The sequence below is a fragment of the Strix uralensis genome, chromosome 16 (genome assembly GCF_047716275.1).
Source record: "Strix uralensis isolate ZFMK-TIS-50842 chromosome 16, bStrUra1, whole genome shotgun sequence".
Taxonomy (NCBI): Eukaryota; Metazoa; Chordata; class Aves; order Strigiformes; family Strigidae; genus Strix; species Strix uralensis.
Window position 1 is genome coordinate 2,224,695 of NC_133987.1, and position 70,900 is coordinate 2,295,594.

General features: G+C 48.1%; 1 protein-coding gene across 15 annotated transcripts; it reads right to left on the bottom strand.

Annotated features, from left to right (window-relative positions):
- Window positions 1-1,361: 1,361 nt before the first annotated feature.
- TBC1D24 (TBC1 domain family member 24) lies at window positions 1,362-34,759 on the bottom strand. Of its 15 annotated transcripts, none has more exons than XM_074885417.1 (13): window positions 34,684-34,759; window positions 33,807-33,934; window positions 31,046-31,099; window positions 30,805-30,891; window positions 24,052-24,342; window positions 23,006-23,249; window positions 20,230-21,264; window positions 17,894-17,911; window positions 13,268-13,426; window positions 11,939-12,002; window positions 9,724-9,819; window positions 9,085-9,319; window positions 1,362-5,839 (listed from the first exon to the last, which is right to left on the bottom strand). In XM_074885417.1, the coding sequence occupies exons 7-13, from the start codon at window positions 21,186-21,188 to the stop codon at window positions 5,685-5,687; spliced, it is 1,686 nt and encodes a 561-aa protein (XP_074741518.1). In that variant the 5' UTR covers window positions 21,189-21,264; window positions 23,006-23,249; window positions 24,052-24,342; window positions 30,805-30,891; window positions 31,046-31,099; window positions 33,807-33,934; window positions 34,684-34,759; the 3' UTR covers window positions 1,362-5,684. The 15 variants fall into 15 exon arrangements, with proteins under 15 accessions (XP_074741518.1, XP_074741517.1, XP_074741516.1 ...); XM_074885416.1 differs by having other exon boundaries at window positions 33,701-33,934; XM_074885415.1 differs by having other exon boundaries at window positions 31,046-31,200; window positions 33,701-33,934.
- Between the last annotated feature and the right edge of the window lie 36,141 nt (window positions 34,760-70,900).

Below are 70,900 nucleotides of genomic sequence, written 5' to 3' on the forward strand. Positions count from 1 at the left end.
ACAGGCTTTCTGTGCAGCGAACCCTCCCGGCAGGGCAGAGCTGGCATGAAAACAATCTGGGAATTGTTTCCGCAAGCTCAGCAATCCCCCTTTCCCCATTGCGTCGCCTCAGACCACAGCTCTGCTCTTGGAAACACCCGTGTGCAGCAGCACAGGAGGCGCCCCTGTTGTATAGGAAGATGTTGGGGTTTGGGTTTTTTTTCTCTCTTTTTCTGTTCCCCTCCTGTCTGCCAGGAGTTTCACTCAATCCCCAAGAATTTAGTGCAATTTTACTGGAAACTCAAAAAGCTTTTTTTACTTCATTGGTCATTGCCCCTGGGGACTTTCCAGTCATTTTGCCCAGAGGATTCTGATATCCTCCAACTATACCAGTAAGTTCCTCTAGTTCCCACAAGTCTTACATTTAATTTTCAGGCATTGGCAAAGACTAGGCTTAAGTAACAGGAATATTTGTTTAAACCAGTGCTGCTAACTAGAAACACTCCTTTCAACCACGGCAAAAAGCATCCACACTGTTATCAGGGACACAGGCAGGAAATGGATCCAGGTTAGAACCAAGCCATCAAGAGGAAGAAAAATACCACTTTTAAATGAGCAGTTGTGTGACGGAGCTGCCTGCCAGCTGCCACCAGTCACGTTTGTGCTGGCACAAGGCAGGCAAAGCCTCTAGTGCGAGCACTGGGGATGTACAGCGGCTGCAGGACCGTGGCCGAGTCCATGACGGTGTTGACGTGCAGGGGATGCAACCTGCACCATTGGTCTGGTCTGCAACTTACACGTGTTGGTGGTCAGAAGACACCTCTAAGCTCCATCTGAAACCCAGGCTGGGCTGGGGCAAAACACACTGTCTGGCCCTGCCAAAGGGAAGAACGCTCATTTCAGAATTTGCCAATCTAAGTTTGGTTTGTTTTTTTGTTTTTTTTTTTTTTTTTTTACAGTGAGTTTGGCACCTGATCTTGGTGGAAGCCTTGTGAAATCTCCTGAAATGGTCAGGAACTGTGTAATGCTTCATTATAGTGGAGTGGATATTTATAGACTACATATTAGGAAGGATTTCTTTGCAGAAGGGGTTGTTGGGCGTTGGAATGGGCTGCCCAGGGCAGGGGGGGAGTCCCCATCCCTGGAGGGGTTGAAGAGTCAGGTTGACCCAGCGCTGAGGGATCTGGTGGAGTTGGGAACGGTCAGGGTGAGGTTCATGGTTGGACTGGAGGAGCTTCAAGGGCTTTTCCAACCAAGACAATCTTGTGATTCTGTGAGTGCATGTGAGAGAATACCCGCTCCAAGGTTTATTTCTCAGTTTCAGCAGGCCATTTGCTGTGAGGTCTACAGGAAGGAAAATAACCAAATGAAGGACAAAGTCAGCAGCCTCCACAAAACACCTTTTAATATAATCCAAGATTCTGCACAGTGACAAAAATACCATCAATGTAGGGCAGTGATTCCAATGATAGGGTACAGAACCAATTCGGCAGCAAGCCACCACTCATCTGAAGAAAAACATCACCCCAAATAATATGCACACTCATCTCAACTATGAATAGTCTGAAATTCATGAGAGTGCTCACAGAAAGGCATCTCACTGTCAGCAGCCGGGTGCCCAAGCCTCCCATCTATCCAACAACTGGGCTCCAGGCCTCAGTGGCAGGAGCTGAGCTCTGCCCGTGCCGCGGCTGCAGCGAGCTCTGGGTCCCCACCGGCTGTGGCATCAGTGGCAACGGTGGGGTCAGCAGCAGAGAAGCTCACGCCCCATCAAAAATGAGGATGGATTTCCAAGGACAAAGTACACAATTTCACTGCACACACACAAATAGTTGATCAACCTGCGAGTGCCACCCTTCATGGCTAAACACAGATCTCTATTGGCATGAAGTTTAACTCTTTAAAGAACAGCACTGCCCGCCCCTCCAATTTGTCTGGTTATCTCAACACAGAGGAAATGGGAGTTTTTCCTTTCCCTTTGCTAACTGGCCTCTATTAACAGAAGGCTGATTAACATGCTTCATCAGAAAAGAGAGCATGTTGAAGGGTATGATCCGTATGAATGACAGTTTGGGTGCAGTGAGGAAGTCTGTCCAGCCTGTCTGACAGCTGGAAATAGTTCCTGTGACCCGGAAACAGCTTAGATGCCATTTACAATAAATTCAAGTTTCTGACATCAGGAGTTTAGCCGAGTCTTCTCTGCCTTCAAGACAATATTACAAAGCAAAACTGGCTTCTTGGGAAAGCAAATATGCTCTTGAAGAAATGTGGTAGCTAACGCTCAGCCTTCAGCCAAACAGCTGATCAAGGGACACTGTGGTTGCTGCCAGCGGGACTACAAACTACATCCACAGTTGCTCAGTTCCAAGGTGACCAAAGCACTTCACAGCTGGGGTACTTCAGATAATTTTAACTTTCTGATAAGGCGCCCATTGTCGTAATTGTCTTGAAAACCAGCCTGTGGCCCCTGCCTCGAGAGTTTTGCATGTAACACAAACTGTTGGCTTAACTACTTGAACTTTGATATACACTTGGTCAGCAACAACCATTAACTACACAGACCATAAAGTTGCCTCTTCACTACTGGAAAGAGAACCAAGTCACAATGCTATTCCTCCAAGGTGTGTCACAACCATAACAAGAATTGCACAAGGATTTGCACATGAAAAGGAACATTCATTTTTACTGAACAAAAGGACTGCATGAAGATGACACTGCACTGTACAATTCCTCTTGCTAGATTATTGCAGCCTCTTGCTTATTCAGGCTATTCAAATTTAAAACACACACACTGGTGCTGCAGGATGTCTGAGCAGGGTAGTGCTGCATCCAACTGAAACCATCCCTGCGACATGTGCCTCAAGACTGAGAGGAATACAAATACCCAGCAACAGGAGGATCACCTGGTAACCCTTTTACCCCCTGCTGTGATTTGCAGACTCATGTAGGTCTTTGCTCAAATTGCTCTGGGCATAGTGTGTGCTCCAAGTGGTTGTAAATGCAGCTGTTGGACACTGCCAGCCACCCAGCATAAGGTCTTTAAGAATGAAGATTTACCTTTAGTCCCAAGCGAAAGACTGGTTGGGCACCTTTAAGCTACCAAAAAGGGCTCTTTTGTGGCCCTTTGCTGCAGGGGGGGTCAGAATTGTACTCATCTAGCACAAGAGAAGCTGAGCTGAGGCCTGCGATCAACTTCTGAGAGACACTCAGGACTCAGATGCCTAAACCTCACGGATCTTGCGTAATGCTCCTCAGATTCTCACACCAATATCCTGTGATGAACTTCTGAGCAACAATGACTTATTTCTGATTCCAAACACCCAAATCCCCGTGCACTAAGAACAGAGCAGGGAAAGGAGTGGTGTTTCTTAGATATGGCTTAAGACATGGTACAGTACTTGGGTTTTGCTGACGTAGCTGCATCCAGCAGGGACGGGGAGTGAGAAAATCACATCACCATTGCCAGCTGCAGGAAAGATTCATTTTGAGTGTAATACTAAAGTCCCACAAATCCTGCCAACACACAGCTTGAGGGAATTTCTAACAACAAGCTGAAAATTAACGCTATTGTGCTTTTGGTTTGTTTTGGGTTTTTTTTGGTTTTCGTTTTTTTCAAGGGCACCTCAGACAAGCTCGAAAGAGAGGAGATACAGACAAAACTGAAATGCCACCTACATTTAAGAGAAGATGCTAAATGGGATACATTTTCTGAATGACTTCTTTTGTCTGACGAAGCTTATGGGATACTAGCAAGTGCAAAGTGATACAGCTAGCTTTAAAAAAAATAATAGAAAGCAGCATCAGCTAGTATTTGTAAAAAGCCAGATATGACTATTAGAGTTCTTCCTCATCAAAATACGTAACTAAACTGAATTAGATCTCCCTTTCCAGTTCAATCAAGCTTACAGTACACCTATGAAAAGACAGCTGGAGAGCATTCACCGAGTGGGAAGTGGGAAAGAGAGGCCAGGCCCAGTGCTGACTGTCAAACAGGGTGAAGTAATCTAATTGCAAATATAAATGGTGCAAAAGGCATCTTGAACTGTTGTATATGCAGTCTAGTATTTCAAAAAGTTATTTTGACAAAAATTCAAAATGGCACCTTAAGAAGCAAATCACATTTTTTGCCAAGTTTGTTTGTTTACTTTGCAAGAGGAAACACTTTACCAAGACACAGGGTATTTTCATTGATGGCAAGCTACACAAGCCAACATTACCAACAAGACTCACCTGTGACCTCTGAATATTAATATGACCTTGTCTAGCCTAGCTGAGATTTTATCACTATAAACGTTTAATTTTTCCTTTTAATGAACTTCAGGTTTAAGTAGTAATAACATTTCCCCCACTGTAAATCAATTTTTTAGATTGAACTGCTGAAAAACCAGCAATTCCTCTTTCCCTTCATTCTACCTGTTGTGGTAAATCATCTCACTAGCAAATTACCCAGTGAAGCTTTGAGAGCATCCTGCCATAGGCTCTGGATGATGTTTATATACTTGTGACTCCATGTGCGAGAAGTTCTACAGCATATACCACAAGTTTTAGACAAAGACACTGGGTAACTGCCTCCAGACATCTAAGCATGCTTGCAGAGAGCTGTACGAGTTCTCAGGAATGAGCAAAAGCCTCTTTGCATCATCCAAACCCTACCAGAACACTGCTGGCAAAAAAAAGTTACCTTTTTCAGGATCTCATCACTGGGAAGACTCGTGATATGGAGGGAACACTGTCGCCTAGAGTTCTCTTGGGAAACTCATCCACTCCCAGAATAATATTACACAGAAGATTTCCCTCCCACCTCCCTTCATGTACCTGTGGGGAGAGCATTAAGCTTCTGTATCACAACGCCCGATTCCCCAAACACGTAGGGATATCAGCACAGTTATTCCCAGATTTAAAGCTCCGTTTTAGCTTCCAGGAAAGATGAAGAAAGGGAAGTTTCTGAGCACTGCATATATGCTCTGGCTTTCAGCTGCCTGAAACATGAGTCAGTTTGAAGCCATTATACTGATATGGAATAGGAATGTAAACAAAATCAAGCCTTTGAGATATCGTTGTCCAGTCTGGATGCCTTTCTCAGAGGCCAACTCCTCACACAGATGCAACTGGAATGTGTCAAGGGTTCAGGTACAAGGAGAAGGATAACTAGCAGTCACAGTTCTTGTGTCAATTGAGGGCTTTCATAACTCACAAAATGGTACTGATTTGTCTGCACAATGTCTGCTTACAGTAGGGCAATGATTTTATGAACTCTGTTCTACGTCAAATCTGGGGTCACCAATGTTCCCTGTGAGCAGACATTTGATTATTACTGGCTCAAGCCAGATACTGGTGCCAGTGGCACACGGCTCTCCAGTACACCTCAGCCAGCTCTGTGCCTCTGAGGAACTGCAAACCTGTCCTGTGATACGGACTTGTACTCATTTAGGATGGTTTGAAATCATTATGTTTTCATTTTTACCCAATAACAGGACCTGATCCAGATCTCTAGCTATGGTGTTAATCAGATACATTGCTTCACCTTGACCTGTTTTAAATAAAATAAGAGTAAACAACTAAGCCCTGCGTTCAAGTGCACCACTTAGTAATTACCAAAAAACACTGAGCCCAGCAGAAATTATATTCTAACCTGGCTCCTGCATTGGAGTTTGCCTTGGGAATCCTAGGACAATTGAAAAACGAGTTGATTACTGATAGTCACATCAGCCACTCATGGTGTCTCTGAAGCCCCACACCTCCAATACAGATATCTGGAAACTTTCAGAGCACAATGGCTGATTATTGAAAGTATTGCAGTGGCTGGTTCTTCCGTGGTTCAGATCTGCATCGAGGTAAAGAGCCTGGCCATCACCACCTCCTGTGAAGAGATAAAGAGAAGTGTAAGGGCGTCTCTGCATTTCTTAGGGAAACTGCTATACAAAAAAAACCCAAAAAAAGACTTAAGTGCTCTTCTCATGGGAAGAGGTGGAGGTCCTAAGTGATGTTTGCTTGCTGTCTTCATGTGTAACGGAGTATGATCAAATGTACAGCTTTTAAATGACACTATCACAACTGGATGATTTTTTTTTTTTTTAATTAAAAAACCCTAGTAATGCAAGTCAGTAAGAACAAGCAGCCTGACTCAAATGCCTGCATTTAAGATTTGTTTTTCAGTGATGGAGGATCTTGGAAGCTAACAACTGCATATTTTTCCTCCAGTAATAAAAAAAAAAAATAAAATTCTGTTAGTCAAAAATCAAAGCTGGGAGAAGAACAAGATCAGTAAGTATCAGCACTGGATTGGTCTTCTAAATCACCCACCACAAGTGAGGTCTCCCAGGGATTGATATTGGGCCCAAAGCTGTTTAATATGTTCGTAAGTGATCTGGATGAGGGGATCAAGTGTACCCTGATGAAGTTTACTGAGGATACCAAACTGAGTGGGGAAGGGAGAGCCACCGTACAGCTCTGTGCAGAAGGACCCGGGGGGCCCAGTGGACGATAAAGCTCAATAGGAGTGAACAGTGAGCTGCAGGGGCGAAGAAAGCCAGTGGGATGCTGGGTTGCACCAACAAGGGCATCACCAGCAGAGATAAAGAAGTCATTATCCCACTCTAGTCAGTAGCTTGTCAGGCCACACCTGGAACACTGTGTTCAGTTTTGGTCCCCTCTATACAAAAAAAGATGTGGCCAGGCCGGAGAGGACCCAGAGAAGACCCACAAAGATAATCAAGGGACTGGGAAACCTGCCAGATGAGGAAAGGCTGAGAGAATTGTGTTTGTTCAGCCTTGAGAAGAGGAGGCTTAGGGGAGACCTTATCACCATGTTCTAGTATTGAAAGGGTGGCTACAGAGAAGGAGACTCCCTTTTTCACAAGGAGTCACATGGAAAAGATGAGGGGTAATGGGTACAAGTTACTCCTGGGGAGATTCCAACTGAACACAAGAGGAAAATCTTTCACAGTGACAACAATCAACCGTTGGAATAATCTCCCCAGGGAAGTGGTGGACTCCCCAGCATTGGACACTTTTTAGATTCAGCTGGATAGGGTGCTGGGCCACCTTGTCTAGACGGTGCTTTTGCCAAGAAAGGTTGGACCAGAGGATCCAACCTGGTACTCTATGATTATAAAACACACGAGCTTTAGCATTTTGATTATCTGTGGGTCTATGTCAAGATTCAGAGAGCTTGCAGTCAGAGAATGCAGTGAAGTGAAGTAAATTTAGACAGAAATCTGTTAGGAAAACAAAAAGGAAGATTCCTGTATTGCTTACAGGGCAACTGCCTAAGAACAGCTACCAAAACCATCTGAAGAGTCAGAAGGGTGGAAATGCTGGTCTACAGCTGGAATCGTGTACAACATTCCTTTCTATATATCTACTACCCAAGCCTGTATTTCTCTTATTACTACCCATAGTGTAATATATGGTAAATATAAGTGACACTCTTATCTAAGGCTGACAGAAAGAGCTGGTGGGATATACGCTCAACGGTAAAGGTCTCTGAAATATCTGTGATACATCATTAACAGTGATTTCTAATTTAGATACAGTTACACCGAAGCTCTCACCAGCCTAGCTAACACTGGAACAGCCCAACTTATAGCTGATTAGAGCACGAGCTGCTAAGTGGGAAATCAGCCAACAATTGATGTTACAGAGAAAATCGCCAGGCTAGTTGCTCTCCTAACAAGTGCCAAGTAAAGCTTTTTGGGAAAAGGACAACTACGATTTTATACCTGTTCCTTGGAAACCCCATTTAGGTGACAACTTTACTAAGCAGGCTTTTGCCAAAGTCAGCAGCACTACAGATCCAATGAAGTTTCAGGAGAATTAACAAGTTTTAGAGTCTACCCTGTGTTTTAAAAGCCTCAGTGCAAAGTCAGTTCATCTTCAAGAACTATCCAAGAACTTCGGTTTTGGGGCCACTCCTGTTTAACATCTTTATTGATGATCTAGACGAGGGGATCGAGTGACCCCTCAGTAAGTTTGCAGAGGACACCCAGTTGGGTGGGAGTGTTGATCAGCTCGAGGGTAGGGAGGCTCTGCAGAGAGACTGGGACAGGCTGGAGCGATGGGCTGAGGCCAACTAGGGGAGTTTCACTAAGGCCAAATGCTGGGTGCTGCTCTTGGGCCACAACAACCCCCAGCAGCACTACAGGCTTGGGGAGGAGTGGCTGGAGAGCTGCCAGGCAGAGAGGGACCTGGGGGGGTGATTGATAATGAGCCAGCAGTGTGCCCGGGTGGCCAAGAAGGCCAGTGGTATCCTGGCTTGTATCAGCACTAGCGTGGCCAGCAGGGACAGGGAAGGGATCTCACCCCTGTACTCGGCACTGGTGAGGCTGCCCCTCAATGAGTGGGTTCAGTTTTGGGCCCCTCACTCCAAAAAGGCCATTGAATGACTCGAGCGTGTCCAGAGAAGGGCAACGGAGCTGGTGCAGGGTCTGGAGCACAGGTCTGATGGGGAGCGGCTGAGGGAACTGGGGGGGTTTAGTCTGGAGAAGAGGAGGCTGAGGGGAGACCTCATGGCCCTCTACAACTCCCTGAAAGGAGGGTGCAGAGAGGGGGGATGAGTCTCTTTAACCAAGTAATAAGTGATAGGACAAGAGGGAATGGCCTCAAGTTGCACCAGGGAAGGTTTAGACTGGATATTAGGAAGCATTTCTTTACAGAACGGGTAGTCAGGCGTTAGAATGGGCTGCCCAGGGAGGTGGTGGAGTCCCCATCCCTGGAGGGGTTCAAGAGTCGGGTTGACCCAATGCTGAGGGATCTGGTGGAGTTGGGAACTGTCAGTGCTGGGTTAACGGTTGGACTGGAGGAGCTTCAAGGTCCTTTCCAACCGAGATGATTCTGTGATTCTGTGAAATATTTCTCATCATGAATTAGGCAGCATGAAGGTATGGCTGTGCTTAAAGCTATGAGTTACTATCTTACTCTAAAATGCTTGATATGCAAGTCTTCCCACAGAAAATTTTTGTTGGGTAATAACATCAGGTTTTGGCCACTTTTATCTCTAACTGTAGTGATACTGAAGTACATATATGGTAAATATAGGTGACTCTCTTATCTAGGCAGATAGGAAGAGCTGGTAGGATATCTGCTCAAGTTCTCACACTGACTTACCTATAATGATGCACTCACTGCTGCCAGCCATGAACATGGAGGCTGTTTTGGAAGGCAAGTTGAAGTGCCGAGCTGATAAGAAGGGGGAAAGGCGATCCGAGGGGTCTGATGGGACACGGCCGGAAGAGAGGGTGCTGGAAGCCGGTGAGGCATGATTTTCTGGCTCTGAACCAGTTGTGGCCAGTTCTGGGTGTTTTATGATCACCCACTCGTAGCGTTCCACTTCTGGCTGCAGCTGCACAGCGGTAGAGAAGAGCAAAGTTTTAGTTAGTGCAAACGCACTACACAGAGCTCTGCACAGCAAAGAACGTTCCAGCCCTTCAGACTCCACCTGCGCGATTATAGGCCAGCTGTTATTTTCTTTCTTTACACCTTTGCTTTTTAGGTGATTGAAGAAATGATGCAGTGTTTTCTGAGTTACCTTCTTATATCTTTTAAGAAAATATTCTGTGCAAGGGGAGAAAAAGGGTTAGCACAAAACTGAAAAGTAAAATTTTCTCCTCCAAATTAAGAATTCTGTAGACTTTATAAACTAGGAGGGCATATAATCCAGCCTCTTCAAGTGGAAGGGAAGTAAGAGTTACACCAGTACAGTCGTTCTGCCTTGCTACTGGGTAGCGACAATAGAATTTTACTCACCCTAAACACAAAGCACTCTCCAGTTCCAAAGAAACTCAGCTTGTTCCCTCCTCGCCTGCGCTCGCTCCAGTCAGTTGACAGATAAGCACCACAGACCTAGCACAAACAGCACTGTCAGGAGGCTTTCCACTGCAGAAGAAAGTGTGTTAAACCTATTGATATCAACATTTCAGAGTCCAGAACTGGAGGTTTTATTTTAGTTTGATTTTGAAAGTCTCTGTATCAGTGGATTAAGGGCAGCACAAGTACTTATATCTAAAGATAGATTTAAACTGCTCTAATCCACTGGTGGATACCCTTAAATCCTACAAGTTTCATAAATTATTTCATATCTCTGAGGCCTTTAAGGAGAAATGTTCCAACATAACTCCAGGTACCAAAACACAAATCACTCCAAACTTGTAAAGCCTGACTTCCACTTCCTCATTTTGGCATCCAAAGCAACAGCATTGTCGCAGGTGACAGTATGAGCAGTTCTGCCTGAACATCTTCTGGTCATAAACAGTAGCCTTGGTGGCTTCCTCCATTTCAAACTGTAGGTTAAAATCAGTTTAGCTAAGCCAGTGCTGAACTAGCTCAGATATCTAAAGCAGCCTACTCAAACAGCATGGGGTTCACTAGCTGCCAATAAAGAAAAACACAGCCTTAGAGGGCTGAGCTCTTCTGTGGAGTCTTTTGTTTGCACCAGAAGAATTTCTTGCTACCAACAATAAGCATCACTGCCAAGTGGACACAGACCAAACAATGAAGCTCCAAGAATGGGATGAAAGCAACTCTGCTTTTTTTTTTTCTCCCAGAAACTATGGTTAAACAGAATTGTTTTAAGGTACATTTACTGTTCAGCCTCCACCAGCGTTACAAGCAGAGCTCCTAGGACAAAACTACTGAAGAGCAGGTTTTTTTTACATCGATAAATCATGTATGTAAACAAAAAGATGGTGCAGAACTCTTGATCTGATATGCCCGGAATACATGAAAGACAGAAAATCAGAAGGCAAATTTTCTTCTTTCTAAAATGTAACTACAGACGAATATGTAAGACGAAAATGTAAATACAGATGAATTATTTACGAATAAAGGATGAATGCAATCCTTTGCAAAAAACCAAAACCCCCACACTTTTCTCCTACTTTTTTGATTGGACTTTTTTTTTTTTTTTTTTTAAGAGGAACGAACCATACTATAAAAACCAGTATCACTTACAAAGCTAGACTTTTAATATGCTCCAGGACAAGAAGCAAAATAATAAAAAAATATTTTCCCTCTTCCGTTTAGATACCATGGGCATTCTATAAGCCACTGGCATGTCAATGCAGGCCTGGGATGGCCAGAAACCATACACAGAACTATGGAACAGCCTGGAGCCTTAGCATTAGGTAGATGCAAGTAAGTGTAGAAATGGGGCTAGACAGTAATCCTGCAGGAACATAAGGAGAACATAAGCCCACAGGCTGCAATAATAGCTTAATGTTATACACAGAATATTTAGGAGTCACCTACAGTGGTGCAGAGAACCAACACTCATTACAGGAAGCACTATGTGCCCTCCTTCAGAGGTTCTGAGAAGCATTCTTGTTTTATGCCTTTTTTTTAAAAAAAAGCATGAGATGAAGCTAATGTTTCTGTTTTCACATTATGTTGTCCAATACTGTCATAAACAGTAGAGCAGAGAAGCAACACTCGTTAGGTAAGGCACCTGTGTGCATTCCTCCTCAGATTCTCACAGCTTTCTTGTTTTATTTATTTATTTTTTTTAACAAGAATTAGATGAAGCTAAAGCTTTTGTTTCCACATTATGTAGTCCAATATTCATACCATTTAAGTTCTGCTACTTTCTCTCCTCATATCCTGGAGAAAATGAAAATATCTTCTATGAATCATGAGTTTCTTAACACAATTCCCCAGACTCTCCCTCTGATTCTGCAATTAAGAGAGTCTGTCCAAGAGCAAAATGAGTTACTCTAGTCCATCATCCCACACTACTTACAGCAGAAAGAATAGCTGACCAAGACCTAGTTTACAAGACTTACCCAAGAACGCACAGTCCCATCATCAACAAATGGAACCATTTAAAGCATGTATTGTTAAAAAACCAAAACCAAACCCCAAGAAATTTCAGGCCCCTTGCTTCTTCATTTTATTATAAACAGTTGTGTGGTGCAATACAGCATTATGCAACTGTCTAAAAACCTAATTTAGTAGCTTTTCACCTCACCTCTTTTGCTGTGGTCTTAATGAGGAGAAGAGTTGGTTCATGTCCCTCGCTGTGAGAATAGAACCTGAAGTGCAGAGTACACAAAAATGAGCACTCAACTACTACCAACTGCAGTTCTTTTCCTCCTTAACGTCAGTCACCACCTCCTCCTCCAGCTGATGGCATGGCAGAAAAGACATCCAAAGATTAAGCGTATTTCTGCAAATGCTTTCTATAGTTCATCATAAATAACAGAGTTGAGTATAAACAAATATTCTTAAGCAGTTCTTCTCTACGCAGTTCTCTGTACGTTTGTTTACGCCTCTGCAGAGTAACTAGAAGACTACCTATCTGAAAGGAGGTTGCAGAGAGCTGGGGATGAACCTCTTTAACCAAGTAATGAGTGATAAGACAAGAGGGAATAGCCTCAAGTTGTGCCAGGGAAGGTTCAGACTGGATATTAGGAAGTATTTCTTTCCAGAAGGGGTTGTTGGGCGCTGGAATGGGCTGCCCAGGGCAGCGGGGGAGTCCCCATCCCTGGACGGGTTCAAGAGTCGGGTTGACCCAGCACTGAGGGATCTGGTGTAGTTGGGAACTGTCAGTGCTGGGTTAACGGTTGGACTGGAGGAGCTTCAAGGTCCTTTCCAACCTAGATGATTCTGTGATTCTGTAACAGTGGCATTTTGCAGCATTTTGAATTAAGACAACCTAAAAAAAGTTGTGCCCCAAGGACTACAGTTGTCTGAAGAGCTTTTGGTTTTCATAGAAAATAATTATGATGCATTCTCTTTGTTTGCTTTTCCTCACAGGCCCATGGGGCTGGGACAGCAGACCACTCCCCACCTCAGTACCTCAACTGCAGATGTTGAAGTCATTAGTAGGAGCTATAGGATTATAGTCTTCTGTGTCAAGTGCAAGGAGAACTCATATGTAGTTTATCCCACTTTAAAAATAACAACAGATTCATAGGTAAAGGAATCTCCAGTTTCCAGCTCCCTTATTCTTAGGATCAGTTTGAATGTGGTTATCTATCAAAAGAGCCTGCAGAGCAGCCACTGAGCTAAACCATTCATACCCCGTGGGGAATGAATCAGTCTCAGACCAGCATATTCTGTGAACTGATGCAAGTTTGACTCTTCCAATTGGTCCTGGACAGTTTAAAATGGCATGTGAGGTATCCTGGTCAAATGCTGTAGCCAATAGGAATTTGCCACATTTACATGCCATCGCTAATAATACTCTTCAGATCAAGTTCTGATTAGGCACAGCCTTTTCGTCAATCCAGCAAACAGTTCACCAGTTGCTCTTGTTTGCCCTACGGTAGGGCAGAGCGGGGAAGGTTTTCCTTACCGGCTCAGACTACAGCCATGTTCCAAGGTGGTGAAAAGCAAGAGGGGCTGGCAAAGTGCAAATCGCTCTGGGATCCACGACCAGATATCTCGCATCTCCTTCACACTGACAATTTCAGACTTGAAGTTCTCAGCATGAACTGCTAAGTGCACATTCTGCCTGAAAAGTACAAAACAAACATTGAGAAACAATAGTTTACCAACAAAACAAGTTTCAGATTACTGGACAGTAACACGCAAAGACAGCTGAACGCTACAAAGCCCTGGTTGATATGCTATTGTTCAAAGCTCCAGCCCATGGGATTAGAAGGCCATGACTTAGCGAAGATAATAAACTACTGCAGTTTAACATAATTCTCAAGAGGTAGTGAGTGATCTGGCCTTACTGAAATACCTGGAGCAATTCCTCTGTATGGCAGCTGTCGCCTGCACCACCATGGTGAGTCAGCTGGGATAAGCATGACCTTAAATAGATCAAATTATATTTGCTGTTTGAGCCAGTCTTACTGGCATTAGTATTTAAGCATAGAGAACAGAACACCTAAAGAAACGGCCAGGATCTGAGAGGAAGAGGTAGTACTTTTTCCCCCTCTGAGGTCCTGCCTGTATCCATGGAATTAGAGAATTCCTAAAACCCTCAGAAATCTTAGAGGAATCAGTATTACCAGGCTAAGCAATTTCAATCCAAGGCAAATATTTGAACCTTTTGTAAAGTTCCACCTCTTGGAAACATGTCATTACCAATGACTTCCATTTCACTAAGAACCAAGTAAGTTCCTAGGTTCATGGTTACAGATGGAGCCTGAAAACACGAAGGAATGCTAGACACACCGCAAAGCAAACCCCCATACCCCTCAGAGGGGTCGGAGTTAATTATAAGAGCTGACTTGTGGCTTTTAAACACTTGAAGGGAATAATAATAATAACACTAATCATCATCATCTTAAGCAGTCTTCATTTCTCAGATTAAATAAGCACACAAACTCAAAGCCTGGGGATTAAACAAGTGTTATTGCATCCACAGCTGATGTTAAAGACTTTTGAAATGCAAGGTGACAGCCAAGTACATGGTGGAAGTGACATAGGAACTTACACAAGATACCAGCCATTAGTTAAACAAAGCTTTAGGCGGTTTGCGCTGCATGCAAGGGTTCAGTTGCAAGTATTTGCCAGTTTCTGGTGGTTTTTTTGGACAATTACACATTTCGTTCCCCTTAGTTTCATGGAACATAAAGAGGACATCAATACTGCATACCTGCATGTATCTGAATAGCTTAGCTCACACTCCCTAAAACACACAAACCATACATTTTGTATTATTTTTCTTGCTTGTAGCACCAAGAAATCAGCAGCATTTGCACTGGACTTTAGAGCAGTGCTTGCCTGGAGACGTTGGGAAAGGCTTTCTGAAATTTACTGTAGCTGTCTTAGTGTCAGCATTTCTGATGAAGTGACTCCTTAGCCCACTTAAAAAAAATGAATTACTGCTTCCTCTAGCAAAAGGAACAAAATCACTACCTGCACTGTTACCCTGCATTATTTAATTAGCAAGGAACTTATACGGACACCTATTTAAGCAAGCTGCAACTATTAAAGGGTTTTAAAACTTAAGAGCATCACTGACTAGGACATTATTTATGCTTTTAAACAGAGCAAGCTGAGACACAGGAGAGATTCAGCTGAAGCAAAGTACGAGCCAAGACTTGAACCCACATCTCTGGAATCTTACTTTAGGTCTCAGCCCTCCTGGTCCTGTCTGGTCTGCAGCTAAAGACTGGTGGCACTGCAGAACAGAGCTGAGAAATAAAGCCTTGGGTTCAGTTCATCCGAAATTAGATTTTTCTCACACTCAAGGAATTAAAAAACATTCAGGGCAGTCAACTAATTTATTACAGTGAATTTCTGGAGGAAAAGTAATGATGATAAATTGGCTAAGAGTTAGTAGCAAATATCAAAATAGCTTTAAACTTACTAAACCTCAAACAAGCAAGCCTCAGTTATTTCTGTGCTTGGTCTGTACATTTTCCACACTTAAGTTTAGTTGCCCAAGCAGCTCACATAAGTACTTAACTTCCTAAAAGGCTCTCAACCTCAGTGCACCTTTTCTTTTGCCTCTGTTCCTTCTCCTGGCTACTATGAACTGCTGATTTAAGGACTCTCCGACCCAGACCCCACTCGAAGCCTGTGTTCAGCAGTATTCATGGTAACACCTCACTTCCAGTACCCTGTGTCTTCCTACAACTTTTCCATGTAGGTAGAATATCACCTTTACAAACAGATCTTTCTGATTTACGAGAAAGTATTTACCATTGTATTGGCTGCTTAAAACTATTCCAGGCATGCCATTCCTGCCCCTTGAATACCATGGTGAATCATTTTATATTTAACATCACCATCCAGTCAGTAAAACCCAGGCCACAGCTTGACTTGAAGGATTTGAAATAAAATGACCTGCTATTTCCCAGCCATAAATCACAGCTGCAGGTGCTTAAGACTGAAACCTGATCCTGTGTCGAGACCAGTGTCAATACACAGCCTGCACCTACATCAAACCAAACTCTGTGCTGCTTAACAAAAACACAAGTTTTTTTAGGGGGATTCAGAAAATTGCAGCTAGAGTTACAGGTACCTAACGTTTATTCATCCTCTCATTTTTGACAGTATTTCTAATGACACTGAAAATCATCTCCTTCAGTGGGGTAGTTGCTTCTCAAAGTAATAAATGAGTGAAAATGACCAGCACACAAGTTAGCTAAGGGAAAAAAAAAACCATTTTGGTCTATATCAATTGATGAAAATTAAGTTTAGCTTTCACCATACTAGAGGTCTTTCAGGGTTATCTGGTAAAAAGACAGCAGTTTGAGAGAACACTGAATTTGGACTGGCACTGCATTGAAGTCCACCACTAGAACTGAACAAATTCATTAAGATTTTACCCTGCATTAGCATTCTCATCAGTTCCTCATGTTGGCTTACTGGGGTCGGCATGACAACTTTCTATTGATTACTGATGTTGGAAAAACATGTTCAGCTGTTATCATCCCAAAGGACATTCAATTTAGAAAAGTAGCACAAATTAGGTGTTTAATAAAGCAGCTGATTTGCTGTTTTTGTAAGACTGTTGTTTTTACAGCTGTATCATTAATACAATATGCTTCGGAGACCTTGGAGTTCCTGAAGATAAAGCCCACGTTGACAACATGTGGTAGCAGCTGTCACAGTGGATATACTCTGTACATATTCCACGGCAACAAACACCACGCTGCAAGGTATGACTCACTGAATTACATCTTCCTGCTCTACTTTGTTTTGGGTCAAATCTTATGGTGTCTGCATTATCTTTAAAATCCATTATAATTTCAGTTAGGCATGGTAGAAGTGGTATGTTGTTTCTGAGTCATAAATGGCAATGTAAGTCCTATGCGGTGTATAAGCCTGAAACCTAATCTTGTGTTGAGATCACTGTCAACAGACACCCTGCATCTACCTAAGTCCCCTCAAACCCAAACTATGGGCTTTCTAGCAGAAATCAAGGCTTTCTGCTACTTTCAGAACATTGTAACTACAGTAAAATACATGGACATTGAAGATTTGCTTGTCTGGAATTAACAGCCTGCTGATTTATTAGAGGTAAAATCCTTGGCACATGGGATATAATATGAAACATGCTTTGGTAAGTCTCTTTAAGGTGTTCTTTCAGTCATGAAAGCATGAGGAAATTAATTCAAATTTTGATTTTATAAATTAGTACAAATGTTAGTGTGCATCACTCACTAAAGTTAACTCAGGGCACCTGCAACAAGGCCAGAAGATTCTTAAAGGTATATGAATTAATTTAAACTCGTACATCTTGTGGTATTCAATACTGACAGGGCAGTCTTTCTCCTTTCCAAGTTCTCTGCTTATCAGGTATCACAATCCACTGGGTTTTGTTCTTTAAGATTTGCTTTTCAGGCCAAGATTTGATGAATGACTTCATTAATCATTAATGCTATATGGCTGAGTAACTCTGACCTCCTTGACCACAGGAAAATAGTCTTATCATTTTGCCTCTAAAAAAAACCCTACCTACTTAAAAATAAATATAATCTAGTATGAATAGAGACAAGTCACTTCCAGGACTGTGCCAAGTTGGGTTCAGTCCAACATCTTTCCAATGAACTGCAGAAAGCTTGCAAAGGAGAAAAAAGTTGAGTATGTCTCACAACTATTGCAAAAGCATATACCAGGTTTGGATGTGGGACAACACCCAACAGTTCTGAAGACACGTTACTTGAGATGTTTTAAAAAAGAAAAAAATACCACATTTTTGCCCAGTGTAGAAAGGACTTCTATCCCACCATTAACACTACTCTTTTCCATTCTGGAAAACACAGGCTGGTATTGCTGTATGGAAGTGCTGGGCTGACTAGCTGGGCCCACGATCACTTATCTTACAACTTTGCAGGTGCTTTGAACTAACTTTGTAAGAGTGTGATCAGGAGATGTTACACAGCAATCGGATGCTATAATTGCTGCCCTGCTTCTCCTGCCCCAGCATTAAGCGATAATGACAGCCTTGGAAAAAATAACCAGCCAAAGACAGAAGAAACAAGCAAAGTGGAAAGATTCAAGTGTTTTAACGTACCTTTTGGGAGATGCAACACTGCAAACAGGAGGGGTGCAGTGGGTACAGAATTGACAGAAGGAGAATGTATGAGGAGAAAGACAAAAAAAGATAGAAAAGATCAGTGATTTCCTACATCTGCAACAAAGTGAATGAAAGGAGCCTGGAGAGAAACAAAGCAAGGTTTGATTCGAATCACCAAGAATGAGAAAAACAAACAGACAGGTTAAAATATTTCCCATTTCTATTTTTTTTGTTCCTTTTTTGCTACCTGCTTGTAGTTACATGACTGGAAAATAATTCATCATCCCCTTGCACAGACCAAACACATCTGGACAAGAGAAATCATATCCTATCAAGCCCTGGAGAAAAGCTCCCTTCTCCAGCACCCACATCTGCCTACACCGGGATCTGAACGGAGCCAAGCTCACAGCAGTACCATGCCAGGGGACACTGAGAAGTTTCAGGATCTCTACAAAAGCAGCCGAGAGAGGATAACAGTTTCTCATTAGCAACTCTGGATGGTAAGGCAGTAACTACCGGCATTATTTGAGTACAAATTCACTGTATTTTGCTTTGAAGGCATCACTGTTTTTCTGAGCAAGAATACTTCTACAACACTTAACACAGCAGGAGCTTCTGGAGCTTCTGTGGTTGGTTGGGGTTTTTTGTTTGGTTTTGTTTTATTGTTTTAAATTTTGGGTTTTTAAAATTTTATTTAAAGCTCTCATTCTGTTGCTGAAGAATATACTCAAAAAGGGTATTACAACTCTGCTGAACTTCACTACAGGAAGAAAAGATACACATTGGAAGAGTTAATACTTCTGGCGGTGAGTCCCAAATACAATGGTCTGAACTCTACCCGATGTGACATTCCAGTGGCTAAAGGCCTTGAAATACTTGAGACTGACAGAGCAGTCTCTTCCAAGATATGAGCAAAGTAAAGCACAAGCTAATTGTAAACCAAACTGAGAATCTAAAAATAAACCATTGGAAAAAAGACTGGAAGGACCTTTACATTTATTTAGGTACATGAAAGAGGTTCTGCTAACATTTATCTTATTTTATAGGCTGAAATCTGCTAGGTATATATTTCAAGACCATGGAATGATATCTGTTTGCAACTACTGTAACTCCTCAGCAACACAATTGGCTGCAAGATCCTAATACATCAGTGACTGATACCTTTTGATTTGTGAAGATTTAGAGAAAATGAAAGACTGTCCCTCTAGAATACCAAGTGCTAGATATCACACTTACTGACCCCAGCAGACTTCTAGAAGTCATCCTCCCTTCAGAGGTCAGGATAGCTGATAAAGCTGTTCAACATAAACTCACATTTCAAAAATGGTTGGGAGAAGTTTACTGCAGCCACAGAAGGCCTTAAGAGAAACAAACCATGGCTACAACAACAGTATTTACCTGCACATACATTTGCACTTGGCAAGATACTAATTTTGTTTAGATTAATATATTGCTGCCTTTTTTTATATACATGGCCAGGTCTTTCAGCTAAGCTTTTTATTATTGGGGCTTTTACTATCACATTGGAGCAGGATTTTAATTACTAGTTTCACAGCTGGTTTCTCCTCCCCTCATTTCTGAAAAGAAATTGTGATAATGCAGTCATTGCTTGGATGAGCATCCTCACTCTTCTCTTTCATGGTTCTTGTAAAATCATTCTTTTTAATAGTACATGAATCTGTCATAAAAATAGGTCAACTCCTACATATGATTACTATACTCTTGACTTCCAGGAAGCTTGAAGTCAAATTAATTTAAAAAGTAACCCGTAAATAAGACCTACTTCTTCCTCACTCTGTTAAAATAACTCACCAGTTAAGCAAACATTTCCAGCTGGGACAGTGCTTGCCTACAGAGGCTGCTGAATTCACAGCACTGGTCAGCATGAAATTGACATTTTATACAAATAATCTCATATTTAAGAATTAATTTTCACATTTGTTTGGATACTTTTCTTCCAAGTAATTTATCAGTGTTTTTTTCCAGCTTTGCTAAAATATTTTTTAGTTTAAAAACAGCTTTGAAAGATACTTTTGAGATACAATACTTCCAGTTACTGTGTACCTGTAAAAAGTAATTATAAATTCATCACTAAGCTGTGAGAAACTGCTTTGTTTCTCTTGTATAGTAACATTTCAGTTACACTTCTCACTGCAATCCCAACAATGCTTAATTTTGGGGCCGCTGACTTTTTCTGCAGAGAAAAAAAATACAGCAGAGATACCAGCATGTACCAGTTGAGCTTCTGCACCAGTCACCCAGGACCGAGTGACTGCTCATCACACTGGGAAAACCCACAAGACCACTCATGCTACTGGTAATGAGAGCCCTACCTTTTCTGCTTGACCGTGATGCCCTTCTGCTGCAGAGCCTTCTCATTGGCCATCTGCAGGAGCTGGATCTCCTTCCGTGAGAAAAGGCGGATAGCAAAGGCTTTTTCCAGAAGCCTCTCCGGAGACACTGACTTGGCAATGTCTCTCACAAAAGCTCGAATGTCCTGCTGTATGCTGTCAGACTCCATGGGCTGCCCGGCTCTGACTTTGTGAAAAAATTTCAGAAGAGCCAGCGCAACACGATAGAGAACTTTGTAGCCCTCCACCAGAAACACATCAAAGACCCGAGCAATGTACACCATAGGCAGCTCTCCGAAGAGCCACCGCTGCCAGTCGGAGTAAACCTCCAACACGTCCTCGGACACTGCCACCATCAGCTTGTGTGCTGCCTGACAGTACTTGTTAACCAGGTCACCAAAGGTCATGCAGGAGGACTCAAAAGCCAAGAACGTCTGATCGATGAGCCGCTTCGACGGGTCATTGCAAGCAAGGATGCGACAAACCTGTTCAAAGCACTCTGCCTCATCTTTGCTGTAGTGGAGGAGCAAAGCTATCACAGAAGGCAGTGCTGGGCAAAATGATATGTCTGGGAACTGATTCGCAATGCACAATATAATCTTCCTGACTGCCCCGATGCCTTCTGCATTCAAGCAGTACGTGGGGACCAGGCTGTTATCCACAAACTCTGGTAGTGGAAGGGAGCTACTGTTACGTTTTCCAACAATCTTTACAACAATGTCCCGGTACACATTTGCATCTGGGGTCACTGTGCGACATGGGATATTGCTAATTAGTTTGTGGTACACTTTGGCTCTCAGAGAGTGGTTCTTGGCCCAGTAGCCCTGGCGGGCCAGCTGCTTGAGCTCCTGGAACTCTGTGCAGGTCAGCTCCTTCGCATCCTGGCTCTGGACAGTAACATCCATTTTGTCCCAATCCACAAAGCGGTTGTATTCATCCATGGCTCCAGGAGAAGCATATCAGATAAATCATGAGAATGGAGACCTTATTTGGTCATTAAATGACTTGCAGCTTTTTCTGCAAAAGTAAAAAAATAGAGGCTTGAGTAACAGGTAATCTCCCATTTTCTTTAGGAACACACACATACATTCAACTTGATCCTGCCATGCCAAAACTGTTTCCCAAAGCAAGGAAAGTTAAAGACACGTGCCTTTTTATTTTTAAGCCAAACCTTATTTCCATTCTGTCAGTAACTCAGACTGAAGGAATTTATCAACGGCCAGCCAAGGGGCTGATTCTCAGGACTTCTCCACAGGAAGCTGATTTCCCGAACTGAAGGTCCAAGCTGAGGCATGGACCCTTATGTTAACTTCTCACTTAGAAGAACAGAAGCCTCCCACTTCAAAAATATCCATTGTAAAGCCTGTTCAGTTTGCAATCCCTCTTTCTAATTCTCTGGGGAAGTAACTGTTATTTATACCACAAGGACGCAGTCTCATGAGCAGCTTACGTTGTCCGAAGACTGTGTGGCCAGTGACAAGATATGCCAACCTACTGCTAGCCACAGCCATGCGTTCCCAGTGATTTCTTTGTGCTGGTACTAGCACTAGCGTGGCCACACAGTCACTGAGATTAGTTTGTTAATCTGGTACAATTTTTCTTTTCCATTGGATAAGCAAGATGTGCAGCTGTATGGTCAGCCAGATTAGTGCCAGAACAAAGATGAGTGCAGGGCAGAACCACCCTTTCTGGCTGCAGTACAGGCTCAAGCCAGCTTCAAACAGCTTCATGAAACTGCTTCTTAATTCTCTTGAGTACTGCACTGGATTTCTGGTCCTGACCTTGTGCATGCTTCTATGATCAAATCACCCTCTAGAGGGCCTGCTATCACCAATATTAGATTTTAAAAACGCACACTACTGCAATAGCACCAGCAGCTGAAAGATCAGGTTCTGGCCTCTAGTTCCTTGAACCATGTGTTTACATGATCTACCAGTTGATCCAGCTTTAAAGTACCCCTGTGTCCCAGCAGACAGCATGACTGCAGTCACTAATGGCCATATCTGAATCAGCTTTAATCACATCACTGCAAAATTAGAAAGGAAGATACAATAAAATGCACTAACAGCAGGCAACAGGTTTGCCCAGTGCTGGAATGTCTCTGCCAACGTGTCCTCAGTGTCAGATTAAAGCTAGGAAGCACACGGCCATCAATGCTGCACATTCTGCAAAGGCAGACAATCCCTATAAAACGCAACAGGCCTATAAAACTGTTTTGTACAATTAAGACATTACGTAGCAAGGTTAAATCAACAAAAGCAGTTACTGAAATGCTTCCAAAGAACCCTTAGCCATTTCTGTGTCACCAGACTGGAGAATGCATGGAACTTGACATTTATCAGCACGGTCTGTCGTACAACAAGTGCAATTAAAATGATTTGAAACTCATAAGGTAGATACAACATCAGAACAGACAACTCATCCTCCCTACTTTACTACAGGAAAGTAAAACAAACATTTTGCCTCAAGTAGACAGAGGTTGGTAAATATACACTTAGCTTGGACAGCCATACATTTAATTCAGACAGTTTTAAATTCTGACTAAATATTAATCTGGGTATTTTGGAACTGCAGGCTGAAACTCCAAAATTTAATTCCTCTTTTAAAAGGTTGACAGCAACAGACAGCAGCCCTCCAAGAGAAGGCTTTTAGATGGCTCTTTTCTACCAAATATTTACTACTTTTTTTTTTTAAAATAAAAAGAAGATTCTTTTTGAGCCATCTTTGTACAACATAAGAGCAATACAGAAATGCTCACCATTTCTTTTCGTTGTATTCTTCCACATCTGAAACTAGTTCTCGGACTGTAATTAAAGGAGGCAACACATTGTCCCGACTTCAGTTCTGAAAGCGAGATATCTTGCGACGTTTGGAAATGATACCTCTCAATGTGAGCCGAGAGCGTGTTTCAGGGTACGCAAAGACAGTAACAGTAGGTTACCAGTCCATCACAGAGACGATGTCAGCTCCGTGGAAGCTAACGTTTTTCTGCCATTCTCCACCTGGGAATCACAGGGAAACTCATTATCTTTAATTCAAATCCTAGAATAAGATACTTGTGGAGAAGTGAAATTTAATCCTATTTAGCAGTGACCAAAGCACGGAGATACGAACCATTCTGTTCATGGCCATATCAGTAGAGAAACTATTATTATCCTGTGCTTCCAGGAGTCTCCACTATGCAACAACTACCCCCTTCTGCCACCATCCTTTGGGAGCTGCTTATATTTATATAAGGGAGGGTTAAGTAAAGTTTCCATCATACGAGACAACTTCTAAGATATGCAGAGTTACATCTTGGCTGTCCTTTTTCCTGTAAGCTTCTCTCTTCTCCTTACTCTTTCCTGTCTTATTTTCCATCATTCAGAGACACAGGCTTATTTAGAGGTTTCATCAGAAAACCATTATTCTTTCTGGAAGTTACTGTCCATTCCAGAAACTAATGAATATGATGAGTATGTGCTCCTCAGCAAGCTCACTGAAGTCTGTGGCTAGAGGATGGAAGTCAGACTGCCAGAACTTTTGATTTGAGCTTACACTCTTATACATACTTTGACTGGGATAAATCTGCTGACTCTGCAAGTAGGTCTGGCTGCTTATGCTTTTCAAAGCTCTAGATGCTGCAAGAAAAAATGACAGCAAAGCAAATGGGCATTGTCAAGGTTGCCAGAGCATGACCAGCTCTTAACTGTGCTTGCAAAACCAACAGAATTAGTGTGCTTCAGTGTAATGGTGCATAGCTCCTGACACTGTGCCAACAGCTACTGTAAGCCAGCAGGCCTCAAATGGGGAGTATTTACTTGCCAAAGGAGAAGAGCGCAAGAAGTCTCAGGAAAATTCCAGCCAGCCTTCATCTCTTCCTCCCACTCCTTCCAAAACTTCCTCTATCCCTCTGGGCAAGTCCTCTGTCTTCTGGCAACCATGTAAAGAGCAATGATTAACTCTGAGCTGGTGGGAAGAGCAGACGAAAACCGTCTCGCATTCAGTAGCGAAAGGCTGGTTGTGGCTGTGTCCTACCACATCTCTCCTACCACAAGGGAGCAAGCAGGCAGTGCAGACTGTTGTATTTGGAGGGATGGAAGGCTGGAGTGTCAGCTAAGGAGTAAAAGTAGAGGAGGATGGCTGTGTAAGAGTGCATGCCTGTATCAAAAAGTCCCATCTTCACCTAAACTACCTAGCTTTCACATATAAAGAAGGGGTAAGACACAGGCAGAAGAGAAAAAAACATTTCAGAATTCAATGTTTGTATAAAGATAAGGTTAAAGGCAGGCAGAGAGACCCATCTATACCCCCTTATTGCAACAAACCTCTTTCCCTCTAAGGTAAATTTAGAGAAGTTAGCATCATGTTGTGGTAAGTGTCCTCTAACCGGACATGGGGACAACATGATGGATCAGCACCTGAACTGCACAGAGTACTTGTTAGAACAGAACTATAAGGGGATTGTAAAAGTTAACAAAATATTTACATTACTCATAACAATAACAAAGCTTGAAAGTTACTTATACCTTAAAAGTTCCCCTTAAAAAGGGGAAGCAGTCATTATCTTTTCTAATCAGACTGACTTTCACAAAACAGTAGGAATTAAGACAGAACAGAACCAGGAGAAAAAGCCTTTTTCTTAGTAACTGCCATACAATTTTGAGATTGTTAGATCTATTAGTCTATAATGGAGCTCTTCAGTTAAGTGCAATATGAAAAACCCTGACACAAGTGAGAAATAGAACTTGAAAAATGCATATTGAAGATATGCCAAAAATGGCTGCAGAACAGGCAAGAGTTTTCAAGGTTACGTTTAAACTACAAAGCAACCAAGTAATCATTACAATTCAAAACCAAGCCATGACCATGGTAACTGGAACTGGCATGATTTCAAGTCAGTGACTAAATTTTTAGGAAGTATTTAGCTTGCTAGTCTAGCCACATTTTCCATTCCATTGCTTTAGTTCTTCCCATTGTCATTTGGGCTACTTTCAGAAGACAGCTGAAAACTGCACTGAATTTGTATAAAATATACAGCAGTGAAGCTGAGCATGACAGTCAAATTCTGATACTGCCTGTGAAGAAAAATTCTATGAAAGTGTCTAAAAAATAAAACAGCAGGAAAAGAGAAGATTTGAATTACGACTTACCTTCATTATGGGGAATATAAGGCTACAATTTTACTAAAGATAACGCGGCTAGAGACAACTTTGCTAATTCCTGCATTTTGGAAAACAAAATTATTAAACTGAAATATCTGAAGTAAAACTAACCCAGAGGACAATCATTTCTTTCAAATCCAGAGGACACGCAGTACTCCACACTAGTGAAATATTTACATTCTAAGCTTCTTAAAATAAATTCCAAATTTGGCAAAAACCTGAGATTATGATTTGATATTGCTTTTAATAATCACAAAAAAGTTTCCTAAAAAGAAATTATAATTAATCAGAAAAACCTTGTCCCCTATTCCACTTAGGTATTCTTGCAACTTTGCGTTCTGAAAGTTTGACTACAAATTAATAGCTTATTAAGACACTTCATTCAAATCTAGCGTAGCTGCTCTGTAACAAGAGCCCCAAACTTTGAAAATAACATTTTTCATCTTAACCACAGACAGTTACAACACCTTTGATTCAGCTATTTGCTATGTACTGTACAGATACAGCTAGATACCGATGACAAAATTTTGGCATGCATTTTTATAATGTGCTAACAGAAAGCAAATATTTTCTTTTGCTGCCCTACAAATCATGACTAACGCTAGACTCCCAGACCTGCAGCACATTGTTTGCTGTTTATACTGTTGAGTAATGATGTAGCCAGGGTAGAGACTCAAGTCTACTCTCTTCCATAGCCTCATTAAACTAATCCGTTCAGAAGGCACATGAAAAGATAATGAGAACTGCTTCCTCAAGTCTGCTAGATATTAGTCCTCATCCCAGGAAGAGAAAATTAACCCCAAAACTATGAGTAGATGATTTCTCATCCTTGAGGAATGCTCAACCACGTCTGAGATGCTTGCTTCATACACCAAAGAAGCTGACAGAAGAATGAAGCAACGCAGCAAGACAGTTAATAACTGCAGAATAAAAGACAACTAGCAGACAGTTACTCTGTCCTCCCCGAGTACTTTGGTGCATTCTGCAGTCTTCCCCAAGCTCAGACTTACAGCAGCATACCTTGACAACTCTGCTACATGGAGCAGGAAGCAAGACTGGACAGCACCCTTCCCCCAAACACCTCCTGATCCGAAGCACGTTTTGTCACATTTACAGCTTCAGGTATTTCCTATGCCACTCATCACTGAGGAAGACGTATGCATCAGAGCCAAAATTAAACACTCCGTTTAACACTAGAGCAAGCTGCTCAAGTTGCAATATATGTTTTCTGTACATGTATATATACTTGAAAGGAAAGTATATTTGTATTAGCAAGATTCAGGCTGAGACTGTGATGAGCTAGTTGTGCTTGTGCATCACTTGAACGGCAAAGCCTTCCCTGTAGCCTGCAGACAAGGCTCCTCATGCTACCTGGCCCAGCCTAGCAGATGTATTGTTAAATCCTATGTGGAAAAGGCCACTATTTTTTGGAACAGAAGGATAAAAACAGGAGTATACATTGCATACAGGAGCAATTAGTTCATCTTGTGCAGGAGAGCAATTTGGAACACATTGATGCATTCTGGAGCAATGATCCTTTCCAGTAGAGTACACAGTTCAATGGATTGCTTTAACGAGGTTAAATGCCGTTCGATCTCTTTATCATTTGCCCTAGGCACTGTGTGCAGCACAAGCTGGACCCCAGGAATACAATTCTGGATAATATTCTAATACTAGTTCACCAATAACAATAGGGTATTAGTTAGCTGCTTCCTGCCGGTTTTTTGATATTCTTTTGGGACAAAGTCTAGAAACATCTCACTTTTCCTGAGTAACTGATAAAGACCTGATAGAAGAGTACATTACAGGGCAAATAATTTTAGGCATCTACATGATTTCTCTTGCGATGTCACCACTGCATACGAAGCACTGTCACAGAAGGTTTGTCCTAGAATCCCATGCTTTCATTCTTAGGAAAGTACTATTGCCTTCTTAATCAAGGTCTTTAAATTATCTGTGATTAATCTATCATGTACTTTATTAAAGTCAAAAGTTCAGACACAGAATGAGCTCTTCACTGCTGGCCAGATAAGTGACAGTAGCTTATATTTAGAATGAGTATGCCTCATATCTGCAAGCAGCGATCCTCCTTCCCATCCCCTGCCCTGGGCTGACAAGCACTTCTAATGCTCAATCACTGTGAGCTGTACTGATCATTAACATACCACCGAGGTACAAAATAAACACACAAAACCCAAACAAAAGTCTGCAAAAAATCGCAAAACACTCTTGTTGAAAAAATGGAAGAGAAAAGAAATGGTTAATGGTTCCACAAAGGGTCAAAAAGGCTAAAGAACAGAGCATTGTAAGATGATACTGGATGGTAAATGTTATCAAAGACATAGATCAGGAGCTTTCTGTCCTGCCTACATCAAAAAAGCGAGGAACAACTAGTAAAATTAAAAAGAGAGGAGAATTCCTGTCTTTTTTCCCCCCAAAACCAAAAGAAAACTGCATTTAAGCAGCAAAACTATTTTATATGATGTATTAAAAATGATCCAATTAAAAAAAATAATCTGACAAAGTAGTGCAGAAAAATCAATAGAATTTTCATATTATATTGACTGCGTTTTCCTTCTGGTTTCTTCCAAATTGTAAGGATGAAAAAAAATCCCTCATATTGTACTAATTATTCTTCTTCCCTTTGTTTCGAAAGCTGAAGTAACTAGAAACAGGTCTCCCTTCAACAGCAAACTCTGATGAAAATTTTACACTGAATATGCAATCTTCAGTCTTCAATTTTATTTTATTTGTTCTTTCCCTAAACACCTCAGTTTAGATCTTTCTCCATTTGGAAGTACAGTCTAGTATGTACAGCCGAAGATGCAGTGTAACTGTCAGTGAAACGCTCTGACATGGTAGCAAATCCGTGTGCAATAAAACAATCCATTTTCTCGCTCTCCTGCATCGAATGCTCTGTCAGTTTGAAGTCTGTCACCTCTAGATCTCTCTCCACTACATTTACTGGCAGAAAAATAACTTTAAATATCCACGCTCTGAACTGTTCTCCTCTTAGACATAACGTCTGCATTTGTTTATGTTGAACACAGATGTGTTTCTTTTGCTCCTATTTAAACCTTCTCTACAGGAGTACATGTAACCATGTTTTATTTCTTAGGTGTTCATAGAGTTTCTTTAGGGCAGGAACAGCAGCTGACAGCACAAATAGAAACACACATAGATTTTTACACGTAGAAGACACAATCTTAGGTGTGACCTTTCCTGCTATCTAAGAGGGGTGTTTGCCAAGAAGCATTTCACAGACAACGGCAATGTTTATGGGTTTATTAGTGTGAGAAAAACATTCAGAGGTTAAAGAGCACATACCCCCTAGACCTGCTCCTCCCACTCTCTGACCAGCTTCAACAGACGGTGATTATTCCTTTTCACTAGTTGTGATGAAGTATCACAACAGTGTGCCCAGGAGTTTTCTCTGAAGCATTTGTTTCCTACTCTGGGCCAGCCTTTACAGGGGACCTGTGCAACTGCCAAGCTCCTTCAACACTTCACATCCCAAACTGCAGTGGGTGCAGGTCCCAAAACTAATGCAGCCAGCCTGACTACAGCATAACAAGCCTCCCAGCTGGCCTCAGACTGCCACGGTTGTATTGCGCTGAGAAGGAGAATGCAAGCTGCTTTGTGGAGATGAACTCACCCTTTTACAAAGCCCCATACCTCAGCACTCTCCAAGTCATGATCTATACTAAGTATAAAACCAGTACCTGGGTTTTTTTGGTTTTATCCTTTTGTTCCAAAAAAATAGTGGCCTTTTCCATGTAGGATTTAACAATACATCTGCTAGGCTGGGCCAGGTAGCATGAGGAGCCTTGTCTGCAGGCTACAGGGAAGGCTTTGCTGTTCAAGTGATGCACAAGCACAACTAGCTCATCACAGTCTCAGCCTGAATCTTGCTAATACAAATATACTTTCCATTCAAGTATATATACACATATACACAGAAAACATACATTGCATTGTACATAAATATATCATATATATACAATATATAGACAAATATATATCCCATTTTTAAAAACTAATGCTCAAATTCAGTTTCTTCACAATATTCACATTCATCAAAAATATGTCCACACAGAGGAATGTTGTACATTCTCCCTTGCAAAAGGTTCAAAATATGAACTGTGCCATTTAAAGTCTGTTAGGAAACAGGCCAACATCCCAATTCCCCACATCATCTTTAAAACAAAACAAAAAGACAATTTAATCACCACAAGTATCAGTGTGGATACTTATGGCAATGTAATTTGTCTGTTAAATTAACTGGTAGGACATGTTTATATTGATTTAAGACCTCCCAGTGCAATATATGAATATACAAAGTGTTAATCTGGCAGTGCTGGAGATCTTAAGGGATACCTAAATTAGGAAATGGGAGATGAAACAGTAACCCTGGTCTAATCGAGCACGTAAGTCCTCACTCTCTGAGCGAGCCTAAGGAAATTGCTGCATGCACTCCTTGCCTCTGTAGTAAGCAAATGGGGAGGTAACGCTCTATTCATACCAGCAGTTATCACTAGATCTCGTTTATTCCAGCATAAATTTTGTGCTTCCATAATTTCAGCCAGCAGCTAAAAACGGGTAGGAAAATCTTACCATCTCAGACTATTTCATTATTCTCTGCACTAAGTACCAAGGGTACAGAAAGTTTCTCTTGGAAAACAAAAGCCATTTTACAGTAAGATGAGCATATAAAAATTACAAAGTTAAAGCTGTCATTTTATACAGAATCTATTTTCTTTCAGCTCTGCAAAACCCTACAGATTTTTTCCCTTTCCTTCAAGGTTGCTCGGAAGAAAAGCTTCAGTAATCTGGTATCACTGATAATGGATTAACCCTGTCCTGAAAAAAAAGGGTAGATTATCCTGCATACGAGAGAGAGTTCAGAACCAACATCAAACCAGTTCCAAATACACTTTACAATTAAAGGAGGATCTAATCTCAGGCAGAATGTCAGTAGTCGCATTTCAGGGAACTTGAACAATATATTGCTTCATTTTGATAGTTATTTCTGCAGTCTTTCCAAAGTTATGCTCTATTAGAAGTCCAAAAGTAGCAACAAGTACCTCCTCTGCAGCAGCAAAGGTAGAGAAACAGCATTTCATAATCAGTGTAGAATTCCAAGGTAGTCCTGCATTATTTTGATTACAATTTTAAAATCAAAGGGCATTTGTAACAACAGAACAGCTGCTGAGTTTCTAACCTTACTATTAGTATATATTGTTAATCTCTAATCATACTATAGGGGTAAAACTTTGGGAAGACTAGCCCTGTTAGAAGGTTATTAAGAAAATCAAGGGGCTAGAGCACAGGATATATAAGAAAAGGCCTTGCTGTTGACCGTGTTCCTTACCCATAGGCTTGTTCTGAGTAAACTTAAAGGGACTTAACATACCTGTCATGCCTACTCCTCTGTCAAGTGTCACTGCACTGCCCAATGGATTCAAAGTCTCTCAGCCTGATGAGAGGCCTTGCAGGCATACTGAAATGTAAATCAGGAGCAGGAATCTTGTTTCCGCGTGGAACCAGATTATAAAGCAATGTATACGGTGAAGATATTACCCGAAAAATGCCAAACAAGAAGAACCCCAACACTCTGTCCCCCGCCCGACTGAAGTGCTTTTACTAATCCTTACCTTAGGAGTCACCCTTGTATAGATCTTCTTATGATTTACTCCCTTCTGCCGGGCCTGTTGGGGGTGGGGGAGGTGGAATTTAAATATTAGATTGTTTTTTAAACAACGCACTGGGCCACACCCGCATGCATCAGCTGCACCACTGACCTCCACACCTTTAAAAAAAGAAACCAAACCTATTTGCGTGCACTTTGGCTTCCAACCTTCATACTTGCAATTGTGGTATAGAGAATAAGGTGACAAATAGCCTCACAACAGAGAAGAATAGCTAATTAACCACATTATTAAAGTGCTTACAGCGTAAACAACTCATTGCAGTCTCTAAAACCAGGGTGGTAACTACTTTTAGCTAATGCTCTCATTGTGGCTTACTGCTGCGTTCCCCCTTGCCCCCCTCTCTCCGGGAAGCATTAATTCTGCATTAAACAGGCAATCTCTGGAGAGCCCCTCTCTTCCTAGGGCTGATAAAGGTATTTGCTGCACAGGTAGGGGATTTTCGAATACCAGTTCTGCAGCTTACAGTATTTAGATGCCCAGTTCTGAAACAAAAATAACTATATTCTGAAGATACGCAATGGACTATGGGTTTTGATCAGCTGACTTGCTGAGGGTTGATACGCCAGGCTCTTGTCCTATTAGGTAGAAAAGTTTGAACTGATCTGATGAACATTATTTTCAAATGAATGCTATTCAACCTAGCAGATTTTGAAATAACCCAGTTCTAGTTTCCTCCAAAATACAGTCATTACAACAACTTTGTGTACAAATTACTTCTCCCTTAAATTGCTCCCCCTTAAAAACGTAATAAAATAATCCAGTGCTGGTGTAGCTACCCCAAAGTTACACCTATTTGTTAACAAAATGTAGTTGCCTACACCCCAAGCACAATTAAGCATGCTCATTAACACAGACATTGTCAGTCTAGGAGATTCTTCTCAGTCTCTTTCCTGAGACAGTGGGAATCAGCAACATGTGGTATTTTGCAACATGGCTCAGGTAACTGTCCTCTAACTTTAGAAGTTTAAGCAAGAGGAGAACAAATGAGAAACAGTAAAGCCTAAGGGTGTGAACACCACAAAATATGAGAACTTTTGTATATTAGAGACCTTAAAGCAGTTGATTCTACAGCTGGACATCTGCAGCACACACTCCCGCCAATACACATGGACTTCAAGCAAGTCAATCATTAATATAGTGCAGTTAGGTCTGTCTGTTTTTATATCAGAAAGGTCGTGTGACTGCCTGATCAAGTACAAAAGGAGTAAATGGCTAAAGACTAGTATTACTTAGACAAAGTCCACTGCACCCTCCCCACCCCCAAAACACACCCCATGCAAATGTGTCAGAATATTGCAATTAAACCTGACAATAAAGGCATCCCCAAACGAGCATTTAAAAGAAATTTTAGTTCTTTAGTTCTCAGTCACAATTCAAGGCTATATATAGACGGAATATAAATAGCTGGTTTTCCTTTCAGACCGTTAACAGAGTTTATCTATTTTGAGCATTAACATACATCTGCCTGCTTCTGAGCATGCACCCATACAGCCTAACACAAGCAGTTTTAATGGCCTCTCCAACCTAACAGGCAGGGCAGGATGAATTCTAAAGAGCTAGAAGATTAGCAAGGACTAAATTCATGATCTGTTGGCAATAATTTGCATGTCACTAACTCTATCCAGCTTCAGCACTGAAGCGAAGGCACTTAGATCTAAACAAATGCCGGAGTAGTATTATCAGACTGCAATAACCTTGGTGTTGGAGATGGTGAGACACATATGCAGCGTGGACTGGTTTGCTTTGCTTGCTTGCCTGGCTTAAATTTATGGACAAGGTAATTTTAGAGCAGGAATAGCTTTTTTTTTTTTTTCCTGTTTTCTTTACAGTCCAAATGACAAGACTGATCAGGAGGAGGAGGCTTTTTCAAGATTTCAAATTAACAGAATGAAGAAGAAAAGACAACCAAGGGGAGAAAACAGAGGTCGCAATAAAAAGAAAGAGCTGGGAAAAGCAGAGGTGCTTAAATATGTGACAGGTCCACAGACAGCCTGTTAGAAACATTTACTTAGCAGCATTTAATTATTAACAGCAAAAAAGAGAAGCAGAAAGCTGCTTTCCCTTGCATTCAAATTCTAGCTGCAGGAACACCTGCAAACTTTCAAATATTAATGACAAAAAAGACACTCAGTACAAAGATAGCTAATTATTGTGCAATACTATCCACAGCCATTTTGCAAATTACAAAGGACATAAGTATCATGCTTGGGTTGCTTGGAAGCAACAAAGAGCTAACATAAAATGCTGCTGGAGTGCTTGGATTCGAGTTACCAGTGCTGTTCCTGCAAAGGAACTATCTCAGAGTCTTTTGCAACATGGTCTAACTACTAGCGAATGCACAAAGAAGGAAATTGTAACTTTTCTGAGTTAGGGAATTCCCTTTTCTGGTAACACAGAGCCCTGGATGTGATACATGTAATTTCTGTGCTCTGGGTATTCCTGGATGCTCTGACAATTCTACCGGGATTTCCCGTAAGCCAGAAAAGCTTTCAGATACTCCAGCTTCCTATAGAAACTAGACGTAAAAACGCAAGGTTTTAAGATAACACAGTTCAGTATAAAACCACCCACTTCCCTCTCATCACAGCTACACAGCACCTGCAAGATACCATCCACCCGGGGCTGGAGTCAACTAAACACACTGCAGCCACTCGGTTATTTGCTCTCCTGCTCGCAGGCCCAGAGAGGCCAAGGAACATTTTACCAAGTTGTAGTGGACACCCTAAATCCAGTGTTCAGCTGGGTGACGTTCCGGCAGCCCCAATATCCCAGTAGCCATCGTCCACTTAAGGATGTGGTGTCTATACATATTTGTGTTTCAGAGAGCAGTTCCTAGATAAAGACCAACATGACATACAGTCATAACAAAATTTTACTTTTGTGATAGAAATTCTAAAATATTCAAGGAAGAAGCTGCAGAACACAAGCTTTGGGTTTAGAGAGCTTTTCATGGGAATATCAACTGCCCCTTTAATTGGGACCAGCTTGAAGAATAAGTGTAAACCGTGAGTATTTGCATTACCAGTCACCAGAGGGTCCGTCTTTGCCCCATCCCCATGTCTTGACATATTTTGCAGAAAAACCAAGCGCAGCAGCACAGTATTAACCCGTGCACTCATGCCAAGAGGCACCCACAAGCCGTTTAAATGCCTTCGAGAGTCTCCACGCATCGAACAAATCAGCTAAATCCGAAGCCTCCCAAGGCCGGCTCGCAGCTCCCCCGGAGACCGACAGCTCCCGGAGGGGCCGCCGGTGCCACCGCGGCCACCAGAGCCCACGGAAACAGCGGCTCGGGGCCGCGTCCTGACCCTCCCCCGGCAGCTCCTCCCCAGCCCCGCCAGCCCCGGCCGGCAAGCCAAGGCCCGGCACCGGCAGCGAGTCGCAGCGCGGCGCCCGCGGAGGGGCCCGACGGAGGCCGGGCTCGGGGCAGGCCCCCCGCCCCGGTCCTGCCCGGCCGCTTCCCGGGAAGGCGCCGCCGGGGTCCCGCCGCCCGGCACCGAATTCCACACCCCCCCCCGCCCTAGCCGGCTGCCGGCAGAGGCTCTCCCGCCGCATCCCGGCCGCGCGGGGACCGCCCTTACCGTCGCCGCGCCGGTCAGGCCGCCCCCGGCGGGACCGGGAGGGGGGTGTGGGGGGGAAGCGAGCGGCCACCGCGCGCATGCGCAAAGGGCGCGGCGGGACGGGAGCGCGCATGCGCTCTGTGGGCCGTGCGGGCACGTGCGCGGCGTCCCGGGCGTTGAGGAGGGGCGGGGGGGGGGAGCTGGGAGGTGGCGGGGGCAGTGGGGGTGACAGTGAGGGGTGGCGGGCGGCTGTGGGGGTGGTGGCGGTCTGTGAGGGTGGTGGGGGGCCGTGGAGGATGGGAGTCCGTGAGGGTGGTGGGGGGGCTGTGGGGATGATGGGGAGCTGTGAGGGTGGCAGGGGGCTGTGGAGGACGGGAGTCCGTGAGGGTGGCGAGGGACTGTGGGGGTGGCGGGGGTCTGGGGGGGGTAGCGGGGGTCTGTGAGGGTGGCGGGGGTCCGTGGGGGCGGCGGGGGTCTGTGAGGGTGACAGGGGTGGCAGTGAGGGGCAGTCCCGGCACTGCAGGCAGGGCTGCTGGGCACGGCAGCGTTGGGTGGGAGGTCTGGGGCTCGTGGTTCTGCACTATTTACCAGTCTTGCAGAGGCTTCGGGTGAAAAACTTAGAGCAAATACTAGATACAATTGTTGCTTTAAGAACACTTTAAGATCTGAATAGTTTTGTGCTCAGTAACAGTGTGACTGCTTTTTTTTTTTGCAAGAAATGGATTAATTCTAAAGATGAAGGACTTCCATAGTGTTTATTTGACTTGACTTGGCAGCAGCGTTCTGTTTATGACTGGATAAATAACTGCCACATTAAAGATTACTAACTCAGAATACTTAAATGACCAATAAAGTACTAATCTTTTATATGGAGTTGTAAATGTACACAGCTTGGTAATGCAGGCTCTTGCCAAACAGATAACAGATCCCTTACCCAGGAGGTTTACAGTCTAAAAGAAACCACAAAGGACCACAAGGAAAGGTCAAGACATGGTAATGAAACGTAAAACACAAAGAGGAGTTGTAGCCATTGCAGCTGGATTTTAAACAGGGTCTTAGAGGCGTTTTCTTATTTATCTTAAAGCTACTGGGCAGCGATCAGAAGCCAGATGGACACAGCATGCACTGTGCCAGGGTTTCAGGCGCTGCAGTGACAGGCAGTGCTGGGTCTGCCTCTGACGGTGGCTAGTGCTGCGGAAGGCAGGGCAGTCCCGCTGTGCAGAGAGTGGCTAGGCTGGTAAGAGGGTGAAAGCACTAAGCAGACCTGTTAATATGTGCTTCCTTCAGGGCTCCCTTGTGACTGGCTGATACTGCTGTGGAGAGCAACGAGCTTGTGTCGCGGAAGCACGTGATGGAGCCGTTTCCAGAAGTTTTGCTGAGAAATCATCCGGTTTATCCAAATTTAAGTTGGAAATATGCATTATTTTACATTCACTTGTGTTTGGTACTGTAAGGTCCTAGGGGGCACTTGCACACATGGAAAGGGTTATGTTCCCTACACAAGTGAAGTTGAGCTAGCAAGGAAAGTAGGCTTAGAACAGGCTGAAAGTAGATGGAGGGGTGTGGGAACAGAGATAAGTGTGGGCAGTATTTGATAAGATGTTGTAGGAGGCTGAAAAGCTTCCATCTGTCTGCAGTATTTATAGCATCCTTTCGCTGTGGTACATGGGTCCTGGGTAGTCTGTATATTTGGGCTCCTGGTGCCCCTCTGAGGTAAAGCAGTGCTGCTATTCCCGTGTTTCTCTGGGGAAACTGCAGCAGAGAGAAGGTGTTCGCATAGTGTGAACAAAGCTGGGGATTGACAGGTGTTAGAAAAGCAAGACCAGGCACAGGGAGATGGATTGGACTTCAGGAATTTCTCTGCTGAAATGTGAACCATAATTTGAACTGAACATACCCTTTACCCTAAGAGTTGTTCTCGGTGTTCAGAAAGTAGAAGTAATTGAAGGCTCTTTTCAAACTTCTGTACTTAAGCTCAGCAGTGCACTATCAAGAGTTATTTTCAGAGTATAATGGTGGCACTTTTGTCACCAAAAGACTCTGCATTGCCCGATGGTTTTACCATTCCAGTAACCCAGACGCCATAAGGGGTGATGTTCAAGGAAGCAGAGCCCTGCACAGAGATCAGATCAACGCTGAGAGATCTTTCAGAAGGGAGACTCTGTGATGGCAGGGTAAAAGGAGACAGCAGCCTGTGGACTAGTAGAGGTTGAAAAAATGGCAGATGATGTGGACAGAGTGGATGCTGTGTGCTGTCTTAAAACTTTGGGGACTGCGTGGCTGTATGAATAATCTTCATACAGCCTGTACTCATGCTGTTGGACTGTCTGTGACTGTGTGAGAGAGAAGGTGAAAACCGTGCTTCACCGGCTGATTGATGGCTGATGGAAAACATGTTTGAATGCATCTACTTTTCTTCCTGCAGAAGGGTGTTCATTGCTGGAAGCTTTACAGAAGCCAAGGAATGCTAAGGCTCTAAGTGCTAAACCTTATAGTGGCTCAAATAATGAGCAAGACCTGGTGACCCCCTGGCCACTGAGGGCAATGAGCCTGCAAGGGCTTTCTAGGAATAAACAAAGGATATTCATTTATTGGGCTGCCAGTCAACACCTTCCATGGGTTTTGGAGAACTTTTACGTGGCATGAAATAAGTAGTTCCACAAGTGCAGTGTTCAGCAAAGCCTGTTTTGCTATGGGTTTGTGTCTTGAGGGTGGCTTCTCTCTCGTTCTTGTCTGAAGACTAATAACAGGTGAGCTCATACTGAACCATTTCTTTGTGTAAGGATGTTATTTCACCTGAGCATTCATTTTCCTGAAGCGTACTGGAACAGAAATTTCTCCAGTACATGCAGTTGTACATCTCTCATTTTCTTATGAAACCAGGCTAGAGTTGTGGTCTAGGCACTGGGTTTAATGGAGTCTTTTTGGCAGGGGCAATGGAGGGACTGGAAGGTTGGGAAAGGACATGAAAGCAAGAAAAGAAAGTGAAGAAAGGCTGAGTGTGTGGAATGGGCCATCACAGAGGAAAGCTGTCCGTGTGGGTGTCCAACAGCCTTGGAGAGGAGCCTAGCACTTGTAGCGTGGGCAGGAGAGCGCCCGGGGCATTGGCAGAGAATGCCAGGATGCAGAGAAGGGAATTAGGACAAAACCTGAACTGGGCTAGTAAAACTGTGGCTTTACTGGTCCCACAGCAGTGCCGTTCGCGTAGGGCTGCTTGCATGGAAAGCTGATAAGCCTGGCAAAGTGTGACCTCCTGTGGGTAAAACTGGGAATTACCATGGGATAATTAAGCAAATCCTTTTCATATCACTTGCCAGCATCTTAATGGGAGGTTTGCCCAGTGGTGTGGATCACCTTCTCTTCCGCCTGCCAGACCTGGTTCCCCGCCTCTGGATGAGCTGCTGATGTTCCTCCTGGCAGTGAGGGTGAGGCTAAAGCTCAAGGTGCCAAAATTGGGAGGGTGCTGGTGGGTGTTTTAATGACACTAAAAGGGACACTGTTGTGAATGTGGCCGTGCGTTTCTCTGTGGCTCCAAGAAGTGCTCTGCAGACACTATGTTTTCCATTTGGTTGGATGGGTTGCAACCAGCTTTTGCTGTTTCTTTGTCCCTTCCCTCTCCCCAGCTATGGTACCTCCTGCCTTCGAGGGGCAGGCGGTCATCTTGTACCATCAATAGCTTTTGGTACTGGGTGATCCTCTTGGTGTGGACAGGGGATTTGTTAGGAGGGAATTAGCAGCCCCCCTTCTGGAAGACTTTAATTCCCCTCCTCCATGAGGAGACCAGGACATAGCTGTCTGGTGACATGTGTAGTACGCTCTCAGCATATTGCATCAGGTTTTCCAAGGTGTGGTGATTGCCTGCTAGCACCTGGCTTTGGCTGCAGGTACTGCTGTTGCATTAGATATGCAGTAGGGTCAGGTCTCTGGCTGTTGGGCACCTTTGGGGCATTCTTTCCAGCTCGTGACTATTTGGAGGAAGAGGGATCCTACATGTGGCAGCTTGCCTCCACCCATGGAGTGCCTGCCTGATGGCCTGCAGGGCCTCAGGGAATGGCTTATTTTCCCAGGGCTTTTCCTGAGAGGGTGATTTTGAAGGAGTTTAGTTTAATTTCAAGTGCAGGTGTATTGTATCCAGGTGTATCCAGGGACTGTTGGTGGGTCACATGCTACTGTCATGGATGGATAACTAAATGTTGCTTGATTTATGCCCTGTGCTGTCTTTGATGTTGTCTTGGTCCCTTCCTTCCCCCTGTACTCCTCTGCACCAGTCCAAATGCAGGACTGCCTCTTCTCAGGGGACTTACTGGCTTTCACCAGGCAAAGCAGGATCATGTTTGTTGGGCAGTGATTTCCCTCATAGCCTTGTCCCTCTGCCTGGGCAGATGGCTCTGGGTCTTGGGTGCATTTACCACGTAGTGTGACGGAGCGGGAGCAGAGTTCACAGCAGAGGTGGCTGGATGGGTAAGTGCAAAATCAGGCTGCAATCCCATGGCTTTGCTTTCTGGAGACCTGAGAACTGGCTGAACCCACTTGGGTGAAGGATAAGAAGAGGGTGGGGTGCCCAGAGGGCCTCTGGCTGGAGTGGGTTCCTCACTGTCCCAAACTGCCAGGGCAGGTTCCTAGCTCAGCCTGTCAAGTGGGCTTTGCACCAAAACCCACGGCAGTGGGTGCTCTCAGACCTGTCTGTGTTCTCCCATAGGGCAAAGCAGAACCTGCAATTAGTGTTTCCAAAAGGTGTGAAATGGAGCCAGAGCGAAAGCAGGCTGGGTGGGTGCTCTGACCCAGGCCTGGTCCTCGCAGCCCTTGCACCTGCGCCAGAGCGTGAATTGCTACTCTGTGCCGGTGCCCCTCACCCCTTCTGCACACTCTGTTTTCATTAGTGCGTGCTCTTGGGTTAAGGACCGTTCTCACTTCCAGCTGAACAAACACTTTCCATCGCGTGTAAAATCCAGCCTGGTGCTAATAGGCGTCTCCCCCCACCTTCCTCCCTCCCCTCTGCCACCTTTTGTGCAGTTGGCAGGACAAAAAAGTGGCGCTACTACCTGACTTATTATCGGCACGGGACTGTAATTTATGGCGTATGCTTGGTAAAGTGCCATGCTGAAAACATTTATGGCCCACTTAGAGTCCTGCGGGGTGGTGGGGAGGGCGATGGCTGTGGAGGGGAAGCCAGTTGTTCCACCCTTGCAAAATACTGCAGAGCCTGAAAGCTTCCTCTGCCTTCTGACAGCAGCACTGTGGGCGGGCGGGCTCAGAGCCCCTGCCCGGTGGATCTCGGACCAGGCTGAGACACTGGTACCCAGGAGAGATGTAATGCCTTGTTGTCCTTAGGGAACACACAGTTTTGTCTCCCTTTGGGCATTTATCAAATTCTCCATCTTTACTGCTTCTGGCTCTGTACAGTCTCACCCCTCAGGCCAGGGTCTCAGACTCTGCCTTCCTCATCTTCCTCATACATGTGGCACCTCCTCCTTCTTCCCGAGGCTCCAACACCCTGTCCTCTTGTGGAAGAATAAGTGCCAGTCTGCAGAAGCTGCCCCATGTGCAGCAGATCAAGCACAGGAGCTGTGAATAACTCCTCGTAAAGGAAGGCATTACAGCAGGTCAGCTGCTCTCTGGCAGCCAGGTTCATGCTCTGTCTGAAGCAAACAACACAATCATTTAGTTCATCACGTCTAGATTTGACCTGGAAATGTGCTGTGAAGAGAAGGGGACAAATGAATTGTAATTGCTGTAGGTGGGCTGGATTTGAATAGCAGTCTAGGGGGCAAGGGAAAGTCATTCCTGGCAGCAGTGACTTCTCCAGTGATTGAAGAAAGACTTGTGAGAAATGGGACTTTATACCTCAGTCTTGTGATGTGTGGTATGGAAATTTGGCATGGAAGAGTGTTTTTGACACTGGGCTATTTGCTGATTACTGAAAAGTTAATGTTTGCTGTTGAGCTTCTCTCAGGAAAACACCATCATTCATCTTTTAAAGGTATTTGGAGCTTGGCTGTCTGCCCTGTCCAGTTGTCCTGATTCAAAGGATGGGGAAGCAGAGCACTGTCCAAACCACTTCGCCAGCTTCAGGAGCACACTCTCCCTGAAGGTGCTTAGTTAGAGAGAGCATTTTCTTGGCCTGCGAGTGAGCCAGGCTCTCTGTACATCATGGGGAAGGATCACATGGCAGTTTGTCCTCTTTCTTCGGGTTCAGTCTTTGGCAGCTGCTGGGTGAAAAGAAGGTCTTATGAGCCTTCTGCTTCACCAGTGCCATAAGTGCATCTGTGTGCTGGTGCTAAAGGAGATGTTCTGACTGTGGTTGTTGGTGTGTAAGTCCCAGGTGCTCTCTGTTAGTTGCCTTCTGAAGGTTTGCAAAACAAAACCTCAGGAGTTGGATGACACAAGGAGCTGTGTGATGCCCACAATGCCAAGCTAATGCCACTTCCAGAGTCATCACCTCTAGCTGCTGTTATTCCTGGACATCCTGTCCGAAGGGTCCCAAGGCTGAGGTTTTGGTCTGGGAGAATGCCTTGAGCTGGAGTTGCCTCACTCATGCTGTGGTTGGGCAGAGCGCATGTTTTGGATGGCATTCATTTCCCCAAACAGTAGCTGTCTAGAAGTTTGCCATCTGGTGTAATTTTGTCCTTTAAGCTCCATCTGTGCTGTTCAGTGAGGAGAGACTGAAGCCTCCTGTGAGTGAACCAGCTCATTTGTCTTGAGCACTATTGGATGGAGCAGGTCACTCTGGAGCTGCTTCTGTTTCTTCTCACTGGAGCTTAGATATTCAGGTGCTGACTGGTGCTAGAATCAGAGAAGGTGAAAGCCACCCCTTGCAATTTTTGTGTGAGTGAGGGATAGTGGGAAGCTCACGCTGTCTGTGGGATCTGAGCCACCTTTTGGCCTTGTTCTGTTGACTGAATTCCAGACATCCTGTGCCCAGGTCAGATCTCCACCCAGATCCTCGAAAGAGCCCCCCTTTCTCAGGCAGTGTGAAGCGGATCAGTGGCAGTGCTAGGGCTGGATCCCACTGATAATAGAGAAGAACCACAATCTTGAACAGCTTCAGTGTGTCCCACAGAGTGAAAGCAGTTTGGCTGATAATAAAACCTCTGCTGAGTGCAAGATTATTCAATGGGAAAAGGGGGGGGGGGGCGGGAAATGGCAAAAAATACCTGTCTTAAGAGGGTTCACTGTATGTGCACCTGATAAAAATCATAACATGGGATCAGCTTTCTCTGCTTGCTCGGCTTTTGGCATGTGTAACCAAACTCTGGCAGGCAGGGCAAATTTCCTTCTCCCTGGGGTCGTTAAAAAAAGACCATTTCCCCATTTAAAGAGTGGGAGGGAGGTGGGGATGGAAAAGGGAGCTGAGCCAGGCAGCGGGCTAGCCCTGCCCACGCTGCTGCGCGAGCTAGCAGTGCCTTGGCTCTCCCACCCCCACCGCTCTCCACGGCGTTAGGCACGTGGGATTGAGGGGGGCTGGATGGGTATGAAAGCAAACACACATCTGGAAGTTCCTCCAGTTAATTGGGCAATTATTCATACCACTCTTGCTGGAAGCAGCCTGCTACCGCTGAGCCAAAACCAACAACAACAGACCGTGGGCGTACTGCATCCCTGCTCTGAGTGGGGAGGCATGTGTGGAGAGGTGGGGCTGCGGAGGGCAGGTTAAGCAGTGAGGGCATGGACCCGCTTCTGGGCTGCTCCGCTTGGCTGTGGAGGTGGGTGGGTAAGCCCTGGAGGCTCTGGATGCGGTGAGATGCTGGGGAAGCACTCGTTTCACAGCGCATGTGGGCCCCAGGTGGGGAAGGGGAAGCTGCTGCTCTGAAGCACCATGAGAACCCAAGTCAACCTGTGTTGGGTTTTATTAGGAGCTTGGCAGGCCGTGGTGTTGGTGAAGGTAGTCCAGGCCCAGCTGTGCTCTGTAACACTTTACTCCTCGTAAATAGTGGATTCACTGCCATTTCTGCCCAGCTCCCACCTGAGCAAAGCTCTGGCAGCCCATGTTCACCTTTCCCTCTTCCTTCCTCTTCCTCACATCCTTGGTTCCTCCTTAGTCTGCCAGTGTCACTGCACATCCCCATCCCCTGTTCATCTCTGGTACCAGTGCTGTGCAGGTGAAGAGCTTCGGGAGTGCCATGTTCGCTGGCCTTGGCTTTGACAGTTCATTCCCCATGAGTTGCCTGCGAGATGGGAGCTGGGTGTGAACGGTTTAGTCAGAGCGGCTTTCCCTGCGGCAGCGTTAATGAGCTGCAGCAGATCCTCAGGGAGATGATGTGCAGGGGTGTCCTGGACATCATCAGCTTTGAAGCACTGTCTCTCCTTCTTCTCATCTCTATATCCAGTGGGGTATAGGGTTGCTCCCGAGGCTGAATTCTCTGTGATTGCATATCAGTTGGACAGACCACATCTTGAAAGTGTTGCCCTGGAACCATGGCTGACTGCCGTCTGAGTGCTTTGCCATTCCCTCCTCACTGCCGAAGCTGACAGGAAGCCTACTCCCTTCCAGCAGAATATCTGTTATTGATAAAAATGATCCCCTTCTCCCAAATTGTTCCTGCCGCAAGGAGGTGGGGTTGCCGCGTTTAGCCCATCTGCTTCCCACTTTGCCTGAGAGCGCGTCTCTGGCACTGGGAGATATTGTGGCAGCCTCAGAAGTGCATGCAGCGCTGGGCTCCACCAGTGTAATTGGAGCCAGCTCCAGCCAAGCCCAGCTGGGATATGGAAGGAGAAGAGTTCCTCTTGTTCCCTCTTTCCTTGTCTTTCTCCCTCTTCCATGAGATAGGTCTTCTCTGAAGAATTTTAGTGCCATTAACTCAAGATCTTCCTTAGGATAACGTAAATCAGACAGACAGTTTGGCTCCAGGATGAACGTGCAAACGTAAGCAAGGCTGTACTGGGTCACACCATGGAGCTGTCTAGTGCAGGATCCTCTCCCCAGCTGGAGTGAGTGCTCTAGGAAAGGGCTTAGAACAATGCATGCATGGCATGTGTTGTCCTGCCTCTTCTCTGGCAGTCCATGGATGCGATGAAAGGTTTATCTAGTGGGTGATCAGCTAATATTTTACATCTTTGTTTGTCCATTTTTGAAGTGTTTTAAAGGCAGTGATGGTGCTAACTCAGAAAGGCTTGGGGATGTAAAGTTCTCTGCGTGAGATTTAGTAGTGGTCTCAAAAGTACTGTGAGGACATCTCACCATCAAAAAACACTGGAGAGAGGGGAGCATGATTCCCAGTCTTACAAGAGGGAGCAAAGAATTTAAATGTCTTATCCGAAATCTCAGTGGGAATCCTTAGCAGAGTGTGGTGTTGAAACCAGATTCTTGGACTCCTGTGACTGTCCAGCTTTCCTCTTTGATAATCACTCACACAGAGATCTAAGTTAGGACAGGAACTGACTGTTGAGGAGCTAATGCAGCAGTAAAACTAACTGAAGTGAAAGCCTTTTCTTATTGTCAAGGTGGATGACTGTGCTGTAGAAGGAGGATGTTACTCAGGGGTAGACGCCAACCAACAAAACTTGCTTTGTCTATGTTTAAGAAATGGAAATGTTGCTGAGGGTCTAGCTGAGGAAATACAATGCTGAAGGTGCTCAGAAAATCAAGATATGTGGTGAACAATAAATGAGAGCAGTGCAGTGCCAGGGAACAAGGAGTGACTTTGGGACAGGATCTGCTAGTCAGCCAGAAGGGACAGGCTAAAAACACCAGCCATGTCGAAGGGATGGGAAAGGTAGGAGGGTGTATGGAGATGGGCATTGAAATGAAACAGCCGAGATACAAGCACCAAGGGACAGCTCTCGCTCTCACTGAAGGGAATGGACTGACTCCCATTGACGTCAATGAGGGCTGAACTGGGACCCTTGCGAGAAATATATTGAACACAGACAAATCCAGCAAAGTCAAAACAGATGATGCAGGCCGCTTAATACAGTCACAGGGAGCTTGTTGCGAAACCTCCTAACGAGGCAGTTCTGTCAAGCAGCCATCTCCAAGCCCAGTAGGCTCCAGCCTAGTAGAGGAGCATGGGAGGCTGTGGTCCTGGAGAAGGCATGCCCAAGATGGAAGGCAGAAATAACATGGGATGGATCCTCATTGTGCTTGAACATAACCCCACTGGCACCCTGGTTTGTGTGACCTCCTTAACTACCTTACCGTAGCCCAGGTGCTTTTTCGTGAGGCTTCCCTGTCCTACTGTTGAAACTTTTATGAAGCTGGAAGCGTGGGCAGACTGGACAAGTTATCACAGAGGGATATGCTGCTGCACATCAGCTGACGGTGGGGGGCATCTGTGTGCACACCCTTAATCCATGGCACATGCAAATCAATTTGAGTTAGCCAACGTGACAGAACCGCACTAAGCTGGCTGAAATGACCTTATTTGCACAGACTAAAAGAATGCACATGGACTGTCATGCTGACACGCAGTGACTGGTTACCGCGTGATAGCCTGTTCCTGTGTTTGCGTTCAGGCTGTGACTCATCGCCCCAAACTCTTCCCTTGCTGTGCTTCTCAGTCCCTTGTTCCAGGTTCCCAGTACCCAGTTTCCTCCGTGTCAGAGATGTCTGTGATCATACCGCAGACCCTCGTCTCTCCAGACAGTAGGTTTGGCAGCTCTTCTGCCTTGCTCCATGGAGTCACAACTCCTCCAGGGACAGGCTCTCTAGTCCTCCCCACAGCCAAGGGTACTCAGGCAACCGGCTCCCCATGGCGACCCAGGTCATGGCTCAGAGCATGTCACCTCACTCTGCAAATGCCTGTCCCTTTCCAGCCCAGCAGGCCTCCTTTGACACCATGACCTGCCTCTCCTCCATTTTTGCTTGTTCTCTCCACTTGGAGAAAGCAGTGAGCCAAGACAAGATGCTACCCTTAGCAAGGAAGAAGATGCAGAGCACCCTAGTGAGGTCCGTGGGAAGATTTGTGCAATGTTCTCTCTCTGGCACAGTGGGAGTTTGGAAAAGATGAAGGAATTGAAAGAAGAGGCAAGATGAAGTTACCAGTATGGATTATGAGACTGAAATCAGAGGGAGCAGAGTTTCTGGACGCTCCTGACGATGTGGGCCTCTGATAGTGACTTGACTTGTCCTGACCAAACCCTGGTTCGGGCCGAACAGCAGAGACTTCAGTGAAGCCACACTTATTCTACACCGTGTTGAAGCAAAATCCAGTCCTGAAAGTCCCATCTCCCCTAAACCTGGAGTTGCATGTCCTAGCTGTAGTATGAAAGAGGACACAGATCTAAATCAACTGATTTGCAGCCAGAAGATTCAAAGGAATGGGAAGAGAGTGCTGGGATGGAGACAGGCAGGGGGCATTGTTGCTCTTAAAATGGTTCTGTACTGTATGTGCAGCTGAGATGTTTTGGGAAGGGTGGAATTTCATCCATGATTCCCCCTGGATAGACTGGGATGCAACTTTGCCTTCCTTTTCATCCTGGATCCACTGAAATAGCAGCATCTTGGACAGGGACCAGCTTCCCTGATGTAAGAGCGCTGCTTTGGGGAGGAACCCAAGGTGGGACTCCTGCACAGGCAGCGGAAACAGGGACAGGCTACCTGCAGTGGACGTCAGGCGTTGCCTGAGCTTTCGGGAATGGAGCGAGGAAAGCCAAAGCTCAGCAGTGCTGGAGCCAGCAGATGTGAAAGACACCAAGAAGGGCCTGTTTGAAGTATGTCAGCAGCAAAATGAAGGCTAAGGGAAGTGTGGGCTCGCTGCTTACTGGGGCAGAGGACCTAGAAACACAGGACATGGAAAAGGCAGAGATACTCAGTGCTTTCTGACACAGGGACCAATCATGTTTAGTGTCTTTATTAATGGCTTAAGTGTGCTCTCAGAGATCTTGTGGACAATACCAGATTGGGGGCAAACAGTTGGTACACTGGAGAGCACAGGCGCTATTCAGAGGGACCTTCACAAGATGTTGTCTGTTTTATGCTGCGATGTGCATTTCAGGGCTGATGGCCTGGCTTTTCTCTGCTGCCTGGGCTGCTCGTTTGCTTCTTGGTTCCATTTGAGGCAGCCCTCTTTCTCTGAAGATGTTGGAAACAAGCTTCCCTTCTCAAAGTAAGCAGTTGAAGGGACTGTGTTAGACTAGTCACATCTCAGTGAGTGAAAGTTGCACTGTGAGCCATAGTTTCATGCTTGTGGGTTTCCCACAGTAACAGCGTCACCAGGAGCCACGTGTAAGCTACTGTATCAGTCTAATGTAGTTTTGCTGATGACTTGCCTATGGGCCGTGAGGTGGGAAAGGGGCTGGACGGACTTGCAGGAGCCCTGCCTCAGGTTAGAGCTGCAGCCACAGCCTGGCACGGAGCTGCATCCCTCTCCATGGGGACCGTGTTTTGGGAGAGGAGTAACCAGAGAGGTCCACGCTGTGTGGCGAGGTAAAGGTGTTTCTGGAAGCACACAGGAAAGCAGCAGCAAGGATGGTGGGAGCACATCATCAGCACCACCACCTCCTTAGCTGCACACAGCTGCACAGCTGTATAAGCAATACTGTGTCTTCTGGGCAGTATCTGGGACAGCCTCCTCCATCAGCGCTCCTACTTTTCCTTATTTATGGGCATATCATAGAGTGAAGTGTTATTATTTATAAGACTGATTTTTCTCTCTCTCTTGTCTCTTTATAGCAAACACTGTTCCTCTCAATGCCCCATGACCATTCACCTCCTTCAGATAACTGTATGGGGATGTTTATTGATGTGACAGCATGCAGCAGTCAGCGCTGCCAAAGTCAATGCACCCTGTGTCGGTTTAGGGCAGGCTGGGGCTGTCAGCTTTACGTCTCCTGAGAGATACCAAGGCTGTTTGTTGATTTTGCCCTTGGCCAGTGTTAGATAAACAGTGAACTTGTATTATTTTGTGCTTCTTCCTATGAACAGCTCAAGCGCTGTAGTGGGCGCATCAGTCACTGACATCAATTGTTTCCCCTGGATTTTATTCTGAGTGTTTGGTGAAGCCTGGAGAAAAGACGCCATTATCTTTAAAATCTGCTTGGAAGGGTGAGAAAATGATGGCTCTTCCTAATGTTCTGAGGCCTGGGCATGGGTGATGCTGCCTGGCATTTTTGGGTGCTGGTCTCCCAAGTCAGGGTGCTGCTTCTTTCCATCAGGTACTGGCATTCTTTGTTTCTCAGTGTTAAACTCTCTGTTTTATGGCGGTGGCAGCCTCAGTGCAAAGCCAGAGGCAACAAGTCTGAGCAGCCAGCTGGAGGAAACCTCCTCTCCCAAGGCTCTGTCTTCTCTGGTGGATCCTCTGGTGTCCTGGAAAGTGTAAGTCCTGCCTAAAGCTTCTGCACGAGGAGGGCATTTGGGGAAGCTCTGTGTACTGTTTTCTGCTGTCTGATAGAAGTTGAGCTCTCACAGCAGCTTTTGGTGTGGGCTCCTCCCATGTAATTGGTAGAAAAGAGGTACCTCATGTCACAGATCGAGTTGGACCGTTAGCTTCTTAACCCCTCTGTCAGATTTGGGTGAAACATGCCGATGGGTTCCCGAGCTCTTGGGCATGGATGAACAAACACAAATGGTGTGATTGCTTAAGTTTTGTTTCTATTGGAAACCAGGCTGAAACAGCCAGCTCCACCATTCCCTATGGGATAGCTTGCGACCAAAAGCATTGCAGAGGTAATGAGAACAATGCTTCCTAGTTTCTGGACAGGATCTTTTGTTGGTGTAAACTAGTTCTGTGCCATTGGAACCAGCTGACAGATGCTGATCTGCAGCAGCTGGCCTGAAACTGCAGATCCTGCTGCGCCAGGGTTTCAAAGAACTTTGCTAAGGCACGCACAGGTAGCCAGAGGAGAAAAGTGAGTTAAGAAATGCTTGATTTTAGTCTTGGGCTTCTGCCAACAGAGAGCAAGCCCCACTGAACACAATGGGGACACAGAAGTGAGACCAGTCATTTTCCCAGGTGCTGGAGTCTTTCAAAGCGAGTCACAGCAGAGCAGCCTGAGGAATGCTGGCCCTGGTGGGGTGGGCTTGCTCAACACAGGTCCTTCCCACTTGACTCCAGCCAGCAGGAGGTTGAAGATGCTGGGAGAAGTGACCCAAGTAGTCTTTGGTCTGATCAGCTTTCCTGGCTACCTGGGATTTTTGTTTGTGGCAGCAAAGTAGAAGTTGGAGGCCAGCCTACCCCTGCAGCACAGTACTACGCTTTGGTTCTTCACCCTGCATCAATAAATTCTGCCTAATCTGCGGGATTAGAGCATGTCACAGTTGCCTTCCAGGCTGTGTGTTCAGATTTCCTTCCCAGAAAACTCAGCGAGGGAGAGGGCAGGTCAAACAGTCTGTAGCTGGTGTGAATGATGGTTAGCACAAGCAACATATTATGAACCACAAAAATGGTGAGCAGAGTAGCTGCTCTGGTGTGATTCAAGGCTTTGTAAGAAGAATAAAGGAGATAAGGAAAACCAGGCAAAGTCTCCTTGGAGAGATAAACAGGACAAAACAAAATAAGTTACAGTTGAGTTAGGAAGAACAACAACCGCTGAAAGCAGCAAAGGTGTTTCTAGACAAAGAACTGCAAAAATTTTAAAAGGAAGCCAGAATAAAGAAACCTTGAGCAACTGGGCAGACTGTGACCTCCACTGAGCCTGAAGGAGGAGAGTTGGCAGAGATCCCCAGAACATTATCTCCATGTTCCTGATGCTCTGCAAGTGTCTGCCCAGCACCCTGAGGTCTTGCGTGTATCGCTGCTTAGGGCTGTGAGTCCAGGACAGTGTGCTGACTGCTTAGCTCCTGCTGCTTTCACTTACTTACTTTGGCATCAAGAGTGGGAGGGATGACTGTGTTATCCTTCTTCTGTGGAGCTGTGATGTGACTTGATTCCCAAAAAATACTCGTGCTAAAAGGTGTTCCTAGGTCATGCAGTTTAGGCACAGTTACAGTCTCTGGACTATCTCATACTTCTCAGCCCTCAGCACTGAAACCCTTGGAGGTAGCAGAGATGAAGAACTGAAAGACCTTATTATTAGATTACCAAGAAGAGTCTTTCTGGCTCCTTGTTTTCAATCATGGCTGGTCACACTGCCTGTCTCCCTTTCCCAGCTCCTCTCCCACCCTCTGTACCCATCCACCACCCCTCTGCCCCATCCTTCACATCGCTCCCGTAGCCTCCCTAGCGCTGTGATGCCAAGAGAGCAGATACACTGCCAGGGATGGAGGTGGCTCCCACTACGCCGATGCTCTCTGTGAGCTGTCTGGTTGCTTTTGCAGCTCCTGACACAAGTCCCTGCATGGTGGCTCTATGCACTGTGCTCATGCAGCTGTTTCTGGAACCAGCTCAAGGCTGCAGCTCCCCATGCATCTGCCACTGCTCGCAGCACCCCCACAGCCGTGGATGGCAGCTGGCAGTAATGTGCTAAGCAGCAGTAATGCAGTTGCTTGTAAGCACGTCAGCATAGTCTTGTGGTGGTTGCCTGTGGACGTGTCAGAATAGCCTTGCCCTAGTGCCATGTGCTTTTCTGTGTGGGTGTCCCTGCTCCCAAGTGCCCACCCCGAGGGGGTTGCACAAGGTGACCTCCAGAGGTCCCTTCTAGCCTCAACCGTTCTGTGATACTGTGAAGTAAGAATCAGACCTCCACAGGGGAGGATGGGCTCATACAGAGGTGGGATGGCACTTGGGATCTGTAGCTGTGAGGTGGTGGTCCCCTGGTGCGGCTGGCAGTCTTAAATATTCAGAGTCAAAGAGGAGAAGTGAAAAAAGTCTTTTACCAGAAAATGAGCTTGGGAAACTGGCTATTCAAGTGATAAATTGTTGGAGTGTGTAGTGGTGTGTCTTGTGCCACTGTGCAGGACCTGCCCTGGAGACCAGGAGTGCTTTAGAAGCAAACAAGACAGCAAAGATGCACCTAGGGACATGCAACACAATCTCGATCATCCAAATGTTTGCCTTTGTAATGCTGCTCCTGGGAGACTTGGCTGCTTGAGGTGATAGTATCTGCCTGTTATCTCAGCTGGGCACAGACGCTGTAAGATTTTTCTGCAGAATCAACCTGAAAATCTTTCCTGGAGGCCATGTGTACACCAGGCTCCCATGGCTGAGAACTACCCATTTATAAAACCATTTTGCAGGACAGTGGGAAACAGAAATGCTGAGGTAACTCCCAGGTATTGCTGGAGGAAACACGTGCCCCCTCTGAAAGCGCTGCCCCAGCTGTGGGCTCCAGGCTGTGCTGGACCACTGAGGTTCACAGTGCTCACCAGGTCCTTGCTCTTCAGCAGCTCCACCCAAGGACACCATCTTGACTTGTCCTCAGCTTCAGCATGCCCTTCGCTCCCTCCCATCTGAGGACATGTACTCGCTGTCTCCTGCGTCGCCTGCAGTTGCTCTGTGAGAGGTAGAGGAAGGAGACTGTAACTAATGGGGCAGAGGTTCACTGAGATGCTCCTTCCCACCCTCCGGATAAAGCCACCAAGGCTGGCTGGGATGCTCTGGTGTCCGGACAAACTTCTGCAGCTAGTGGCAAGGTGAGGTGAGTGATGCTGGAGCCCTCCCTCATGATTTCAGGGCAGAGCAGACCGAGCTGTGTGCGTGTCCAACAGACACCCTTGAGCTGGCGCTCCTGCAGACCAGCTCTCTGCAGATGCACACCTACAGGTGCATCCTACCGAAGGGAAGGACGGTGTCCTTATGCTCTCCAAACCCTTTCTGCTCGGGGCTGAGGACAACCAGGGCTGAAATAAAGGGATAGCACAGCTGTGCCATGTGGCACCCTGCGTTCATGCTACGTCAGGACCTGACCCTGCCTTCCTGGCTGAGCTCTCTGCCTGCATGTGGCTGCTGCCCTGGTTGCAGCAACCCTGCTCTGTCTCAGACACAACTGCCTGTGAGCAGGCCCCCACGCAGGCCTGCGGCTCCATCAACACCTCCGGTACTGGGAGTGCGTCTGCCTGGAGCCAGGCTCGCCCGGGGGAGCTGGCGTGGGACAAACGCACACAGCCACTGGTTGTCTGCAGCCCCTGCTCGCCGCCGTCCCTGACACGATGCCCTCGCTTTGCTACTGGCAGCACTGGCCTCCGCCCCCACGTCTCCGCGTCCTGAAACATTAACTGACTGACACCAGCTCAGCAGCAAGAGTTGGCAAAGGCTTTTTTGTCTGTTCACGCAGGGCTCGGGTTCCCACCATGCTCACACACTATGAGCAGGGCAAGCGTACAGTGTCAAGAAGACAAGGATTGCTGGTGATAGGGCCAATGCTGGAAAGAAATGGGACAGTCCCAGAGCAGAGAGGTGAATAAAAGTTGCAGAGAAGACAGTGAGGAGCTGCTTCAGAGGAGCTTCCCGCTGAGCCACAAAGGCCTGTCTAATGCTTTATGGGCCAAGTTCTCTGCCAGCGCACAGATGCGGGTGCTGAAGTGCTTGGGGACAGGGGCGAGGGAGGCTGTCACAGACCTGCGCTCACTGCTGGGGGCCCACAGCTTCTGAAAAACGCTCCTGCTGAGCGGCATTGACCCTCCTGGGATACCTGGTGGGGGCTGGCTGGGCAGCCACAGAGATCCACTCTGGCGTGGGAGCGAGGCCCCAGGAGGGAGCAGCATCCCAGCTAAGTGCTGCTGGCAGCGCAGCCTGCCAGGGAATTACAGATTAATGTGGAACTGATCTGAGATGAAACACTTTGGATCAGGACCACAACCAAAAATATTTCAAGTCGGATCAAACTGAACCAAACGAATCTGTTTGTTTCCTGCTTTCCCAGCAGTCAGTCAGTCTTAAAGGTCACAGAGCTGAGAAGCGCGGCTGGGCACAAGTGGATTCTCCTTTAGGAAAATTCCTGATCAGCTTTGCCCTAGGGGCGAGGAAGGGAGTGATTCACCTCTCCCAATTTTAGGCCTCTTTGTGAGGAGCTGAGAATGGAGAGAGTTTGGCATCTCCAGAGGGGAGCCGGCACAGACTTCCCGTCTGCCCAGGGGACATGGCCAGCAGGAGTGACGGCTGGTCCCCCTGCATCCTCCTGCACGCTGGGTGGAGGCTGGGACGCCTCAAAGCAGCTCACTGAACTGCTGACTTTTGGGAAGTGGGAGCCTTTCCAAGCCTTGGGGACTGTGTCAACATGGCGTGAAGGTATGCAGATAGGTTGAGGCAGACAGGGACAAGAACAATCAGACTTATCCCTTTTGACAACTGCTTCTTTGATAACTCCCTGTATTGTTAGCCAGCATCAGCCAGTGACTCAGAGACAGAAATCTGCAGGGACAGGCTTTGTAACCATCCCAGCTGCTGGTCGCCCATTCTCCCCCAAAAGCGGGGCCCCCATACTCTGATCAACAGCCCTGTGGGCATGCTGAGCCCTGGGCCAGGCAGCTGGTGAAGGCTAGAGCAGCCTGAGGGCTTCTCTCGTTCACTTGTGTCTTGCTGTGGGCGGCCACGCTGGAGGAGATGCTGCAGGGCTGGAAAGCTGCTGGCTCCCACCCAAGTGCAGGTCCCCTCTGACTCAAACCCGAGGGCTCTCAGCTCTGTGCCGTGAACTGACCTCAGCGGCCGGCCGATCCCCGAGGTGATCTCCCCTACCAGGTTTTTCTGCAGGTGGGAGCAGCCTGGAAGGCCACGGCACCACGGGAGAGCGGCAGCAAGGCGCTGGCTCCCACACGGCCAGCTGCAGCCTGCGAGCCTGCGGCGCTGCTCGCCCCGTTCCGGGGGGACCCCAGCTCTCCCAGGCAGGTGGGAGCCAGGGAGCGGGCCCAGGATGTCCGCTCTGCACCCAGGGACGCTGCCGCTGAAGAAGCAAAGCAGAGGCCAGACACGTATATGTGCAAGCAGCTGTGCGCACGTACAGATGTGCGTGGGAACGTAGCGGGTGTGCTCAGTCCGCACCCTTCGTCTCTGCCGGTGTGCTCGCGTCTAATTCTAATGCAGCCTAGTTTCTAAACTAAGAACATGCGCTTTAAATTTGGCAATATCTCTTTAATTCAAAGAGCACTTTTAAGATGCTCTGATGAATTTGGCAACTGTGGTCTGTTTTTATTAGTAAAATGATAGCATATGATATCAAAGTCTGTTTTCATTGCCCTTGTTGAAAGAGATGCCAAACGCAAATCCATTTGGAGAAGCGAACTGGATTTATAAACTTCCTTTTGCTGCGCCTATTAAACCGGTGTCAAACCAGGGCCTTGGAGTTTCTCTCATTTTCCAGGCTGGGAGCTGGGTGCTGGACTTGCAGCAGCGGCAGAGGGTGCTCTTCCCCTGCCCAGAACGGCTGCAGGCAGGCAGGCAGGCAGGCAGAGCTGCCTGCCCCAAACACACGCAGCCCTGCTTTGCCTGTAGCCAGCTGGGAGGTGGAGGGGAACACACAGTTCAGGCTTCGGGAGTGGATCTGCTGGAGGTAGCAGGGGAGGCCTGGGGAGCCCTGGGAGGAGCCCCCGTGCCTCCACTCGGTGCTGCTGTGACCCGGCTGTGCCAGGAGCTGCCCGCAGACTCGCCGCAGAGATCTTGGCCGCCACAGTCTGCAGGGGCATCCCTGTGGGCTTCTTGGGGAGTACCCCACAGCCTGTGCCAGAGGAGAGCTGATCTCAAAGCTCTGCAGCCCTGGGGACAAAGCTGGCCACTGGAGACCACTGCGTGTTCCTTTTGGCAGGTGCCCCCCTCCCTGACCGCTCTCTTTCTCCCCTGGGACCCCAGTAGCTGCATTATCTGTGGAAGATACCCATGTTCTGATGCATGTATTTTAGCGCTCTCTGCCTCTGTGGCTGTTCATCCTGTGCTGTGGAGGTGCTGGTGCCTGGCTGAATGCCCGGGGCACCCACCTGCCCTGCAGAGGGGACCATGGGAAGGCTCTGCACAGTGGAGGTGCTGGGCAGGGTGCTCCAAGCTTGCTTGATGAGTTCACACTGTTGCTGACCTCCGTAGCTGACTTGCCTCTTGCTGCCACAATTTTCTCTTCAGTAAAATGCAGGGAACATCATCTCCCTGAGTAATGCCATGTGGAAGGAAACTGTGAGCCAGTATCATCAGGGGGATTCGTGTTCATGGAGTGGCCCTTGTTCTCCTCCAAACAACCGCAATGCTGCCTACTGCACCCCCCAACCTTCCCCGGACATCTGGCCTGGAACACCCGTCCACATTCCCCGCCAGTTTCTGCATTTCTTACTTTCACTTCATCCCCTTGTAACATCCCAACGGCCAATCTTCTGTAGGCTCTTCCAGGAACCTGGTGGTCCCTACCCCAAATGCCTGATGGCTGCAATTGCCCAGCCCAGTGCCATGATGAGCATGGGACCAGCACCCCACAGGCCTGTGAGTTCAGCCCCCCAGCCGGTGTTAATCTGTACTAGTGCAAGCCCAGAAGATGCAGAGCTTGCACAGCATTAACAGCACTGAGTCATCACGATGGTCCAGAACATTTGAAGTTTTATTTCTAGCAACAAGCCTCGGCCACAACAACCCCCAGTGGCGCTACAGGCTTGGGGAGGAGTGGCTGGAGAGCTGCCAGTCAGAGAGGGACCTGGGAGGGGATTGATAATGAGTCAGCAGTGTGCCCAGGTGGCCAAGAAGGCCAATGGTATCCTGGCTTGTGTCAGCACTAGCGTGGCCAGCAGGGACAGGGAAGGGATCTTACCCCTGTACTCGGCACTGGTGAGGCCGCCCCTCGATGAGTGGGTTCAGTTTTGGGCCCCTCACTCCAAAAAGGCCATTGAATGACTCGAGCGTGTCCAGAGAAGGGCAGCGGAGCTGGTGCAGGGTCTGGAGCACAGGTCTGATGGGGAGCGGCTGAGGGACCTGGGGGGGTTTAGTCTGGAGAAGAGGAGGCTGAGGGGAGACCTCATGGCCCTCTCCAACTCCCTGAAAGGAGGGTGCAGAGAGGGGGGATGAGTCTCTTGAACCAAGGAACAAGTGCCAGGACAAGAGGGAATGGCCTCAAGCTGTGCCAGGGCAGGGTCAGACTGGCTCTTAGGAAGGATTTCTTTGCAGAAGGGGTTGTTGGGCATTGGAATGGGCTGCCCAGGGCAGGGGGGAGTCCCCATCCCTGGAGGGGTTGAAGAGTCGGGTTGACCCAGCGCTGAGGGATCTGGTGGAGTTGGGAACGGTCAGTGTGAGGTTAATGGTTGGATTGGAGGATCTTCAAGGTCTTTTCCAACCGAGATGATTCTGTGATTCTGTGATTTTTCCCAAAGCATCCGAAATCCTGGGGACATCACTGCTGGGTCAGACCTGGATCTTTCCAACCAGGCACATGGTACTGGGGAGGGGGCACGGGAGCCCCATCTGCCCGGGACTGACGGAGCACATGAGGCTGTCTGAGGAAAACATGGGCTCCAAGGATGTAGGGATGGCAGAGCGGGGCACAGGGGAGGGAGGAAGTAAACCCTTCAGCGGCACACTCTGCCTGCAGTGAGCTGTGCTTCAAGCGAGCTGTGTACAGCTCGGGGTGTCAGCCTGCTATATCTTGTGCCTGTTAACGGGAATGACCTGGTCCTCAGGGCAGGGGCCAGTCCTGACAGAGCCAAGAGCTGCTCTTCTCCACCATGTTGTGCCCTTGCTGCCTGCCCTGCAGGCAGTCAGGTACGTCTGCCTGGTGCCTGGGGAGCAGCAGCTGCCCCAGCCAGCACTTCCCAGCTAAAAACACACGTGGGGGGAAATGATTCACTCAAAGCCACCCAGTGAGTCAGTGGCAGAGCTGGGAATAAAGCACAAGTCTTCTCTTGCTCAGACCACTAACTCAGCCAGCTCCTCTAGGGAGGTCGGGTGCATTAGAGGGGACCATGAACTATTCTCTCGCCTGCTCCAGCAGTTCCCAAAGAATCAGGGCTGCGGAAATAACCCAGTCTCAGTTTGACAGCAAACACTCTGCTCCAAACTGCACTTGCAAGATTGGTTGTTTAGAAAAACATAACGAGCCCAAGGAGCAAGGCAGCTGCTCCTGACAGGGCAGAGCACGAGGGTCTTTGTGCAGTGGAGAGGGTGGTGAGCCTGGTGCGGAGACCCTGACTCCAGCCCTTGTGCTGTTGCAGGCAAGTCGAGGTGTCTGGGGACGTCCAGCGTGGGGTCTAACAGTGCAGCCACAGCAGCTTAATGATTTACTGCCCTTCGTTTCACCACTGTCACTGCATGTGCTCAGCCACGTGGCCTCTGGCAGGGCTGGCTGTGGTGCAAGGGGCTGGGACTGCGCTCTCCAGCCCAGCCTGACCTCCCTCCATCCCTCGGCCGGAGCTGGGGGCTGTACGGCAGAGCTGGTGGTTGCAGCATGGCTGGGCGCTCCTGCTCCCACCTCAGCGTGCTTCCCCTCCCCAGCACCCAGGGGTGGGAGCTGGCATCTGCCAGGGCTGTCTGCTCCCTGGCCAGTGCGTGGCAGCTCTGCCACCCTCTCCTCCCTGCTCCGCCATCTCGCTGGGATTCAGCTTTTGGAGCAGCTTATCTCTGTTTCCAATGTGCAAGCCTAGCCAAGCCGTGCATGTTTCTTGTTTGTTTGTTGTTTCAGTCCTGCTCTCTGCCAGCCGTGGTGGCAGGCAGCGCCGGCAGCCGAGCCCACAGCAACCACAGGGCTGGACCTTGCTAACCCTCTCAGTCCTGCTGCCGGCACAGCCGGGCCATACGAAGGTGGCTGCGGTGGCAAGAGGCAACAGCCCCAGAGGAAAGGCTGTTTGTTTACCCTGGGCCACAGGCGTGCTTGCACCGAGTTCGTGGGGCACAGTCCAAGCCGCAGTGTCTGGCGAGCGACCGCAAGAGGATGGAGCACTCAAGGCGTGGGAGCTGTGGTTTCTGCAGGCAGAGGAGCCAGTGCACGGCTTTGGCGGTGGCTTGCAGGAGAAGTGGCCCCTGGGTTTGGAAAGGAGGGATGGGGAGAGCCCCAGCGCTCTGTGGTACAGCTGGATTGCTCTGTTTTGGTTTCCAATGACCGCTCCGGAGGTCGATCTCACGTCTGCTCTCCCTACTGCTCCACACTGGTGGGAACCCAGTGACTCCTGCTGCTCTGGACAAGGCGCTGGGAGGGTCCCCGGTGGTGCTCTCCCAGCTCATCCTCAGCCCAGTGAGCCCAGCAGCTGCAGCCGTGTGGATGCCCTGCCTGCTCCATGAGCCTGCTCTGCCATCTCAGGGCCCATGCAGGATGGAGTGGCTAGCTGGAGATGCCACTCTGGCACTGGGACAACCACTCTATGGCTGTCTGACATAAGCCAGCACGTGGCTCATTTCTCCCTTTCCCAGGGGAAACTAAAGCACAGCCCATTGCCTGAGGCTGCAGGGGTGAGGTGGTGCTTGTGGTGGAGACCCCAGAGAAGATGCTTACGCCAGCACTGGTCATCTCCCAGCTTCCTGGTTTGTCCTTCCTCCTGGCCAGGAGGTCTGGCTGTTGCCTGGACCATGCCGAGGAGGGTGGATGGAGGAGATGCTGCAGCGCAAGGAGCCATGGAGGTCTCAGGAGGGGACAGAGGTCAGTCCTGATGCTGTCACTGTGCTGTAGGGACAGGGATGGACTCATCCATCCTGCAGTAACCAGACCCCAGTGCTAGCAGGGTCAGACTGGTTGCCTGTGGCCCGGCACCCTGACCTGCACCCTGCATTCCCTCCAGCAGGCATGGACGTACTTGGTGCTTGGATGGGGAGATGTGGAGGAGTGCTGGCGTCGGTCTGCTGCTGCCCCAATACCCAGAGAAAGCTGGTGGGGCAGCTGTGGAGCCAGCCCCTTTGGGGAGGTGAGGGGGTGGATGTCTGCATCCTCTTCTGCACCTCATTAACAACAAGGCATCCCCTGTCACCAGCTCACCACAAAGCCCCATGTGGGATTCCGCTCCCCCCAGGCCCTGCTGCTCTATTCTCTCCTGGCTGCTGAAAGCACCGGGGGGTTTGCTTACAACTTTGCCAGGCCGGCAGTGAGCTGGGAGGGCTCCAGCTGGCGTGCCACGGTTAGCCCCAGGCTCAGCAGCCCTCTGACACAGGAACCCCAGTGGGAAAATTATTCCCACCCGGGCAAGCGGTCAGAAATCAGGGCCAGGCTCTGTTCGCTCACCCTGTGTGCTCTCAGAGTCGGCATATTGTTACTGTCACTGCTTGAATTGTGCCGCCTTTGAGAGCCGTGGTAGGGGAAGGGGGAGGGCTGGAGACATCACTATCCTGTAGCGTGTGCTCCTGGGTGAGGCGAGGAGACCCCGACCTCCCAGCACAGGCCCCAGCCCCATGTGCAAGCCCTGTCCATGCTCAGGGGCCACAGTGCCGAACTGGAGCAGAGCAACTGCGGAGCACAGCCAGGTTGGCACATTCCCGGACACCACTCAGCGTTGGGTCTGGCACCTCCTGCCAGAGGTGCTGCTGTGGTGGGACGGGATGCAGCGGCTTGTTGGGATGAATTATCACCCTGCAGCTGCTGATGGCTGCAAGACCGGCAGTGTTACACTTCCCTGACAATCTCTTTATACCAATTTCATGCCTTGGATCTGCCCAAGATCTGCCCTTTTTCTATAGGGAGAATAGCACGCGAGGGGCTCCTCCTCCACCCGCAGACCCTGGCCCGCCGCCACTGCCTTCGGAGGCCGTGGCAAAGTCATGCCACACTTTAATTACATCAATTAATTCCTGAATACCAGCCTTACTATGGCATGGGGCAGGGTGGGGGGGTCCGGGAGCCAGGAGCACAAATGGGCCGTTGTATTGTCCTCCCGTCTCATCGCCTGCCAGGTCCTGCTGGCCTGCCCCCGCGCTCCGAAATGCTTCAGCATCCTCGTGGCCTGCCCGAGGCACTTGGCTGTAGCTCCCCTCCAAACTGGATGCCCTGGACCCTTTCTGAGGACTCCTTGTGCCGGAAGAAAAAGAGCTGGGAACTGTCTAAGTGAGGAAGGGTCAGGGTTCCAGAGGAGCGGGCAGTGTTGTGCCCATCCCTGGGGCTGTACTGGGGATGCTGTGGTCCACGGGTGGGGGACACTTCCCAGGGTGTGAGGGTGACTGTGGTTGCTCTCGGCGGTGTCCCCGTGAGGCTGTGCAGGACAGCCAGAGGTTACGTTGACCCCACAGCTCTGTGGGGTGCTGTGTCGCTCCAGTTGACGTCAGCTGCTCTCCCAGCAGCTGGAGAGCCATCGGCATGCTGTGGCCAGCCCCAGCACTCCCACGAGGCTCTCCCACTGCATGGTGGCTCGGGGGTCCGGGGAGTTAATTTGTGAGTGGGCTCCTGTGGCCCTGCTGTCCACTCCCATGGGTCTCCCAGATCCTGTCCATGCTGGCTCTTGGCTTCCCCAGAGGGAGCAAAGCCCCTCGGTGCCTCCAGGCTGTGTGAGGCCTCCAGGGATGTGGAGGATGGCCAAGGAGGTCCTGCTCTTGCCAAGGAGATGTGGTCTTCAGCCTGCTGCGAGCAGCCCGGGGGGCTCAGTGTGTTTTGGCTCTCCAGGTCCTGTTTCTTGCTGTGGGATGACGGCATCGTCACATCCCAGGGCTCCCTGCCGAGGAGGGGTGTGCTAATGGGAACAGGGTTGAGGGTGAGAGAAGACCAGAGGCTTGATGAAGAGTGAGAGAAAGGCATCTGATGCTTGTTTGAGCTCCTGGGTGTAAACCCTGCAGTGGCTGGAGCCAGTTTGCCATGGGGCTTGGGATTTGCCCTGCCATCTGGGTGCCACACTGCCCTCCTCCATCATGAACCCCAGGACCTCTGCCCAGGAACACTCTAGAAAATACTGCTTGGCCCTTGCTCTTCTCCTCTCTCAGTTAGGGTTTGCTGTCAGAAGTTGCTTCTCTTGCACGCTCCGATGGCTGTCCATCCCCGGGCCTCCTGCCTGCTCTAGGATAAGTTGGGCGGGGAGGACCCTCAGCCTTCTGTCACTTTGCACCCAGGAGCCCAATTTATTTTCTAGCTCCAGAGCTGTGGCCACAGGTCACCCAGGTTAATCTCCTTTTCTCTGATGACATTTTATCCACAGAGATTTGAAGACTTTCAGCAGCGAGCAGGGGCCGTGCCAGGGTGGGGAGCAGGCCCTGAGCAGAGGCAGGGTGGGCAGAGCTGCCTGCTGGGTGCTGGTTAGGCAGCAGTGCCAAGGCAGTGGCTGCTGGTGGCCCCACTCCCAGCGGAGAGCATTTTGAGGAGGCAGTTTAATTCAGCCCATTGTAATGCTATCGGCAGGAGCATTTTTGCAGAGGGTTTTTGCTCATTACAGCAGGGGCATCCCCCAGCATTTCCCAGCCACGGGTCCCCCCACCCCACTGCCTCCAGTGCTGTGAGGTACCGGGGGTTCAGGCTTGTGCTGCTGCCCCCCACCCAGTCCTAATCCCCCATCCCAGCCCTATAGTGCTGCTGCGCTCATGTGCTGCAGCCCCGCTCGCAAGCCGAGCTGGCAAATGATTAACGGGTGTGTGAAAGTCAAATGCTCTTTGTGTGGATTGCATGCAGCTGGAGCAGAGGGGAGGGAGAGAAAGGAAAAACAAAAGGAGAGGAAAAAGAAAAGGAAAAAGAAATGAAAAATAAAAATAAAAGGAAAAACAAAAATATAAAGAAACAAGCAAGAAAAATAAAACTAAAAATAATAACTAAAAATAAACAAAAAGAGAAAGAAAAGAAGGAAAGGAAAGAAAAGAGAGAAAAGAAAGACAAAAGAAAAGGAAAGAAGCAACTGAAGTCAAAGTGCCGTATGGAAACAGCCCGGGCCTGTGTGGTGCCATCAGCTGGGAGCGCTTCCCAATGGGACAGAGTGCCTGCAGGGTGTCTGGAGGATAAAGCCAGGCTTTACTCCTCGCTTTACATCCAGGCTTCCTCCTGGATGTAGCCTTTGGGATCAAAAATGATCAGAGGTTGGAACACCTCCCCTGTGGGAAAAGGCTGCGAGTTGGGGTTGTTCAGCCTGGAGAAGAGAAGGCTCTGGGGAGACCTTATTGCAGCCTTCCAGTACTTAAAGGGGGCTTGTAAGAAAGATGGGGACAGACTTCTTAATAAGGCCTGTAGCAGCAGGACAAGGGGTAATGGTTTTAAACTAAAAGAGGGTAAATTCAGACTAGATATATGGAAGATATTTTTTACAGTGAGGGTGGTGAGGTGCTGGACCAGGTTGCCCAGGGCGGTGGTAGATGCCCCATCGCTGGACGCATTCAAGGCCAGGTTGGATGGGCTCTGAGCGACCTGATGTAATGTCCCTGCTCATGGCAGGGGGGATGGACGAGATGACCCTTAAAGGTCTCTTCCAACCCAAACCGTTCTATTATTCTATGATTTTGCTTTTTCTGTAGGGTGCTTCCTAGGAGCTGGGGAAGCAGCGTGTGCTGCTGCTGGGGTGAGGGCAGCGTGTGCCATCCTGCCTGTGCCTGGGGTGGAGAAGCGCTTCAGCCTCTCCCTGAGGATGCTCAGCCCTGCTGCCCACACATCCCTGCCTGCGGTTGCAGAGGTGCTGGGCACCACTTTGCCCATAAAGCCACGGCAGAGTCAGTCCTGCCTGGCATCATACTTGGGCCATCTGGCAGGCTGGGAGGGGGACTGGAGGGTGACCAGCTCTCCTCCAGCTTGCCTGGGCTCCTCCGTACACCAAGGTGATGCTTCAGAGCGGGGAGAAGGATCCCCAGCTGCTGTCCTGGGGCAATGGTAGCTGCCTGCAAAGGTGCAGTGTATGACCTTGCACACATGTGCAAAACAACGTGTGAGCTTGCGTGTGTGTATGAACAGGGGTGGGGTGTGAGCTGGCACGCTCATGCAGAAGGGCAGCATGTGAGTTTGTGTATGTGTGTGGAAAGAGACAGTGTGTGAGCTTGCACACTTGTGAGCCTGCACGTGTGCGTGTGGGCGGCAGTATTTGAGCCGGCACATATGTGTCTGGATATGCAGCATGTGGGCCAGTGTGCAAACAGGGAGTATGTGATCCTACTCACATCCTACAAAATGGTCTGTGCGTGAGCTTGCGTGTGTATGTGTGCAGGCGGGTTACCCCTGGGGAGGCAGGGCCAAATGGAGCCCCAGGGCCTGAAACAAGAAGGGAAGGTAATTTTTGAAGTGAAAATGTTCCCTCCGCAGCAGAGGGTTAGAAAACAAACGGCTTTTCCAAAACAAATGGAGCTCGTCGGCCCCAGCGATGCAGAGAGCTGCCAAGAGGCTGCTGGGAGGGAAAGGCCACGCAAACATTGGTTTAATCCCTCTGTCCTCCCACCGTCTGCAGGGATGCTCTAGCAACGTCCCTGCCTCTTGCACCCTGAGATGCCACAAGGCAACAAGGAGCTGCCTGGGGATTGCTCCTCACCCGGGGGGTCTCCTGGGTCCTCCTCTCTGGCTCCCCCAGACCTGCCCTGCCGAGCGACTGAGGTCCCCGTGAGGTTTTCATCCTCCATCAAAGATTTCTGCTCCCTTTGCTGTAAGGCATCGGGCATTTGGTCATCCAAGACCACATGGGAGGGTGCAGGGAAGATGCAGCGAGGGCTTCTCAAAGGTGCACAGGGAGACAGTAAGAGGCAGCAGCAGGAGCTAGAACAAGGGAAATGCCCTCTAAATGCAAGGATGAATCATCAGGTCACCATGGGGGTGCTCAAATACTGGAATAGGGGCCTGGAGGGGGATGGGAATTTCTGTCCTTGAAGATACTCGGACCTTGACTGGAGCAGCTTGGAAGCAGCCTGCTCGGATCTGGCCCGGGTGGGAGCAGAGACCTTCATGAGGCTCCACCACCCGGCACCCCACCCTGGTCTGGGGAGAGGGTCCCTCCTGGATCGGGGGGTTCAGGTGGGAGCCCTGTGCTCACAACCCAAGTGGAGCAAGCGAGAGTGGGCATGGGGGCTCTTGCCACCCCTCCCCTCCCCTGCCACAGCCACGAGTCTGAGTGCTGCAGCCTCACATCCCAGTGCTGCAAGACAATGAGTCTGCATGACGGCCTTGATCCGTGCTTGGCTCCCATGTCCTGGAGACCACCCTGCCTCCTCCTCCTCATCTTCCTCCTCCTCCTCCTCCAGCATTTTGCTCTGTGAAAGCCCTGCAGCACAACTGCCCCTCTGGTGCACTGTGTTGTCTGCTTCACTCTGAACCAGTGTCTGCTTCACCAGAACCACTGAAGGAACCTGGGATGAGGCTCAGCAACATCTGGCAAATGTAGGATCCGCTCAGAAAATGTTTATGGAAGAGGAAGAAAGTAACAAAAGGTTGAGGAAAGAGAGAAGAAGACAGACAACAACCCTACGAGACCCTCCCCTCGGGAGCAGGAAGTGGGAAACATAAGGAGCCATTTTTAAAGTAAACTATAAATATCAGACTACAACAAATGCATCTAAGAAAAGAAAAGTTGGTCTGAATCCAAAGATTTCCAAGAGGTCTTGAGCAAACATGTGTGATTGTGTCTGGCAATGTTGTGTGTGCATGTGTGCTGGTGCGTGTGCTAATCAAGGGCTGTGGTGCTAGATACGGCATCATCCCCCAAATTAAAACCAGAGCAAATTTAAAATCGAGACAAAAATGCATCCAAGTCTCGAGGCTGGTGATAAGATCAGTGTGGGGGGGGTGAGAGCGGGGAGCACATCCCTCTGAAAATGCCTGCTCTGGTTGGGAGCAGCGCTGTGCTGCCATGCCATGCTGCCCATCCCCAGCATTGCCAGTGGAGACCACCCCGAGCCTGTGGGGATGTGGGACTAAGGGACCTGGGGCTCCTCTAGAGAGGGTGCTGTGGGGGTTGCAGGTGCCACTGGTGCCCACATACTTCACTGGTGCTTCCTGCCATGACCTTGGAGTGGGCTGCCAGGTTGTCTCTGGGCTTGCACCATCACTGCCAGCCTCCTTTCCAAGTCCCCAGCTGCCAGCACGCTGCCTGTGAGCTCTTATGCCCTGGGCTGCAGCCATGTCCTCAGGAGAGCACCAGGGTACTCCCAGCTCCATCAACCGTGGCCCCTGGATCGTCTTGGAGAAGCAAATGCCAAGGACAGTGTCTGGTGGAGGAAGCCACACTGCAGTTTGCTGCTGTGGGGGCATGGTGGCCCTGCTAGGGAGGAATTTGGGCTGAGCTTGTTCACCACCGTGGCTGGGAAGGACCCTGAGTAAAAACGGTGGGTGCTGGAGAGCGTGGCCTGGTGCAAGCAGAGTTCCTGTCCTGCTCCCGGTGGGAGGGGACCCATCCCAGCCACATGCCACAAAACGAGCCTTTCTAACCCCAAACCAGCAGGCTCAGTGAGCAGTTCTCAGATTGCAGGGCTTCAGCCTTTAGCAGCAATCCCTGGAGCTTGCTTGCACCCTACCAGTGTTAGTTACTCTGTGGTCATATTTGGGCAGCTTTTGGCTGATCTACACCAACTCCGTTTGGACCAGAGCCCTGCTTTAACCCCAGGCAGAGAATAAATCTGATGGGCATGAGGTGCTGGCCCTTGTCATGCTGCCAGGCTCAATGACAGTTAACATATTGCTCTGTGAATGGCGCCTGCTTTGTGTGACGGCTCTTATCGTGGAGAGCTGACATGTTTTGCCCTTTTCTTTTCACCCGTGTGAAGTATTGCCCTGGTCCCCAAGGGCCAGTCTGGCTTTCACATGCTGCCCACCCCGGTGCTGGGATGCACTGGTGTTTTTGCTGCCTGGGGCACTTCTGTCCCTCCACCCTGCTGGTGCCTGACACTTAAAGGCAGCATAGGAGGTGACAGGGAAGCCAGCAGCGTGCCCAGGGCTGGGCTGGGCTACGAGTGGCCATGGAGCACACAGTGCACCCATTCACCCACGGGCTGGCCGTGCTGGCACCGTGGCTGCACCGGCTCATTGCTCGTGGCTGGCTGCACCGGCCGGTGGCTTGTGGAGCTGTGTACTGCTGGCACGGGGCTGCTCCTGCTGCCAGGGACAGACAAGCACAGGGGCTGTATCAGGGTGGGTGACTGGTGGTGGACAGCCAGTTGCCAGGGCTCAGCGGGACCTTGGGTTCCTTGTCCCGCTGAGCCGGGGGGGTCCAACGCCTCCTTCACTGCCCTGCCAGCTCTGCCCTCTTCTTGCTGAGTTGAAGGGCGTTGGTGAAAACGGGCTGGAGCAGACTGAGAGACCGGCTGTTGATGTGCCACACCAGACAGTGCCACCACGCCTTCACATCCCACACTACCCGCAGGAAGCCACGGAGAGAGGTCTCGCCTCCAGTGCTGCCTGCTTGATCCTTCAGGAGAAGCGCAGGACCGCCACACGCTCGGTGCCAGATGTGTCTGCAGGATTACAAATAACCCGAGTAACAGATTACTGTGTCACCACTCGTTTGCTCTGTCTGCCACCAGCATTGTCTTACATCTCTGTGGTCACTGTGGCCTCCTCCAGCTGCCATCACTTGTCACCATCAGTCACACGCACTAACCTCAGACTTGGCCATTAGGCAGATTAGCCTTAATTGGTACTGCCCGTCATCACTAATCACTATCTTCATTGTCAGCTTCAACACCACCCAACGCCTACAATTTCCACTTACTAGGAGTGTGGTGGATTCTCTGGTGCGTGGTGCCTCTGATCCAAGATCAGATATCTTCTCTGAAGGGGACTGCCTGGCTTCAACATGTCCTGGGGTTCTGGCTCCCTGAGCAGGCTCCTCCAGCGCTCCCGCGGCATTGAGCAGGTTTGTCCCTTCTTGGCTTAGAAAGCACCTGCTGCCAGTCCCTGCTGCTGGCGATGGGAGGCTGCTGCGGGGAAATGAGACCCGGGTTGTGCCAAGCCCCAGGGTGCCTGGATGAGCTGAGGGGTGCTCAGGCAGCTGGGCAGCTCTGGTGGGTCTCAGGTGGGGACTGCCTGGGCTGAAGGTTGCAGACCAGTCCCTCTCCATAGTCCCATTCCTCTCCACTCCCACAGGATTTTTGGGCAGGTGGAGGCCATGAGTCAGGCTCTTGGGCAGGGTGGGCACCCAGGGTTGGTGCCCAACTCCAAAATGACCTAAGCGGGACTCAGAGCAGGGTGGATGCAGTGCAGAAGGATGTTTTCCTCCCTGATGGGCTTTCCTCTGGGCTCATGTCACGGCTCTGAGCTGTGCCCTGACCTGCACCCCCTGCTGCCATGTCCCAGGCACCCAGGCACCCACAGCCGCTGCCGTGCCTGCAGCGATGCCTGCGGTGCTCGTCTAATGTGTGGCTGGTCCCAGCAAGGGGGGAGCAGCTGCCGTGTGTTTAGGAGAGTCCCAGAAAATATTGGGGCAGGTTACGGGGGAGGTCAAACAAACCATTTATTTTCAGGCAGAATGGTCAGATGTGAATGTCTCTGTTTAGGAATCACATCCAGATGCTGAAGTTAAACATCTGGGTTTCACCTCTGTGTTTTGTCTACGCCCCCCAAACGCGGTGCAGCCTTTGGAGCCATCTGCCGAGGTGTTATCACCTCATTCATCAGCCGCCCCTCACCTCCGGCCAGGGCTCCCACATTCCCTCCAATGTGCTGGGAAGGGCTGGGAAGAGAAGGGATTTTGGAGCTCTGCTGCTGGTCACGCTCTTGCCTGCCCCCTTCATCCACCTCACAGGGTGCTGTGCAGCTGCCATTGGTGTAATGAGTCCAAGGGCCTCAGCTGCACAGGGGTTTCAGCCCTTTCCCTGGGCAGCAACATGGGGACACATTCAGTACAACTTTAAAATTGGTCCTTTCACATCCTGGAGAAGATGAGGGCTCTTCACGTGCCAAGAAGGGTTGGGTGCCGGGGTGGAGGGTTTGCCAGCCCCAGGGAGTGGGACTGGCAGCGCAGTTACGTGCTGCCAGCCCCATGCCCGCAGGGTGTCAATCCTTCGGCAGCATTTTGTGTGCTGGGCATCTGCTGCCCAGGCAGCTAATATCCTGTTGAGCAACTCAGCTGGCACAAACAAAGCCATCTGCGGGAGGAGATCCTGGAACCCTACACGCAGCCAGTTCTGGAGCAAAGCTGGCAACGGGGCCACAGCATGGAGTGACCTGGGGCAAGTGGCCAGGACACGCTCCATGCTGGAGGGTCTGATGCTGGTGGGTGCAGCCCGCTGCCGGTGAGGTGAATCCCAGCAGAGCTATGCCATGAGCAGAAGGAGCAGTTGGAGGTTCTGTTGGATGGCTCCAGCCAGCTGTTTGCCCTGGTGCTGTAGCTGCGGAGTCCTTTCCATTTGGCAGAGCCCTGCTCTCCCTTTGGGGTGGTTTCTAGAGAGGCTCTGGGGCTTGCAGCCCCCATGTTGTACAATCTGCCAAGGTTCAGGCTCTTTGGACATGTCTACTGCATGAAGAGCTGCTGACTTGCTGGACTGGAGCCCTTGATTGCTTTGGCTGATCTAACCCATGCAGTGGCACAAGCGATGGACGGGATCTTCACAGGGGTATTTGGATACTCCATGTGTTTCCTCTTCCTTCAGCAGTGCAAGGGAAACTGTCTTTGCAGCACATCACCTCTGGGAGCTGAATAAGAAGGTACATTTTGCTCAGGGGATTACAACCCTGTGGCTTCAGTCATGAGGTGGGCTGGGAATCACCACTGTCCTGATGAAACCAAAACCTGGCTCTTGTGACTTGGTCAACCCAACCAGCTCAGGCCTGCCTGTGTTGCTCTGGATGCTATTTTGGCCTGACTTGCTGCTACCTCTGCTTTTCCAGGAAGATCCCCCATAACCCCAGCACGCTTGGAGGTCAGGTGTTCTGGAAGTCTCACTCAAGTCTGTTTACCACCCAATTTGAGACAGATGCAACAGGGAACCTGAGACCCTAAAGAAGGACCTGAATTCCTACCATAGTGACAGTCCTGCCTCCCCACAGTCCTTTTACTTGCAGAAACTCAAGGCACATTACATTTTACAGCCTTGTACCAAGGACTCACCACCTCTGGCATGGGTCATCAGGCTGGGTATTGCAACCTTTTCCTTTCTGGAGGTTAACCACTACCAATCATTGGGAGAGATGGGGTTTTGAGGCAGAGTTGGACAAACACAGCACCAAAATCCTCCTTGGTGCTGTGAAATCTTCAAAATCCAGATTTCAATTTGAATTTCTCAAGTGACCCTTCTCATTCAGAAGGGACTAAATGGCAAAAAGCCTGTTGTGCATTTGGCATCATCCATCTGCAGAACTTTATGGCAGTGAAGCAGCCTGTGCTGTCTGTTATGAATGCACTGTATGTGTGGGGAAACCTCACACTTAAATGTGCTTTCCACCCTGAGACCTGGGAAAGGCTTACCAGGAGATGTCCCTTCTGTCTCATGAAAACAAAGCACTGAGGTAAGTGGCAGAGTCAAGGTCAGAGCTCTGGTCCCCAGCACCCCTCTGTGGTCAGCCCTGCTGCAAATGGGCCTCTCTGGAGGTAGGAAGAGGCTCAGTGCTGCTGTCTAGAGCATGGACAGGAGGAACAATCACAAACCTGGATGGGAAGTGCAGCTTCATGCTCACTGCTTCCTTGGCTCAGAGTGTCAGACCCATAAAGATCAAAGAGCTTCCCCTTGTTTTGCTTCATTCTTTTGCTGGGAAACTTTGTGAATGTCCTGGCACAGGCAGCCTTGGAGCACCTTCTCTGTGCAAGTCAGATCCAAGATAATAAAAGAAAAAATTTGGTTCCTTCCAGCTTTTCCAAGAGGAAGGGTGTCTGACCACGAGTTGAAGCAGCAGAGCCCAGTCGTGTTGGCGGCACCTCCAGTCCCAGCATCTCCGCTCGGGGCTGGGACAGCCGCTGGCTCTGGTGCTCTGGACATGAGTCCCTGTTCATGTTTCCCCATGGCTGGCTCTGTGTGCAGGCAGCTCTGCTCAGGATATGCCAGCTGTGGGTAAGTCAAGCTGACCTTGGTGTGGCTGCTCTGCAGAGTGCTTCAGCCACCCTTTGCTTTTCTTTTGTCTTGTGAACCCATTCTTTTCTCCTCAAAACTTCAGCCCCAGCTCTGCCTGGAGGTGAGTTGCAGTTGCACGTGATGATGGGGCCGATGCTTGCCTCCCTCTGCGGGATGCTGGAGTCGGGAGTTGGCACAACGGGCTGAACAGCATCAGTATGGTCCATCTACCGTCACCTGCCAAACAGGCAGTGCTGCCTGTGCTCTGGACCCGGAGCAATGCAGGCTCTGCTACGTCGAGCAGCATGGTGGCCACAGCAGTGGCCACACAGGGTCATCCCAGCTCTGCTGCTGGCACTCCTGGCCCCTCACCTGTGGCACGAGTGGGTCTGGGTGAGTGTGTCCCAACATTGTGTTTCTGGCCTCGTGTTTAGGCAGGCCACGCAGAGAGACATTTGGAGCTGATTAATTAGTAGAAAGGAAACAGGTCTAGAAATAAGGAACAGCTGGCCATCTGAAATGGAGAGCAGCAGTGAGTTTATTGCAAGGGCCAGAGGCAGCAAGCAGCAGCTTTGGAGAGTTTTGGGAATTCCTTACAGCTAATTGCCATATGACAAACCCTTCTCGTCTCTGCAAGCAGCCCTCATGAGACAGGGACTGGCTTGTGATGATCTGCAATGCCTTAGCTGCAGCTTTTGTTCAGAGCTAGTCAGCAGACGGGCTTGGTTTATGTTACTTGTTGACCATATTTGAATCAAAAAGGGGTCAGAGAAATTTTGGTGTGTTGGTGGCTGTTGAAGACAGTGATTTGGATGTCGCAAAGCAGCTGACTGCCCCTGGGAAGGTCTCTTGAGTTCTGAACATCCATGATTTGTGTGTCCAGTGCTGGACACACAATCCCAGTCAGACGGGCCTTTTGGTGTAACCTTGTGGGGCATCTTTAAATGCACCCCTGTGAGTTCCTAATAAAATTATTCTTTTTCTTGCCTTTTCTTGTCACCCTCCTTCCTGAATGTAGGACCCAACCAACTAGAAGACGGGGCACAGGGAGAGAAATCGGACAAGGCAGACCCTGCACAAGAGCATCCTTGCTGAAGATATCTGCCTTGTGCCTTCTACTGGGGCTCAAGCTCAAGCTTGACTTCCAGGCAGATCTTTCGGTGGCTCTTCTGTGTAAGAAAATATCCTTCCCTTGAGCATTGTCATTAAATATTGCCCTGTTGCCTCCACATCATTTCTTGAGGTCAAGATCTTCAGATTGCCCCAAACATGTATGATTGCCCTTCTTGCCCTACTTTGTGTGCCCTGTGATTCCCACAGGTCCCCTTACTCCGTGGCTCAGCAAAAGCTGGGGGGGGTGGCACCAGTGTTTGGCTCTGATGCTGTGGCCAGGCTGGGAGAGGGGACCACATGATAGTCCTGATGAGATGCTGTGGGCTCATGCCTTATCGAGCATGTAGGAGCCACTCTTGGGGACAGGGCTGCAAACTAGACATATATATATAAATAATACATATATTTATGTATGTATATGTGGGTATCTTCCACATGGGTGTCTGGGGCATTCTGACAGTGCTGCTGGGGTAAGGTCCTGGGAGAAAGTGGCTGAAAATCAGGAGTTTTGCCCTTGTGGAAATTGTGTTATTTCAGAATTTGTTTTTGTCCTCAAGAGGGTGGAAAAATCAACTTGT

What these genes read in the sequence shown, in the direction of transcription:
- TBC1D24 (XM_074885423.1), bottom strand. Translation starts at nt 21,188, where the DNA reads ATGGATGAATACAACCGCTTTGTGGATTGGGACAAAATGGATGTTACT. An exon ending in CATGGCTGTAGTCTGAGCCG is followed by an intron (nt 12,003 to 13,267) that starts GTAAGGAAAACC and finishes TCTGCACTTCAG; the next exon opens with GTTCTATTCTCACAGCGAGG. An exon ending in GAGAGTGCTTTGTGTTTAGG is followed by an intron (nt 9,320 to 9,723) that starts GTGAGTAAAATT and finishes ACCGCTGTGCAG; the next exon opens with CTGCAGCCAGAAGTGGAACG.